This window comes from Rhinopithecus roxellana, chromosome 3, assembly GCF_007565055.1.
Source record: "Rhinopithecus roxellana isolate Shanxi Qingling chromosome 3, ASM756505v1, whole genome shotgun sequence".
Classification (NCBI taxonomy): domain Eukaryota; kingdom Metazoa; phylum Chordata; class Mammalia; order Primates; family Cercopithecidae; genus Rhinopithecus; species Rhinopithecus roxellana.
Window position 1 is genome coordinate 15,223,887 of NC_044551.1, and position 69,412 is coordinate 15,293,298.

The 69,412-nt window shown below is 54.8% G+C and overlaps 1 protein-coding gene and 2 long non-coding RNA genes across 4 annotated transcripts; 1 reads left to right on the forward strand and 2 right to left on the reverse strand.

The window, feature by feature from the left end:
* Positions 1-4,360: 4,360 nt before the first annotated feature.
* On the reverse strand, positions 4,361-6,139 carry LOC104659514. Its single transcript, XR_747599.2, has 3 exons — positions 5,853-6,139; positions 5,090-5,182; positions 4,361-4,982 (listed from the first exon to the last, which is right to left on the reverse strand). It is a non-coding gene; the product is annotated as an uncharacterized LOC104659514 (long non-coding RNA).
* Positions 6,140-26,851: 20,712 nt separating this feature from the next.
* IRX4 (iroquois homeobox 4) lies at positions 26,852-36,676 on the reverse strand. Of its 2 annotated transcripts, none has more exons than XM_030926754.1 (6): positions 36,463-36,676; positions 32,018-32,162; positions 31,224-31,475; positions 30,180-30,283; positions 28,962-29,290; positions 26,852-28,237 (listed from the first exon to the last, which is right to left on the reverse strand). In XM_030926754.1, the coding sequence occupies exons 2-6, from the start codon at positions 32,060-32,062 to the stop codon at positions 27,420-27,422; spliced, it is 1,548 nt and encodes a 515-aa protein (XP_030782614.1). In that variant the 5' UTR covers positions 32,063-32,162; positions 36,463-36,676; the 3' UTR covers positions 26,852-27,419. The 2 variants fall into 2 exon arrangements, with proteins under 2 accessions (XP_030782614.1, XP_010374311.2); XM_010376009.2 differs by lacking the exon at positions 36,463-36,676 and adding an exon at positions 36,264-36,386.
* Positions 36,677-36,731: 55 nt separating this feature from the next.
* LOC104672255 lies at positions 36,732-51,584 on the forward strand. The gene is made up of 4 exons (XR_749373.2): positions 36,732-36,770; positions 37,634-37,703; positions 49,140-49,214; positions 50,132-51,584. It is a non-coding gene; the product is annotated as an uncharacterized LOC104672255 (long non-coding RNA).
* The last annotated feature ends 17,828 nt before the right edge of the window (positions 51,585-69,412 follow it).

Here is a 69,412-nt window from a genome sequence, read left to right on the forward strand (position 1 = left end):
GGCCTGCAGCCAGCACCGGAACCCGGCGATGTGGAGCAGAAGGGCTGCTCCTTGACAATCAGACGGAGCGCGCATTCGTTTATGGACAAGCTTCCTGTTCCACAGTGGGGTCCTGGGGTGGGTTGGGACGCACCCTGACAGGGCGAGTGGCGACTTTCCCCTGCCCCGGACATGGAAAACCTCGAACACAAGAGTCGTCAGCCCTCTCGGTGTTCAGCTGAACCATGGCGCAAGCCTGTGTGTGCACGTGTGTGAACATGTGAGCATGCGTGCACGTGTGAATGTGGCCTTGTGTGCATGCACGTGTGCACGTAGGACTGTGTGTGTACTCTGTGTGTCACCAGCTGACCCAGTGTTTGGTTCTTGGGTCTACTTAGAGGCTGATACTTTGTGTCCTTGTGTCCAGAGAGGATTTGAAATGCGAAGCAGCGCCTGTACTAGAATATTCTGTGGCTGCTCAGCTCGCTCCGAGGGAGCCCTGGTCTTGAGCCACAGCAGAGGGCATCAGCCTTAGCAAGCCCAGCCCTGCCTGGAGGCTCCGCTTCTGCAAACTCAGCTGGACCTGGGAGGGCCGCCCAGAGAGAAGTGGGGCTCGGCGAGGGGAGTGCTGGGCCCACTGCTTTTGTTTATTGTTTGCTTTGCTTGTTTTGTTTTGTTTTTCCTGACTAAGCCCTTTGTTCTCCTTGTTTCTAGGGGGAAGATCAGGTTCTTTGGCTGGTCTGTAGGGAGCCCTCCCTGCGTCCAGGAAATCCCAAGTCAGCAGGACCCCATCTGTTTGTCTTTCGCCCCCATTCCTCGCTACTCCAGGGGCCACCCCAGCACCATTTTCCCAGGCAGCCGGTCGTCAGCCTCCTCCCTGCAGCCTCCTCCTGCACCCTCTCACGAGGCGCTGGGGCCTGGTGCTGAAGGACTTACAGGGAAGGAATGTCGGGCTCCTCTGGGCTGGGAGCGCACCTGCATGCGGGGAGGTTCCTGTTGCGCCACTTTTGGCCCCCGGGCAACGCGGGTGAGTGCTGCTGCAGGAAGGAGCAGGGGAGACACACTGCTCCCGCAGTCTCTCTCCCCTTCCCTCCTCTCCTCCCACCTCCCCTATCTCCTCCATCCTGTCCCCGCCCCTCCTTGTCCTCAGGAAGCCGTATCCCACTCTGGTGGAGGGGCCCAGGCCGCCGGTGAGGGTGCTCGGGGCGGGGCTGTTCTCTCAGTGACACTGGAGGCCATCTGTGCCCGAGTGGCTGGAGGTTTTCACGGTGAACACAGAAAGGGGCACTCCGTCCGAGCTGAGCCTCAGGGGCCGTGAGCCTTGCTCTTGGCCCTGCTGCTCATACAGCCCTCTGCCTCGCTTCCCTCCCACAGCAAGGAAGGATGACGGGTGCAGGGTCTGCAGGGTGGCGCGGGGTCTGCACGGTGGCGCGGGGTCTGCACGGTGGCACGGGGTGGCCACGTTGCTCATGAAGCACTTGCAGGTCCCGCTGCTGCTTAACACAGCCTTATGCTGGTAAGGCCCTGGGCAGCTACACTGTGACACCCAGGACCAAATGAATTGAATGGGTAGGAATCTCCACATCCCTGGATACTTCACGGATTTGCAGAGGGACTGGCTCCACAGAGAGCTCCTCCCACACACACTCAGGCACACACAACCCTCACCTGCAGCCTAGGCCTTCAACACCTGATGCTCACGGAACTTTCTGGAGCTTCCAGGGAGTGACGTGAGCTTCCCGGGCAGCTCTGCGTTTCCTGGGACACTGTTTCCCAGGGAGCTCCTTCCCTTCCAGGCCCCACATCTGTGGTGACAGCTGGGAGGCCTGGACTAGGAGCAGTGACCTTTCCTCACCTCTCCCTGGCACGTCTGTGCCTCTGCCCCTGTGGCATTTGGAAGCCCCCCCACAGCTGCCACACACACCGCTGCCTCTGCCACAGGACATGAGTGGCGGCTGCCAGATGACACCTGTCTGCTGGCCAGAGCAGGCGCCTGACCTCGCAGGCCTGCACTGGAGGCTCTGCAGGTGGGGAGGGCAGTGTGCAGTGGCCATCTGGCACGTCCCAGAGGCTCCTGGCCTGGGTGGTGACAGATTCCCCTCACCCCTGATGGCCCACACTCAGGATGGGCTGGTCTTGCATCCTCGGGCCCCGTGTGAACGTAGAAATACCCAGCTCCTGCCACCCTCCCATCCTTCAACATGGGGACAGGAATGCAACTCTCCTGGTGGCGGCGACCACCGCCTGCAAGGGCCTGCTGGCTTCCCCTTTGCACGTGGCTCAGGGGCCTGCTGGCCTCCCCTTTGCACTTGGCTCAGGGGCCTCCCGGCCAAGACTCCTTGAGGCCACTGTGTGACACACACCACACACCCCTGGCACCAGAGGCCCGGGAAGGACCAGCCCCTCCTAGTGGTTCCCCGGGCCCTTTGGGGGAGGGTGGGCACCTGCTTGGCAACCCCTGGAGAGGAGGGGAGGGGCCACATCCAGTCCATCAATCCATCTATCTTCACTTTTTACATTTTTATGCAGCAAGCATGTATTTCATCATGTTAGAAGAACAATACGTATTCTAAAAATCATGACAAATAATTGAAGGTGGCTTCTTGGAGGGAAGAATGAAATCGTGGGTCCCACCGCAAGACGCTGTCACCTTGCTCCCCCTTTCCTTTCTCATTTAAGCATTTTTGTTTTATTTTTTATAGAGATGAGGTCTCACTATGTTTCCTAAGCTGGTCTTGAACTCCTGGCCTCACGTGATCCTCCTGCCCGAGTAGCTGGGACCACAGGCACGCACCATACCTCGCTAACTTTTGCATTTTTTTGCAGAGACGAGTCTCACCACATTGTCCAGGCTGGTCTCAAACTCCTGAGCTCCAGCAATCTCCCCACCTCAGCCTCCCAAAGCGATGTGATTGAAGGTGTGAGTCACCATATCTGGTCTCTTTTCTTTTCTTTCCCTCCCTCCTCCCTTCCTCTTTCTCTCTCTCTCTTTCTTTTTCTCACTCTCTCTCTCTTTCTCTCCCTCTCTCCCTCCCTTCCTTGTAATAGACTTTAGTCTTTAGAGTAGTTTTGGGGTTATGGAAAGAGTGACCAGAAAGTGTGGAGTTCCCACATATGCCCCTCCTGCCTCCCCGGTTGCTCCTAGCATCCTGCCTCAGAGTGGAGCATTGGTCACAGTCCTGCCAATGCTGCTGTCATTCACTGGAGTCCGCGGTGCACTGGAGGGCTCACGCTTGCAGCGGCACATCCTATGGTTTGGACAAATGGATAGTGACACGCGTCCCCCATTATGGCATCACACAGGGGAGTGTCACCACCTAAACCCTCTGGGCTCTGCCCGTTCATCCCCCTGCTCTAGCCCTTGGCAACCACGGCTCTTCCCGCTGTCTCCTGAGTTCTGCCTTTCCCAGGGGTCAGGGTGGGGACCATGCTGCGTGCATCCTTTCCAGACTGGCTCCTTCCCTCAGCAGCAGGCACTGGGGGCTCCTCTGTGCCTCTCATTGTTTATCTCCCTGCCTGGTGGCTTCTCGTGGGTGACACCCGCTGTGCCTAGGGCCGTCCTGTGGCCCCTGCTGCCTCATGCTCTGGGGCTCAGGGTACGTTCCCATCTCCTCAGTCGCCTGGTGGCTCACTGTGGCCTCTTCCCTGCCTCTACCACCGGTTTTTTTCTGGGCATAAAATCTATTCCTGACTCCATTTGGAGCTCCCTGTAGCTCAGGGCATGGAGACCAGGCACATGTAAAGATTGCATCTCTAACTGAATTGAGACTCAGCTGCCTGCAGGACTCACGCTTCATCAGCCTCGCCAAGGCCGAGGCAGGAGGGCTGCTCAAGCCCAGGAGTGGGCAACATAGTAAGCCCGTCTCTACTAAAAATAAACAAATTAGCAAGCGTAGTGGCACACGCCTGTGATCCTAGCTACTTGGGAGGACGAGGTGGAAGGACTGCCAGGATTTCAAGGCTGCAGTGAGCTATGATTGTGCCACTGCACTCCAGCCTGGGCAACAGAGCAAGACCCCATCTCAAGAAAGAAAAGCAAAACAAAGCCACCTCTTGTTTACAAAGCTTGCAGCTCTACAGCTGGAGGGCTGTGTGGGCACTGTCTTGGCAATGTGGACCCTGTGGCCATGAATGGCAGCAGTCACCTTCCTGGATGGGGCTGACTTTTCTCTGGCCTGAGCGGCAGCCTGAGCCTCTGACTCTACTCAGCGTGACCTGCAGAGGCTGGCAGTCAGACCCACACCCTGAAAGGGGGGCAGGAACATTTGGCCAGGCAGTGGAAGCTGGAAGCTCAGACGGCCATTTATTTGGGGATTTATGACCTTAAGGGTCCTTCTGGAGTGGAGAAGAGCAGCTGCCTCCTCTGCTCAGCCTGGACACCCCTCCTGCCCGTCGGGACACTCCGAGGGTGTTGCTTGTGAGTCCTGGGACGTGTGATGTCCTGTACACTCTGCCCAGCTCGATGTGAGGCAATGCACTGTCCCGACGCCTCTCGCAGGGTCCATCAATCACCCCCGAGCACAGACTCCGCTTACCCCGCACTTACAGCCGTCACGTCGCTAAATGGCTCTGCCTATTACCGCAGCGCAAATACATGATCCTTTCACTTTGCAGATTCCATGTAATTGTGCGTGGACTGTGTCAGCTTCGGGTTTAATTGGTGTGTAGGCTGCGAGGCATGAATTACAGCATGTGTAATTTATTTATGCAATAAAATTTACCATTAACCGAGAGAGGAAAAATAAAGAGAAAAATAATATGTTTTGTACTATAATTACATAATAAAGTTTGAATTAGGAATATCACTTGGCCCACAAACTTCCTCTGGCCTGAGAAAGATCAGAAAGCAATGTGGTCTCTTCAATTCCCTCCTGGATTCTCAGGAGGAGCAGGTCTGCCTAAGTGCAGCAGGACAAGCAGGTTGGTTGTAAACGGAGCGGTGGGGAAGAGTGGGTCCGTTGAGAACCAGCTGCATTGACGGGGACGTGGCCAGGCCAGGTCAGCTGGAGAGAGATGGAGAAAAGCAGGGGACGAGGTAAAGAGAAAGTTAATTTTTTTCTTATGTAAAATGAATTGTGAAAACTGCTCACTGGATAGCCAGGCCACTTACTCATAAAGAAAAAGCAAGAGAAACGCCTGCTGCTGCGCCTGGCTGTTCATTCCCAGGTCTAGGGCCACGCCAGAGCTCCGGGTCATCCTCCAGCTGAAATGTTAAGATTCAGAGGGCTGGCTCCCCATGACCTTTTCACCAGAGCCCCTGGCATGACTCAAAATCTGTGATTCTTTAAAATGATGAACATCCCCGCTACCCCCACACCCAGGCTACGACTCTATTCTGCTGTAGTGACTCCGCAGGTGAGGCTGGGATGAGCCTGAAGGAACTGCGGGCTCGCCAGCGCCTCCCAGCCTAGGTCTGCGGTCCGTCCTCTGGAGCCCAGCCCTGCCTCCACCCTGGCTCCGGGGCCAGCATCCCTGGGCTGAGCGCAGGGCCAGGGCCAGGCGGGCTCCAGAGGGAGCGTTTCCAATGCAGGATGAAAACCGAAGTGCCTGTCAGGCAGGGGGCAAGGACAAGAGAAACGCCCTCCCAGGGCCGAGGAGAGACTGTGGGACCAGCTCAGGGACCCCCACCGCTCAGGGCCGCCGCTTCCACGGGGAATGCTGGTCGGAGTGGGCTCTGGACCTTCCCGCATGAGGCGACAACAGGCGCCCGGGCTTTATGAGGCCTGACTCCGAACCTGCTGGCTCCCGGCACAGGCTGGGGCGGCGGGGCAGCCAGAAGAGCCCCATCCCTCTGCTGCCCGCCTGGTTCACTCGGGCCCAGCGGACCCTGACCTGGCCCTGGAGGCCGCTGCAGCCCGCACCCGGCTCCTCACCAGCCCCACGACTGCCGGCCCTCAGCGGCCCTCACACCCCAGAGCGGCGCACAGCGCCTGGGCCTGAAGACGTCCTGACGGTCCCTGAGCAGCCGCGCCCGCGCAACCCGGGGTCCCCGGGAGGGAGCGAGGCTCCGGGCCTTCAGCAGACGCCAGGGCCCCAGACAGCCCTGACCCGAGCTCCAAAGACCCCTGAGCCCAGGCTCCTAGAGAACCACCCCGCGCGTGCGTCCGAGTCCGTGACCCCGGAAGGCGGGGGCGGGAGGCGAGATCATCCGCAAGGGCTCGCGTGAAGACGCCACCGGGAAACATGGCGGCCGCACTCGGAGGAGGGCTTCGCACGGAAGTTGTCTTTTTCTTCAACTCCTCTGTGTTTTTCAAATCTTCTGTAGCAGTGTCTATAGTGACAATCAGAAAAACAATCTGAAGGAAAGACAGGAACTGCCACCGACCCCGGGGCTGCATTGATTGCTGGACATTTGTCACGGTCTGAGCCGTGTGGCCCCGCCCCGCTCAGCCACAGCCTTCGGAGCCGGCAGGGCTAGGAGGGGAGGCGGGGCAGGGTTTGAGGACTGTTTCTCTCCGACGGAAGGAGTAATGGGGCCGTCATGTCGGCAAGGTCAAAGGACAATGTGACGGTTGCAGGGTGACCCGAGGCCAGCTGTCCTTTGCAGAGCAGATGAGCTGTCAGTGAGGGGTGAAGTGTGGAATGGGACTCGCTGACGAGGGCCCAGTCCTGCCTGGGCCAGGACGGGCGTGGGGCCCAGGGCAGGTGTGGCTGGAGGGGGGCTTCCCAGGTGGACCGGCAGGGGGGCTCCGGGAGCAGCACCCGGGATGGGAGGAGGATGCATCTGCCTGCTCTACCCAGGCCTGGGGCCTGTTCCCACCAGGACGTGCCCCAGAAGAGGCTCCTGCTCTGTGGGAGAATCATTCTGCTCCTCTTTCCCTTTCAGCCCTGAGGCAGAGCCCGCACTGCGGTTTCCTGAGTTGGGAGCTGTGGTTGTGAGGATCCCTTAGTCTCTATTGTTCCGGGATCTCCTTGACCTCAGTAAAAGCCACCATAAATCCCCCAACCTCCTGAGAGCCTCCACTTGGCTCTGGTGGAGCAGTGTCCTGGAAGAGAGGTTTGGGGCTGTTGCTCCTGGCTGAGGGTCTTCCAGAACGACCCTACTCAATATCCAGGAATCATAGGAGCCCAGTGTCTTGGCCTCACCAGGCTCTGTCACTCCCTCAACCCTGTGGCCCTGCAGTTCTTAAAGCTCAGGTCCCAGTCCTTGGTGACGACTGAATAACCCCGGCCTCTGCTTACTTCTTCAGGAAGCTGGAGCCTTACCCTGTTAGCAACGTCCTCCCAGCATCCTTGGGAGAGAAGCAGCTTGCCAGCCCTCTGGGCTTGGTTTTAAACCTGCAACTGGAGCGTGACCCAGAGGTGTGTGTGCCTGGGCCCTGCCCAGTGAGCGAGAGCCTGGCTCTGAGCATCCTACCTGAACATCCCCAGTCCCTGGCGAGGCGACGCCACTTAACAAGACACCTTGGGAGCTGAATTCGGCAACGGGATGGCACGAAGGCCCAGCTTTCCTATCTAATGAGACAGCTTCCACTGAACTCACAATGCCATAAACCTTCCAGAGACTGAAGCAACATGCACCCAGAAATTGTTTGGATCATTCTCTGTCTAGACTAATTTAGAGGGAAGACTCTCAGCGAATCCATCCCCAACCCTTGATTGTTTCCTGCAAGGACGTTAGGTCCCACTGTGCTTCCAAATGTTTGGAACAGGAACTGATTCGTTTGTTCCTAACGTGACACGTGGAGGAGGCAGAGTCGCTGTGGACGCCACGCCACCTCGCAGCCGTGACAGCTAATGACGCCTGTGCTCCCCACTGTGGTCCCTGCCTCATCCTCTGTGCCGTTGTCTTGTGTGTTCCATTTATATGAATGGCAATAAAAGTAGAAACCAGAAAAGAAAAATGGGCTTCAGTGAGGCTGTTTTTTTTTTTCTCCTTTAACCCAGGAAAGTCAGATCAATAAAAGTGTAGTAGAAAGATGAGAAGAAAGAACATCCCGAAGTAGTGTGTTTAAATCGCTCCAGCGCCAAGACGGCACATCCTGGGAAGCACAGGTGTCCTTTTCACGGCCTCACAAGGAAAGCAGGTGACTTCTCCACAGAGACTCTTGGTGGGGCTTCTCAATTTGGGGTCGTCTGCTCTTGCAGCCTGGGCATGCGGGGGTGAGAACACAGCCGGGCGAGCCGTTTTGCTGCAGTGCCCCGGGTATCTTCTGGGTGTGGGGAGGCAACTCCACGTGGGAGGTGCTGGTGGGTCCCAGTCCCAGGCTCGTGCCACTTTTCTGAGCCCTCTGGGCCAGCCTCATGCCTTCCGGGCCTGCTGAGCTCCGTGCCCTACCTGCCACCCCCAGAGGACAGGCTGCCGCTGTGCTCATGGGGCCTCACTGCAGGGTGGGCTCACCAGGGGCAGCTTCTGCGGTGTGGTCGCCTGGTGGCCTATGATGGGCAGTCAGTCTTGACCAGGGGCTAGTAGGAAGCCAGGGTTAGTTTTCCCACAGGGACTAATCTTTCTGCAGAGGACAGCATCGATTGGCTCCTCAGTCCTGAAGGTCTGCATGGCCATCCTTCCTCAGGTCCTCTCCAGAGGCTCTGCTGGCTGGTCCTTCTTCGCCACAAACGTTTGGGGTTTCTGGGCCTGCAGCTGCCCTGCCGTGAGCCTGCATCGAGCCTCATCCTGTGTGTGAGGGGGTCGCTGAGCTAGGAGCTTGTGGCTTCTCGAGGGGGTGCAGAAGTGGTGACATCAAACCCAGCCGGTGCTGTTCCCCCTGCGCCTCCATCCGCGTGGTGCTGCGATGCCCGTCCTGAGGTCATGGGATGAAGTGTATGCTGCCTGGGGTTTGGGGCAGCCGCCCTCTGCACGAACATCACAGGAAATGTGCAAACAGGATCCCAGAATGGAACCATCGACATGTTCGAGGCAGCGGCCCGTTTTCATGCAATCCCAGGACAGATCTTGTTGCAAAACGAAAAATCTTTCCACAAAATGACCAAGCGCTCCCTAACAGGCGCCATCTACGAGCCTCATATTTGGACTGGTTGGTTTGCTGATGTCAGGCTTCCTTGGCCTTGGCACGACTGCCTGTGGGCCCATTCACTTTGCTGCCAGCCTGTCCTGGGCACCGTGGGACACCGAGCAGCAGCCTGCCCCCACCCTGCAAGGCCAGCAGCACCGGTCCAGGGTGGTGATGACCTCAAATGTCTGTAGATGTCACGAGTGTCCCCTATTGGGGGCAGACTCCCCTCAGTTGAGAAGCACTGACTTAAAAAGTGACTTTTCATTCTTGATCTGGCAGAAAGGCTTGGGTAGCAGCCAGGGGAATCCACGCCTCCCTCCAGGGACCTCTTGAAATCCACGCAGCAACACCAGGCTCCATCTGGGGCAAGGCATGGCAGCCAGGACTTCTAGCAGCTTCCGCTGGAGTTGGGGGCGGAGGGAGATGAAGGCCCCTGTAGTCAGCACAGTGACTTGTCATGGGACAGGCAGTATCCCGGGGTACGGGTCCTGCAGAGGGGACCATGGCTGAGTTGTACTGAGCCCCTCGGGAGGGGAACCGCTGAAGCCTGCCATGGTCCCCTTAGCCCTGCAGTAGGGCAAGCTCATCCTCTGTGATCAAGCTCAAAGCATCCCTAGTTGGCCGTAACGTCTCACTGAGTATCTCTGACACGGAATGTTTTCTGTAACTCTTCAGAGTTGCATGATTGTTGATGTCAGTGGCATTTCCTGAGGCCCGTGAGCTTGAAAGCACCCACGTGCAGTTTTATTTCTGTTGACTTGTCCTCAGTTTATGCATTTTGTGCTCCAGGAGGGATCCTTAGTTCCAGTATGCCAGGATTAGGGGGGCTGTTCCCCCAGCTCCTCCCACAGGCTCAGCCCCAAGTCCAGGGTGCTCACCCACTTTCTACCATCAGCTGTGACACCCGGGCCCGAAAGTGGCTTCTTCTGCGTGGATGTCCCCTGTAGGGACTGGCCAACAGGATGATGCTGCTTATGAGCACAACTCGCTTTCTGTGCTAAAGAAATACCACGTTGCTCAAGCTCTCCCAGCAAATTGCTCCTAAGCACAGAAGAAAGTGGGCTTAGAATAGTCATTCATCACCTTCCTAGTGGGGGCCACTGAGAGCCCCACATGTTCTGGCACTGGGGCTGCATCAGTCAACAAAACCAAGTCCTTTTCCCCGGAACTCCTGTCCTGGCTCAGGAGGTCACCGCCTAAGTGGTCACCACCCATCCTAAATCTGCTGTGTTTAGAAGGCCATGGGCTGGAGGACCCAGGAGTGGATGCTTTTGCCCCAACGATGGCTGTCACCCAGAATCCCATGGGGCCACCACCCGCCGGCAGCTAAGAGAGACCTGGTGGAGAATCACAACCTTCCCTACCTTCCAGCAGCTCAGAGGTGGCTCCGCTGGGGGGAGAATCACAATTTTCTACCTGTAAGTAGTTGAATGTTCCACGTGACACACTTGGCAGCGTTGCCAGTGTTTCCCAGACATCAACGTGCTTTCTAAACAGAGGCCACAATGTTGTGGCCAATTTAAGCACAGCTCTGAGCCCAGCCAGGTCAGAGCCCCATGAAGTGGAAACGTCAGATATCAGTAAGTTACACCCGGTTTGGAAATTCAGCTGACACTAGGCTTTTAACAGGCAGGTACACCTGTCTTCCAGGCTCAGGGAGAGGCCTCCTGATGTCCATTTAGTACGTGGTGAAGGCTCTTCCAGGGCAGCTTACAAGCTTTGAGGCTGGCGTTTCCCACCATGGCGCCTGTCTTCACAGTCCTCCAGGATGGTGCCGTGACTGCATTCCTGTCTGGTGGGAAGAGGCGGTCTGACCCTCCCTGGCCTTTCCTACCATCACGGCCCCCACTCTGCAAGTCAAGAGACCAGCACAAGGGTCTGCCCATTGCTGGTCACTCACATGAAGCCCACATTCTGCATCTGAGGGAACCACCCAGCCAAGCACAGGCCACTGTGAGGAGAGTGGAACCCAGACCCAGTTCTCCGTCTGGCCCCCAAGAGTTCCAGCCTGTGGGCCTCCAGGAGTCAGCATTGATTCAGAGCCACTGTCTAGAAATTGCCAGAAGACCCGTGGAATGTGTCTTCCCACAGTGCAGTGCCTTGGAAAATGGCCCCTGCAGGGTCCCTTTGGGGAAGGGACAGATCCCTGGTGGTGTGGCAACGTCTTCACTCAAGGGAGCCCAGGACCCCGTTCCTGCGAGGGCCCTTGGGGCTTTGACCTGTCTTAAGTCTGGCCCGGGGTTAAGAGGCCGTGATTCAGGTCAAACCTCAATTTACCAGGATTGGCGGTTGCTTTTTCTTTGTTTTATTTTTCCTTTTCATTATACAAATCAAGTAAGATTTGAGTTGGCTGTTGCTGTGGTTTGAATGTCTCCTCCAAAACTGTTAAAATGACCCCCAGTGTGGCCGTGTTGAAAGGTGGGGAGCCTTGAAGAGATGATTGGATCCTGAGGGCTCTGCCCTTGGGAATGGATTAACCCGTTCATGGATTCAGGGATTAATGGGTTGCCATGGGAGGGGACTGGTGACTCGGTAAGAAGAGGAAGGGAGACCTGAGCTGGCATGTTAGCAGGGTCGGCCCCCTTGCCATGTGATGACCTGAGCTGCCTCAGGTACCCGCAGAGAGAATCCCTACCAGCACGATGGCTCTTACCAGCTGTGCCCCCTCAACCTTGGACTTCTCAGCCTCCATAAGTATAAGAAGTAAATTCTTTTTCTTATAAATTACCTGGTTTTGTTAGCAGTCGTGGTTATCCGTATGGGTCTGCAGCAACCTGAATTCTTGGCTCCTCAGAAAAAAGAATTCAACTGAGAGGCAGAAAGGCAGGAGAGACCAAGGTGAGTTTTAGACAGGAGTGAACATTTATTAAAAATCTCTAGAGAAGGAATGCGAGGAAGGAAAGTCCACTTGGGAGAAGGTCAAGTGGGTGACCCGAGAGACCAAGTGTGTGGTTTGGCCTCTTGACTCGGGGTTTTGCGTCGGCACGCTCCTGGGGTCACCTCTCCCCACTCCTGAGATCTTATCAGGAAGCTGCTCACCACCAGCTTCAGGTGTTTTCTCTCAATTAGCAGCCTGCCTTTCCCGGGCACCGGCTGTGGTCAGTTATTACTTTAGAGAGACAGTGTGACAACCGCCTGACCACCACCTGACGGTCACCGACACTCCTGGGGTGAGCGGACCCTCTCCTGCCCTGCTCACACCACGCTGGCTGCCCACTGTATCAGGCTCAGGTATTCTGTTACAAGCAAAAGAGAACAGACAATCACAGTTCTCTCCTTGAGTCCCAGGAATGCTGTGATTCACGGGTTGTCATCAGAGATCTCTGTGGGCCAAGCCGTGGCCATGTTTGGACAGTCCTGCTGCCCACTGTGTAACCACAGCCACCTCATCTACGACTTGCCCCTGGGCCCCTGCCCTTCTGGGATTTCGTTTTCCCCTTTGATTCTGGGGGCTCTGAGATAATGGCAGCATCTCTCATGGGGACGGCGGCCTCAGATCACAGTTGCAGTGGAGTCTAACAGTGGGGGCTCTCTTCTCATCCATGCATTTCTCAACGCCATGGGGAGGGGGGTCCTCCGGGCTCTGGAGGAAAAGTGACGCAGTGGGTGAGAAGGTCATGCACAAGAAACCCACCCACGGCGACAACTCCCTCTCATGAGCTCTGTTTTCCTTTCCTGTTAGCATTTGGCTTCATTTTATGATAGCAACCATCAAGTCTGTGTTTCAAAACTGTTAGAGCCACTGGTGGTCGCTCAGATGAACACAGTGAGGCCAGCAGACATAGTCAGGGCACCGGTGCCTGAACGTGCCACGTCTTCCACCCTGGTCCATCCCCCTTACTTGCCATTGCCGCGTATATTCCCCGTGTTTCTGTCGACAAAACCTGGCAACGTCTTGCAGTTCTTTTTGTGTGCATGGTGCCTCCTCCTGGCTCTGACCCTGGGACTTAGGAATGGTTCTAGGTGATAGGGGGTGACAGCAGACTCGAGTCTTTCAGGCCAGGAGTGCGTGGTTGGGGCAAGGGCAGGAAGCAGTACCCTGAGTGACTGGGGAATTCAGGGTCTCAGCTTCTCAGATTCTGCCCACCTGCCTCTCCCCACCCCTGTCACCTCCACCTGGAGAACCTGCAGGACTGTCAATCCCGCACGACTGACTCATCCTGTTGTGCTGGTTCCCAGAAATTGCAGACCTGTGGATCCTGGAGATAAGGGCTTCCTTCAGGCCAGCACAGAAAGTCGGGAGCCGGCGTTCAGAGTCCCAGGGCGATCCAGTCCCTGCACCCTGCAATTTTATAACCCTCGTGCAAGCCGCAGCCACGGGTCCTGAGAGCCGCGCCATGTGTAAACATGCGCCAGACTCCAGATGACCGCAGTGATAACCGTGTGACTCCTCCGGGACCACGTGTGAGTGCCCCTTCTCCACAGGTCACAGGACCACCTATCGGATCAGGAGATCACCCGAGACTCCTGTCCTAGAGGCGCTGCCCTCCTGAAAGCACACCTGGCACTCGGATCATGTTCCGTCAGAAAAACAGAGCCATTGCGATTATGATTATGGGAATACAGGGTTTATGTGTGGGAGTTGCTGGGGAGGGCATTTCAGGACAGCCTTGACCAAAGGGCTGGGGAAATGGTTCAGGCAGTGCCAACCGGAAGCCCCAGAAGAGGATAGGAAAGCCATCGACCAGGGCACCCTTGCCCACCCCGAGATCTGGGTGGGCTGGGTGTCCCGGGTGTCCCAAGCCTGCCGTCTGCCTCCTTCTGGAAATTCAGGCTGCCTTTCGCCTGGGCCTCCCCCTCCTCCCCGGAGCTCCCCTCAGGGACAGCTGGTGGGAAAGATGAGAATGAACACATCCAGTCCAGCTCTGAGCCAGGGCAGGTGCAATAGATATAGGCTGGGGGTCCCGTCTCCCTTGGTTCTCATCTCCCCGGGTTCTAATCTCCACTGAAGTGTTTTACACAGTAAACCCCTCAAAGCCAACTGAAGCACTCGACTGTGGTTCTGATTAAACATCGTTCTGACAAAGGAAATATTATCCTAAAAGCCCTAATACTGCAGATGGGCCCTGTTTCTCTGGGTGCTGCCCCGTGTGCTTGGAGAGGGGTTTGGTGACTCAGCCATGCCCCAGGGTGGGGCTTGCCGGCCTGCAGGCCCCGCCACCTTCCTGTAAGTGCCGGTCTAGCTGAACATCAAGATCCCCGGAGGGCCATATGTGATGCTGTAACTGCTGGTGTCACTTTACAGTGAAGACATTCATTATGTCCCTTTTCAGAGCATATTTGATGCGGAGGAGGCCGCTGGAGGCCCGAGAGGAGCGAGGAGAAAGTGCAGGTCCCTGAGCAGTCCCTGGGTGCCACACCACGCAGCTGTGGGCAGGTCAGCGAGGCTGAGTCGAAAGGAACAGGAGGGGCCTCTCCAGGCTCCGGGGCTGGGGCCCTTGGAGCTCAGCAGTTTCTGGTTTGATGGGGGAGGGATCAATCCCACAAAGGTAGAAAATGTAATACAGAATATTGAATCGTGGTGAACAAGTCTAAACAACTTTAAAATGACCTTCTAGGAAGAACTGTGATATGATTTCTCCTTGCTTTCCGTGTATTCGCTACCTACATTTAAATGACACGATGCTTTTATTTTAAGTACCTGTGTATTTGTATCTCACACCATCCCGCACGGATGTCATCCCATAATCTCCCAATTTATTGGCCAAGCAGGACCCCTCCTCCCCCCGCAGGCCAGGGTCTGGGTGGGCAGGGGCTGGTCTGACTCACAGCACTTGTCAAATGATGGATAAGGATGCAGTGAAGAAACACAGACGCACCCTCACTCTCTGGAAGTTTCTGTGACTGAGGTTTTGGGACTAACATCAATTTTAAATACAAGGACAGCAGTTTTAAGGACTCAGTGGTGGTGAGGACTTATTGGAAACAAGAAAACGTTTGCCTGCTTTACAGATGTTTATGCTTTCTAAAATAGGTCTGTTTTTAAAAAAGGCATTTAAAAAGGGAAATGCTACATTCAGTGAGGGAAGAAAGTGGTAAATGTCAAGGATAATTATTTTGTGCTTGAAAGCAGAAGAAAATGAATGATCCCTGATTTCCTGAAGCATTTAAACTAAAACAGAACAGCCCCCTGCTCTGTGTAGGTGTGGAGAGAAGGGCGTGTGGGGAGAGGGTGTGTGGGGAGAGGGTGTGTGGGGAGAGGGTGTGTGAGGAGACGGAGACGGGTGTGTGGGGAGAAGGGTATAGGGAGAGGGTGTGTGAGGAGAAGGGTGTGTGATGAAAGGGTGTGGGTGGGAGAGGTGTTTTGAGGAGTAAGGTGTATTGGAAGAGGGTGTGTGAGGAGAAGGAGGGGGGGGAGAGGGTGCGTGGGGAAGGGTATGGGGGGAAGGGTGTTAGGGAGAGGGTGTGGGAGGAGAGTGTGGGGAGAAGAGGTGTAGGAGGGTGTGGATTGGGGGAAGGTGTGGGGAGAGGGTGTATAGGGAGAGGGTGTGTGGGGAGAGGGTGTGTGGGGAAGGGTGTTGGGGAGAGGGTGTGTGAGGAGAGGGTGTGAGAGGTGTGTGGGGAGAGGTGTGTGTGGGAGAGAGGGTGTGCAGGGAGAGGGTGTGTGAGGAGAAGGGTGTGTGGGGAGAGGGTGTGTGAGGAGATGGGTGTGTGGGGAGAAGGATGTGTGGGGAGAGGGTGTGTGGGGAGAGGGTATGTGGGGAGAGGGTGTATGGGGAGAGGGTGTGTAGGGAGAGGGTGTGTGAGGAGAAGGGTGTGTAGGGAGAGGGTGTGTGGGGAGAGGGTGTGTGGGGAGAGGGTGTGTGAGGAGAGGGTGTGTGAGGAGAAGGGTGTGTAGGGAGAGGGTGTGTGGGGAGAGGGTGTGTGGGGAGAGGGTGTGTGAGGAGAAGGGTGTGTGAGGAGAGGGTGTGGGAAGAAGGGTGTGTGGGGAGGGTGTGTAGGGAGAGGGTGTGTGTGGAGAAGGGTGTGTGGGGAGAGGGTGTGTGAGGAGAAGGGTGTGTGAGGAGAGGGTGTGGGAAGAAGGGTGTGTGGGGAGGGTGTGTAGGGAGAGGGTGTGTGTGGAGAAGGGTGTGTGGGGAGAGGGTGTGTGAGGAGAAGTGTGTATGGGAAGAGGGTGTGTGAGGAGAAGGATGTGTGGGGAGAAGGTGTGTGGGGAGAGGGTATGTGGGGAGAGGGTGTATAGGGAGAGGGTGTGTGGGGAGAGGGTGTGTGAGGAGAAGGGTGTGTAGGGAGAGGGTGTGTGGGGAGATGGTGTGTGGGGAGAGGGTGTGTGAGGAGAGGGTGTGTGAGGAGAGGGTGTGTGAGGAGAGGGTGTGTGGGAGAGGGGGTGGGAAGAAGGGTGTGTGGGGAGGGTGTGTAGGGAGAGGGTGTGTGTGGAGAAGGGTGTGTAGGGAGAGGGTGTGTGAGGAGAGGGTGTATGGGGAGAGGGTGTGTGGGAGAGGGTGTGGGGAGAAGGGTGTGTGGAGAAGGGTGTATGGGGAGAAGGGTGTGTGGAGACAGGGTGTGTGGGGAGAAGGGTGTGTGGGGAGAGGGTGTGTGTGGAGAAGGGTGTGTAGTGTGGAGAGAGGGTGTGTGGGGAGAGGGTATGTTGAGAAGGGTGTGGGAGAGGGTGTGTAGGGAGAAGGGTTTGGGGAGAGGGTGTGTGAGGAGAAGGGTGTGTGGGGAGAGGGTGTGTGTGGAGAAGGGTGTGTAGTGTGGAGAGGGTGTGTGGGGTGCCCTCTCCTCTAGATCAATCCTAGTGTGTCGGATGTTTCCTTCCACATGTTCCCCACACAGGTGGCTAATCTGGAATCCTGGTCAACCAAGTCTGCAGCCCTGCAGCCCACTGCGATGTTTGCTGAGCAGCAGAGACAGGTGAAGAGTTGTTCTGATAACCCCCTAATCGGCTGCAGCTGTAGGTGAAGGAGCAGCTTAGGATAGAAATCAAGATAAGAGCAACAAACCCAGGCTCCCGCGAGAAGCCAGCGGGTGTCCAACTTGAGGGCGGAGGAAGGCCTGCGCTGCCTGTAGCAAATTCACCCCAGGGCTGGGGGTCCACGTCCAGCCAGAACGCAGAACTTGCCAGGGTGCGCTGCTCACACAGGCCCTGCTGTCCCCGCCATGAGGATGCTCAGCTCTGCATGGTCTGACTGTGGGCCCTCAGGTGTCCTTGTCCAGGGCTCAGCCTCCCCATCCTCTGCAGCGGGGGCATTCTAAGCAAGTGTCTTGTTGGAAAAACAAAGGTAGTAGAAAGTGGAGTGTGAGGGGTTAACACACTGGCTCCTCCTTTACTGTGGGGGATCCCTGGCAGCTCCTCTGTTGAAGGACGCAAGGGGCATCTGTGCTGCTCCCGCAGGGAGGTTTCCAGGGCCCCATGTGCACTTGTGAGCGGAGCAGCCAGGGAGACCGTTTGTGGGGTTTTCCAACCACAAACCATGGGGGCTCTGGAGTCTGATGTGCCCCTCAGCATGGCCACATGTGCCTTTTTCTCCACTCCTGACCATCAGCTGTCACCAAGAAGTCAGCCACCCCCGCAGATGGACAATGAGTGCCCAAAGCAGGAAGGAAGGGCTTTGTGGGGGGAGCTTGGTGTAGGTGTCTGCTTCGTCAGGGCCTCAGCTCTTTCCTGGTGAGTCCTGTGGGCCGATGTGCCCATCACGGGGCACAGAATGGGACCCGTGCCATTCCCGTCCTCCCTGCAAACCACAGCCAATGTTCAGGCCCCGCCTTTCACTTGAAACTCAGTCCTTGTTCTGGCTGGGGGAATCTGGTGCATCCTGCTGTGTCCAAGGTCCTTGCTATGGTCCCTGGAGTGGTCTCAGGGGCTGCACCGCACCGCAGGGACCTCGGATGGCCCGCATGTCTCACTGAGCAGACAACCTATTTTCAGTATGTAAGTGACAAGCAGGAAGTGGTGTCACCCCTAAACCTTGAATTTCTTTGCCAAGCAGGAAGTGGTATCACCCCTAAACCTTGAAGTTCTCCCGTCCTGGTCATCCCAACTGCCTCCTTCAGGGTCACAAAGATAGGGAAAGACCCGGAGACTCCAACGTATCCTCCAGGACCTGCAGATGGGCAGAGGCAAGTCCAGCACCCATACTATGCACTGGAGACCCAGAGATCAGGCCAGGTGCCTGCATCTGTGCCGGCCACGCCACTGCAGCAGTGCTGTCCCCAGACACCTGGAACCGTCCGTGTGCACAGCCCGTGGCTGCCCTGGCGGAGGTGTCCCATGCACCCCCTTGTCTGATGTCAGTTACGCTCCTGCCCCAGGCCAGTGCTGTTGCAAAGCTGGAGTTTGTGTTCAGACTGAGTATCTTGAACTTGGCTTTATGTCCCATGAAGAGAGTCTCTATTATCTGATTCATTAATAAAGGGCCCATTTATGGCTCCCTGGTCAATGGGACCCACTTGTGCCTGGGATGAGCCCTGTCCACTGTGGGTGAGGGAAGGCCCTGTGTGCTGTGAACACAGGGGCCTGGGCAGGAGCAGGGGGCAGGAAAGCAGGGGAGCCCCGGGAGCACAGCCATACACAGAGAGCCCTCACCTGCCCCCTGGGAGCCTGCAGGCTGCATTGAGCTCCTAGGCTCTGAGGCTGGGAGTGCAGTGGCGGGGCCCTAGAGGAGGGTGAGCTGGCAGGCGTCATTCCCTCTCCTGGACTGTCTGAAACAGGAGGGTGGTGCATGTGAGCACCTGGGGGCTTCATTCCGGAGAGCAGCAGCCTCTGGGGAAGAGCAAGCTCAGGTCCCAGCACTGGGGGGCCCAGAATGGCTGAGCTCCCGGGCACCGGTCCAGGGCTGCCTGCTGACACCTGGTCCCACATGGGGTGGGGCAACTCCACCATCCTTTCCCTCAAAAAATGAAATAGGCCCCAGGGTCCTCTGTAGGTGCAGGCCTCTGATGGTTCCTTCCAGCCCACTCTGAGCCTGCAGGAGGCTGTGCAAAGAGCTGTGCATGTGTGTGGGTGCATGCACGTGTGTGTGTGTTTGCATGCACATGTGAGTGTGTGTCCCTGCCTGAGTGCCTGCATGTATTCCCACACATGTGCCTATGCGCTGCATGTGTTAGTGTGTATGTGCATGAGAAAATGGGAAAGGGACACATGGAAACAAAGGGAGAGAGAAGGAGGAGTGTGTGAGTGTGAGTGCATGTGTATCTGTGAGTGTGTCAGTGTGAGTGCATGCATGTGAGTGTGAGTGTATGTATGAGTGTGAGTGCATGCAAGCCTGTGTGTGTGAGTGCATGCCTGTGTGAGTGCATGTGTGCCTGTGAATGTGTGAGTGCATGCGTGCCTGTGTGAGTACATGTGTGCCTGTGAGTATGAGAGTGCATGTGTTCCTATGAGTGTGAGTGCATTGTGCCTGTGTGTGAATGTGAGTGCATGTGTACCTGTGTCAGTGTGTGTGAATGTGAGTGCATGCATGCCTGTGAGTGTATGTGTGCCTGTATGTGAGTGCATGCATGCCTGTAAATGTGTGTGTGAGTGCATGCGTGCCTGTGTATGTGAGTGCATGCATGCCTGTGAGTGTGAGTGCATGCGTGCATGTGAGTGCATGCGTGTCTCTGAGTGTGAGTGCATGTGTGCCTGTGTGAATGCATGCATGCCTGTGAATGTGTGAGTGCATGTGTGCCTGAATGTGAGTGCCTGCATGCCTGTGAGTGTGTGTGAGTGCATGCGTGCCTGTGTGACTGCATGCATGCCTGTGAGTGTGAGTGCCTGTGTGCCTGAGTGTGTGAGCACATGCGTGCCTGTATGAGTGCATGCATGCATGCCTGTGTGTGTGAGTGTGGGTGTATGCATGCCTGTGAGTGTGAGTGCATGTGTGCCGGTGAGTGTGTGTGAGTGCCTGCATGCCTGTGTGTGCATGCGTGCCTGTGAGTGCGAGTGCATGTGTGCCTGTGAGTGTGTGTGAGTGCCTGCGTGCCTGTGTGTGCATGCGTGCCTGTGAGTGTGAATGCATGTGTGCCTGTGTGTGTGTGTGAGTGCCTGCGTGCCTGTGTGTGAGTACCTGCATGCCTGTGAGTGCATGCGTGCCTGTGAGTGTGAATGCATGTGTGCCTGTGTGTGTGAGTGCCTGCATGCCTGTGTGTGAGTACCTGCATGCCTGTGAGTGCATGCGTGCCTGTGAGTGCATGTGTGCCTGTGTGTGTGAGTACATGCGTGCCTGTGTGAGTGCATGTGTGCCTGTGAGTGCATGCGTGCCTGCGAGTGTGTGTGTGAGTGCCTGCGTGCCTGTGTGTACCTGCATGCCTGTGAGTGCATGCGTGCCTGTGAGTGTGAGTGCATGTGTGCCTGTGTGTGTGAGTACATGCATGCCTGTGAATGTGAGTGCATGTGTGCCTGTGAGTGTGAGTGCATGCGTGCCTGTGAGTGTGAGTGTGTGTGTGCATCTGTTCAAGGGGGTGTGCACATACAGACAGTGAGAAAAGGCATCCTCTGCAACTCGAGCCTCCCTGGTGGCCAAAGGGGCTGGGGCTGCTGCCTTGTCTGGCTCTTTCCTGCCCACTCCTCTGTGCCTCTCCCCCTCCTGCCATCTGCCCTGGGGGACAGCAACTGCGCCTGGGGACCTTGATAACTAAGGAGAACTTCGCCCTTCCCGGCGCCTTCAGATGCAGAATCTCACCTCACTCCCATGCCTACTCCCTTCAGCTGGGCCACCCTAAGAGCAGCACAGAGCCTACAGGGGCCCCTGGCCCGTCACCCGTGGTGTGGTCAGGAGGCCCGAGACGCACCTGGCTCCATGCTGGTGCCCTGTGTCTCCTCTGACCACACACCGATCTGGTGCTCAGGAAGGCAGGGCACACACTGCTGAAGCCACAGGAGAGCGAGACCTGCCCAAGGGCACCCGCATGCCAACACACATAGTGGTCTCTGTTTCGTTGTGACCACGGACACCCCCACATTTATTAGCTTAGCTCTGAGGCTTCCTGACACAAAAACATAACAGGTTTCTCCTTGCCACATCCAGTTAGGTGCCTAAGGGGTGTTAAATATCACAGGATCACGAGGTTAGGAGATCAAGACCATCCTGGCTAACACGGTGAAACCTCATCTGTACTAAAAAATACAAAAAACTAGCCGGGCGAGGTGGCAGGCACCTATAGTCCCAGCTACTCGGGAGGCTGAGGCAGGAGAATGGTGTAAACCCGGGAAGCGGAGCTTACCGTGAGCTGAGATCCAGCCACTGCACTCTAGCCTGGGCGACAGAGAGACTCCGTCTCAAAAAAAAAAAAAAAAAAAAAAATCACAAGAAAGCAATCTTTCCTCTGTCTTTTTGCTCCTTCTAACTTCACACAAGTGGATTATTGGATATTTTCTTTCAACCTCTCGCTACCCCATGCCAGGGGAACCTCGCCCGTTTGAGCCAGCCACCTCTGCCTGCTGCAGCAGCCCTGACCCGGGGGCCTGGGAACCTCACTCCGGGGGCTGTAGCCAAGTGCTTCCTCCTGGAGACCTGAGCCGGCCCAGGCCCCCTTCCAAGTGTGCCCATTCCTTAGATGCCTTTCCTTCACTCTGGGGTCTCCTTAAGGCTCCCTCCAGCCCTGTCACTGGATGGCAATTGTCTACACTGCAGACTGTTCCACAGGCAAGCAAGTTGATGCTAACCCCACCTATAGGATCTCCCCAACTCCAGCCTACATGACTTCCTCAGGGCCCCTGTCTCCCCTCATCCCTGTGCTCCAGTTAAAGTAAGCCTTGCCCTTCCCAGTGGCCTGGCCCCTGCTCTGGGCTCCGCCCACCCCCCACCCTTAGATGACCTCCCTCCTCTTGCTCTGTTGGTCAAAATCTTACCTGACCACCAAGACTCAAGCCTGGGGCCATCTACAGTGCCGCCCTGCTTACCACAGCCTGGGGCATGGTTTCAGCAAGGACTAGTGGGGGTGGGTGGGGATGACACAAAGGCAGGGCCTGTGTGGTGTGCTTGACTGGCTCCGGTTTCCTGGAAATGCTTCCAGAATCCCACAGGGACGTTCTGGTGCTCCTGCCAGCCTGGAGGTCGTATCCTCAGCACACCCTGCCCTGCTGCCTGCTGGGCCAGGGGCAGGGACAGCTCAGCCTTGCTCAGGGGCTGGACCAGCACCTGCAGGCCCTGGATGGAGCCCAGAGAAGGAAGGACATGGTCCAGCGGAAATGGGGCCTCACACACACGCAGATGCACACATAGGGTTCATCTGCTCTATCCTTCGCCGGCCTGAGGATGCTATACATGTTATGAACACGCATCTTAAAATCATGCAACACGCTGAAAAAAAAGGACTTAAAATGAGCTCAGCTGATGTCCTTGCCAGGACACCACTCCTCTTTGGAAGGTCCCACCTCTCCACCTATCATTGTCATTAATGATTTCTCCATGAGCTGACGGTCTGTGGTCATGTGGCCAATGCTTCTGAGCCCAGGTCTGCGCCAGAGCAGTGAGTGGAAATCCGACGGGGGCCTTGAAATGACCACGTCACTGTCGCAAAGACAGAAGGAGCAAGGGGTGCTCTGAGCTGCCTGAGCGTCTCACCTGGGGAGAGTTCAGACAGAACTTAGAAAACCCCTCATTCTTCCATTCAATTATTTGGGCATTTGGTGCCTTCCTACACTTTGGAGGGTTCAGTTCAAATCATGAAGGCTTTTAGGGAGAGGTAGCTGCCTCCAGAACCCACTCTTGTTTTTTTGATGTTGTTGGAAGGAGCAGTGGCTCTCAGGGACTCCCCCTTCTTAAAGCCCAGAGCGGGTCTGGCCGATGCCCAGGAATCTTTGGGGAAAGTCCACTTCCTTCCTTCCCTAGCAGGAAACTGGAGCGAAAGCTCCTGCTCAGGGCTGGGCCAATGGGCAGAGTGTGGGCTCAGTGGGAGAGCTCCGGTGCCTGTTCCCCGTCTGCTCTGGTGTCCTGCAGGATCCTGCCTCCAGAATCCTCTTGGGAAAAGACATTTTGCTCCCAAGTATTTCTTCATAAAGCTGAGGCCCTGCATCTTGGAAGACGGTGCCCCTGCCACCTACCACTAGGTCTCTCCTCCCCTTAGCCTCCCCTTCTCCCCTGGCCTCTCCCCATCTGTCCCCCCTGCCCCTCAAATTGCCCTCCCCTCCCCCACTTCTCCTTCCCTCTACCCCACTGTTCAAGGTCCCTTCCAGCTGGGACTTCCCCAGGGGTAAATTAAAGGGTGTGGTGGTTCCCTCTCTGGGCCTGGCTGCCTTTCACAGCATGACCCTGGGTAAAGGGCTTTCTGGTTCCCTCCGTTTGGTGGCTCCAATGGGAAAAAATTCCCAGGTGGGCATCACCTCCATGGAGGTGATAGTAGGAAAGGGATGTGACTGCTCCCAGAGCAAGGGTTTCCCTAGAGGGACCCCAAAAAGCTGGCAAGAAGGTGGCAAGGGTAAGGAAGTGGTGGGGAGCCCCCGCCTCAATCACACCAAGTGGAGGGGTTCAGGGCAGCTCCCAGCTTCTCTGTTGTTAACTGTTTCCCCCGCCCCACCCCCACTTCACCCTCTCCCGTCTGCTCTGTCCCCAAGCTGGAGGCCTGGGAGCAAGGCCTGAACCCAGTGAGAGACCACTGTGGGGGTGCCTAGGTAATGGAGAAACTGCGGGCCAGCGAGATGTCCATGGGGTGGGGGGTTGAGGCTCAATTTCCCTTAATCTGCCATTCTTCTGATGGGGCAGGTTGCCCATCTATCAGGAAACCTGCAGGGTCCTTGCACGGGGAGGGGATGGAGCAGGGGGGACCTGGCTACTTCTCTGCCTTCTGCTATTCCCTTTATGGGGGGTGGGGGGAGAGACAGAGAGGGAGGAAGAGAGACAGAGAGATTATTCTAGACAGAGAGTAAGGGAGAAGGGGAGAAAGAGGGGAGGGAGAGAGGGGAGCAGTGGAGTTGGGGGGAGACGGTGAGGGACTGAGAGAGGGAGACCGGGATGGGGAGAGAGCGGGAGGCAGGGCTGTCTCCTCAGCAGCAGGCGTGCCCAAAGAAACGCAGGTGGCATACATCGCATGCATAATCTCAGGAGACGGCCACTTTAAATCTTAATTGGTTGCCTTTTAAATATCATTTAAGGGCTGGCTTCCCTGCCTCTCTCTGTAGTTAAGAAGGTGTCGTGTCAAACTCTGTTACCTTGCTGGACGTCTCTCCCTTAAGTTAAAAAAAAAAAAAAAAAAAAAAGGAAAAGAAAAAAGAAAAAAAAATGGAATCATCAGCCGCGGTTTGAGAGGTCGATAAAGCTTTTAGATTTGGAGACGTTTTCCGGGAGCCCATTTCCTGCGGCTAAGAGTTGTTAATGGAGCTTAAGGAATTATCTTAGGCCGGGCGGCAGGGAGAGCCGTATATTTCCCGCGCCTGTTCCCTTGTCGAGCCTGAATATGCTGCTGTCAGACTCGCTTAATGAAAAGTAACGCACCGCTGATTACAGTTTTATTTGGGCTCTATGTAAAGAGCGCCGTTAATTTAGCATCCCCTCCTTGGTGTGTTTGAATTCGCCACGCCTGAATAACTGAGCGCGCCGGCCCTGCCGGCCTCCCGGCGCCTTCCCAGCCCTTCTCTGACAATCTCCCTGGGAGCGCAGTCGCCCGCCCCGACCCTTCCCTGTCACGACCCCGCCCCACTGACAGCGACCTCCCTGGCGCGTCCACTCAGACACCTAAAATTCACCCCCTACGTGTCACCTCTTTGCAGACGCCCCCACCCCCACCCGCGCCCCGACTTCGGGACTGACCTGCCGGACACCTCCCCACCCCACAAGATCAGCCAGAGGGTGTCTGGGGGTGCCTAAGGCAAACCTGCCGGACTGTGCCCCAAGGGAAGGGTTTGGGGGAAGAGCCCAGCTCCAGCGAGGGGGTGCCATTTCCTGCGCGTCCCCTTGGAATGTGGCTGAATCGGCCTCCCCACCTGACGTCTTTATTTCACACAATCTCGCAGCTCATTCAAATAAGCCAGCTTTGTCAGCCAGTTCCACCAAGACCCGGGGGCTCCAGGGAGACGGCATTTCGATGGCCAGGGCCTTGGGAGGGGCTGGGGTACCGAGGGCAGCAAGCTTGGCTGGCGGCAGGAGCCCTGGGTCCTCCCCAGGAGAGGGACCCAGAGTCCAGACCAAGTCCGACCCGCCAACCTGCGCCACCCATGCGCGCTCTGGGGGCTGCAGAGCCCCGCCAGGCTGCCCGCAGCCGGGAGTGTAAGGCCGGGGTCCAAGCCTGGATTTTCAGAGTCCGCAGCCCCTACCCCGCCTATCTGCGACGCAAGGCCAAACCTTGTTTTTGCGGAAAATGCCTGGCTTTGTCTAGGGCTGGGGTGGGGGCGCCTGGGCAGCCGCCCTCGGCCACATTAAAATTCCTGGCGCCCCAGTCTAGGGCCTCAACGCTCTCCCCCGAGACTCCACTTTCGCTATTACTGTCAAGTACCCTTGACTCTTTATTTTTGCCCTTTTATCTATTACAACTAATTCGAGTTCTTTTGCCCTTTTCAGTCTAAGACGTGGGCTTTCTGCAAAGCCTCCCCCTGCCAGCGAGCTCTCGGAGCGCGGAGCCTTTAGAAATTGAGGGGTTTACTGTCAAAATGAAAATTTCACTTCAAATTATCTTGGCTGATGCTCGCTCGCCAGGCCGGGGGCTCCCGCCGCAGCCTTTTGACAGGCACATCAGCGGCGAGCTTCCGAACCTCGATAATATCATCTCGAGCGCGAAAGTCAATACGGTGACAGCGCGCGGCCGGATACAATCCAATTACGCGCGGCTGCCCGGGCGGGCCTGGGGCTCGGGGTCCGGCGGCCGAGGTTCCCCCTCAGGGCCCGGTCCAGGTCCTGCTGCCAGGGTTCAGGGCAGGCCCCACCACGCGGGGGACCTTGGTGGCCCAAGGGTCCCGGTTCCTCTCCCTCGGAGGCGCGAACTCTCTCCAGCGCTCCTGTAAGGCCCCTGGGGCCCCCGTTCCAGGGCCTTTCCCGGGGTTAGGACCCCACGAGGCCGCAGTCCAGGCCCGTTCAGCCCCAGGCTCCTAGAGGAAAGCCCAGCCTTAGTGAGTCCCTCGAAGGCCGCCCGCCTGCAAGACAGTCCCGCGCCTCCGGCTGGGGTCTCCGGCTATCCGGCTATCCTGTCCCAGGCAAGGGCCTGTGATCGCCTCCTCGCCGCCCCCGGGCCGCTCCCATAGTCCTTGGGACACCTGGGCCTTTGATGAGCCCAGCAGGGCTTCGGGCGGAGGGTTGGCGGGGGGGAGTGGGGAGCGAGAGGAGAGTCCTCAAGTCGGCCAGGCGCCTGCTGGGGATGCGGAGCCGCCGCCGCCGCCGCGGAGATGGGGAGGGGAGCCGGGGTTTCTGAGCGTAGCCACGGCTCGGCCGGGCACCCCTAGCTCCGGATCGCTCCGCGGGTTCCTTCCACACTCCCTTCCCGCCCTGCCCCGAGGCCCTTCCTCCCAGTCCCGCCTCCAGTCGGCGGCCTATGAAGCTCTTAGCATTTGCCCCCGCGGAGCCGCGGCTCGCCAGCTTTCGGAGCAGAGCTGATTGCGGAGCTGCGGGTCCCTGCAAAGAGAAGAGCCGAGGTTAGGAGGCGACAGAGACGGCAGAGGGGTGGAGGCCGCCCAAACTCCTGCTTAGGATGGGCAGAGGCCACTAACAGAGAAAAGCAACGATGGGCTCCCACGCCCCCCGCCCACCCCAGGACACGGTTGTGCGAATTTATAAAGTTTAAAATCTAATCAAAGATATCTCTATTTTTTCACACTTCTGGAGCTGGGTGATGGAAAGTATGATTTTTGGGTCTCACACCCACTTCTATTAGGGAGCTCAGCAGAACCGTCAAACTCTACAGCCACGGTTCTTTTAAAAGTGGTTTGAAGTCTTGGGTTGAGCCAGCTGCTTTTGGGGAGTGGAGTCTGGGTCAGTTCCTGCTCCCCACTCCTTCCCTCCCGGATTAGCATCGCTTTCCCTCGGGAATTCTCAACTCCCCTGGTTTTAAATGTGTTCATTTTGCAATACAAACACCGTCACTCGGTTTTATTGGTTTTGTTATATTAGCCTCTGTAGCAGGCAATTATTGGTGTGAACATACATCTTAAAAAGCATCATATTATGGAGTCAAGAGTGTGCAAGAGTCAACTCAGTGCAAGTGCTGTTGGTGAGCATTATGTGCTGAGGATGAAATCGGAGGCCTGACAGGCCCAGGAGGCCTCCCAACCAACACCGCATGCCTCACGCCCAGGGGACAGCAGACCACGCTTCAGAACGGAACCGCCTTCTCCATGTAAACTTTTGACGTAAACTTTACGCTTCAGGGTGGCTGGCCTCTTCTGCTCCGAAAGCCTCTCCTTCCGCGTCCCAAATTTGAGAATGCCCCAGCCGGGCTCAGGCTCAGGCCCAGGCGGTGGAGGCCCCGGCGTGGAAGCCCTGGGCTTGTCCATGTTCCCAGGAGTCCAAGTTCAGAAACTCCTTCTCCGGGAGATTGGCGGCTTCGCGGTGGCCGCGCTAGTTGTCCTCTGGAAACTCAGTAAAAAGAGTCGGCGCCGTCCGCCTGAGCGCGGCTTCCCCCCTGGGCTCGGGCCCGCTCGCCTCAGGCGCAGAAGGGTTTGCCGCCGGCCTTGGGCAGGGCGAGCAGCTCCCTGGAGGCGCCCGCAGCCGGGGCGTCCTGGGGCGCGGTAGGCGGAAAGGCGCGGGCCAGGGGTGCAGTCAGCACGTTCGCGCCCGCCCCCAGCGAGCGTCCCAGAGGCCCGGGGTCCAGGAGGGCGCCCTTGGCGGTGGCCCAGGCCTGGTTCAAAGTGCTGTGCCTGAGGATGGGGTCGTGGAAGACCCCGTCCACCCAGTTTCTGAGACTGGTTACCGGGGAGTCCTGGTGCCTGTCCAGGGCACCAGAGCGGGCAGGGGCCACAGACGGGGACGTGGCGGACGCGGAGGACACAGCCGCAGGGGCCGCGGGACCCTGGCGCTTGAGCATGCACGACGGAAACTCAGTCTGACTCAGGGCGGTGGCGGCGGCGGCGGTGGCTGTGTGGGCCAGGGACCAGATGCGCGGCTTAGCCTCCAGGCCTGCCGACGCCCCCGCCGGCCCAAACCCCAGCTTGGCCTCGCAGACCTGTGGGCCGCCCTCTGCGCTCGGCAGTGGCTCCGGCCCGGCCGCCGCGCTGCGGAGACAGCTCCTGGCCCTCTCCAGGTCCTCGTCCAGAGCAGCTCGGCCACCCGCGGCCAGAGGCATCCGGAGCGCGCCTGAGGCCTCCTTGACCCGGTCGTCAGGTGCGGCGGGGACGCGCTCCAGACCGCTGTCCAGGGACTGGAAGGGCGGCTTCAGGTCGCACCCCGGGGGATCTGCTTCCAGCGGGTCGAAGTCATCCAAGTCACTAAGCTCCAGCTCCTTCTCCTCTTTGCCCACGGGCTCTGCGGGAGAGAATGCGTGGCCAGTGGAGGGAGAGGGGTGGCAGGTGAATCAGACCCCCTGTCCCTGTCCACCATTATGAGGCCTGATCCCGACGCTAGGAAAAGCACTCGGGGCCTTTCTTCGAGTCTCCCATTTCCTCCAGAGGCCACGAGGCCATAAACTGGCAACACAGGGGCCTCCAATGGGGGAGGGAGCCATCTAATTTTTTTTTTTTTTTTTTTTGAGACGGAGTCTTGCTGTAGTCCAGGCTTGAGTGCAGTGGCGCTATCTCGGCTCACTGCAAGCTCCGCCTCCAGGGTTCACGCCATTCTCCTGCCTCAACCTCTGGAGTAGCTGGGACGACAGGAGCCCGCCACCACTCCAGGCTAATTTTTTGTATTTTTAGTAGAGATGAGGTTTCACCATGTTAGCCAGGGTGGTCTCGATCTCCTGACCTCGTGATCCACCCGCCTCTGCCTCCCAAAGTCCAGGGATTACAGGCGTGAGCCACCACACCCGGCCTAATATTTTCAAAGGTGATTTGAGTTCCTTTAAATGCTCAGGGGTCACCACCACAGTCCACACTTTGGTAGTCTGAGGCGGAACCAGTTTGCACGGTGACCTCCTTGGCATGGGGCTCAGCGTTTGGGACCCCCAAGACGTCCTAGAACTGCAGAGAAGGCAAAGGAAGGCCCCAGCCTGCACCCTAGGGCCTCAGCCCCCAGAGACAACCTCCCAACCCACCTGCGTTCTTGGAGTTCTTTAGGGGCTCCTCCCGCGCCTCCTCCTCGCCCCCTTCCTCCTCCTCGCCCTCCGTGTAGGGCCGCTTCTCATCTGCGCACTTGTTCCGCGGAGGCCACGTCATCTTGTTCTCCTTCTTGAGGCGACGGCGCGCGTTGGCGAACCAGGTGGAGACCTGCGTGAGGGTCATCTTGGTGATGATGGCCAGCATGATCTTCTCGCCCTTGGTGGGGTAGGGGTTCTTGCGGTGCTCCTGCAGCCAGGCCTTGAGCGTGCTGGTGGTCTCGCGCGTGGCGTTCTTGCGCCGCGTGCCGCTGTCCATGGTTCCATACCTGGAGACAGGCTCCGCAATGGGCTCAGGCTGGGCCCTCTGGGCCCCGGGCATCGCAGGCATAGGGGAGGGGGTTGGCCAGGGGCACGCCAGGATAGGCTTTGCTTCCCCGTCGGGGTTGTGGTCATGGTCATAAGGCCTAGGTAGGGCCCAAGCCCCAACCGGGTGCTGCTGCCCGCTGGCACTTGTCTTCTGTGGCCAAAGGGCAAATATTATATTTGACTAAACTTACAGGGAGCCTGGACTCCTTCCGAAGCCAGAGAGGTCCAGGCCAATTCCTTTATAGGGATGACCACCTACCCCTTTGATCCCCAAACCATAAAAAGGTATAGACATGTGAGCCCACACCCTGATATGTAACACCTGTGGCAGGAAGGGTCATTACTGCCCAGGAGGAGAAAGCGCCCAAGGGGCCTAAGTGTACTTTCTTTGGATAAATTTGTAATGGTTGCATCGAGGAAGGTGGGGCATGCTGTTCAAAAGTGGGCCAGGAGAGCCAGGAGGGCCACCAGGGGCTCCCCGCTGTTCCCACTGTAGGGGCAGTGTGCACACTCGGAAGAAGGTGCCCAGAGTTTGCAGAGCAGGCTGCCCCGTGAACTAGGCCTTCCAGATTCCACTTCCCTGAAAGCTGCCGCACATCGAGGACTTCTGGGGCCCAACAACGTGGGGGACAGGGGAGACTGGAGAGCATTTTAATCATGGCTGTGCAGGAGCAGGTTCCACAGGAGGCTGGACCTGATAGACCAGAGTCAGGTCAGGCCTGACCTAGGAGTGTCTCTCTTCCTGCCTCCTGCCTTCCAGAAAGGGGGCGTGATGGTGGAGGGGAGTTGGTGGCTGACAATGCAGAGGGCCCCTGGGGCTAGCGCTGGTTAGGAGGGGTGGCTCCTCACCTGTCATAGGGGTATTGGCCCAGAGCCGGCTCATAAGGGTAGTAGGCTGCTGGCGCCAGGCCCGCATGCGCAGATCCCGAACCGTCCTTGGAGTCAAAGCTGTTCTGTAGGAGCCAAGGATCTGGGGTCGCAGTTTCTGGGGAGGCGACCCCACTCCAGCCTCTCTCCTAGGAGCTCCCCAACTCCCAAAGGCTTGGCACGGATTCCTGGGCAGCCCTATGCCCCGGCAGGAAGGAGCTGATTTCCCCCTCGCTTTAAAATCTGATCTCCCAAACGTGAAGTGGGGACGTTCTGAGTTGCCGAAGCAGTGTGGGGGGAGGGGGAGGAGGGGCGGAGCCGGGGTGTGGAGTAGAAGGAAGGTGGAGGGAAGGGAGAAGGACTGGGTCCGGCAATAGGGGGCAGCTGGGAGAAGGAGTGGGGGTTGGAAGGGCTGGGGGTGCCCTGGGGAGGTACTCAAAGGGGGAGGAAAAAGGGGTGGGGAAAGGGGAGGGACTGCTGAGGGAGGGGATGGAAGCCAGGAGGGGAGGAAGGAGGAGAGAAATGGGAGGAGCAAGGGTGGGGGAGGAGCAAGGATGGGGAGGAGCAAGGAGGGGGAGGAATGAGGAGGGGGGCGAAAGCAGGGGAGAGGGAGGAAGAGGGAAATAGGAGGAGTGAGTCAGAGAGGGGCTGGGAGGACAGGAAGAGGGAGGCCAGGAGCCTGAAGGAGGCGGGAAGAGGAGAATGGGGTCGTGGAATGAGGGAGGGAAATCTACCAGGAGGGAAGAAGCGGGGAACACACGCAGACTGAATCTGCCAGCTGAGGAGGATTTAGCAGGGAACCAAAAACAAGAAACGCAGTGGCCACCTGCCGGGTCATCCCGTCCCAGTGGGTGGGAGTGGGGTTCTGAGGGTCCCGGCTGGGAGGCGCAAAGTTGAAGGGAGCCAAGGTGAGCGCCTCCCCGCTGTGACAGTCCGGGGACCGGACTGGTGCGCCTACTGGGGGAAAAGTGGGCTTGGCAAATCGAGGGCCAGGGGCAGGGCAAGGGCTAGGGATGCCCCCCTTACCAGCGAGTAGAAGGCGGACGCCTCTGAGCCGTAGGTCACGTAGTTGCCATAGCCCTGCGATCCTCCATAGGGACCCCCGTAGACGCCCAGCGCCGCAGCCGAGTTGAGCTCGTGGCGCGCGGTGGCCAGCAGCCGGCTCTCGTAGACCGGGCAGTAGACCGGCGCTTGGGCCGAGGCGGCGGGCCCGGAGTCTGCCAGCGTGCGGCCGCTGGACTCGCAGCACGTGCTCAGGGAGTTGGTGGCCATCAAGAACTGCAGAGAGAGGCCGCGAGGAAGGGCGGGAAACCGGGCTGCAGGCTGGGGCCCTGGGCCATGACAATCCCGTGCACCGCCCACGAGGGCGTGCCCTGAGTCCCCAGCGGCCTCCTGTAGGCCACACCAGGCCCCTTTTCACGAGCTTGCGCGCGTCTGGCCTTCTCCACCACGTGGGGCCCAGCCGAGCACCGACACTTCCCGGGAGGATTTCCAAGTCCTCTGACGCCATTTGCCCGCCAAGCCTCCTTCCCCAAGGGCTCCTTGGGGTCCTAGGACTCCCCTGGGGCACAGCCTGAGCCTTGTGGGTCAAACATCAGGGAACCCGGGCCTGGCCCGTCGGATCTTCTTAGCGCCTCGGCCTTCCCCCGGGGGTTTGGGGAGCAGGGGTTGGGCGTGAGGGGCGCGCGACCCAGGCCCTGCTAGCTCGGAAGCCGCAGGCAGTCGTAGGTCGAACACCCTCCCCCCGCCCCGCCTCCGCCCGCGCCGCATCTGCCCTGCAGGCACCTGCGAGGGCCTGGGCGGGGCGGGGCTCCGCTTACCTGGGGAGCCGAGGAGTAGGGGTATCCAAACTGCGGGTAGGACATGGCGGGCGCGCCCCGGGGCGGACGGGCGGGGCCTGCAGGGTTCTGCGCGCTGGGGCCGGCGTGGCGCGGCCACTGCTCCGGGGCTGCAGGCTTTTAGGTGCTGGGAGGGCGAAGCAGGAGAGCTGGTTAGTCCATCCCTACGCTTCGCAAACTTTCCTAACCGGGTAGCAAAGTGAGCCGCGGTGGCAGCAGCGATTCTTTTAACTTCACATTCCGGAGGCTCGAGGGGGCTCTGGGACCGAGTGGCCTCGCAGCGGCGACAGAAATACATATTTTACGGAAAAGAAAAAAAAAAAAAACGAGTCGCGCGAACCCGTCAAGTCAGATGTACGCGGCTTGAAGCGGCGGAGGCTCTGACGTCAGCCCCACCTCGCGCAGCCCGGCCTGGCCGCAGACTGGCCGGTCACTCGCCGGCGGCTCAGGCCGGAAGGGGCCGGGACAGTCCCGGCCGCGCGGTGGACGGAGGGGCCATTCCTCGGGGCGTTAGCAAATGAATTCCATCCGAGTCAATATCGCCCAGCGAACGGCGTTTCTCTTTAGTCACCCGAGAACGAGAGGCACTTTTAATTAGAAATTAATTAATGAGCAGCTGCTCCTTCCTGCCCCACTGTAATCATTCGTCTCAATTACAAATGAGACCTATGAAAGGACACGCTGAAGATGTAATCAACAGTTAAAATTAGCCCGGCGCTGCGCAGGCGGCCGGCCCGGCCTTTCGCTGGCGCGCTCTGCTCCGAGTGGCAGGAAGGGGCACGCAGGCGCCCCGCGCGTCTGGTCACTATTGTTTAATCGGGAATCTGCAACGCCTCCCTTCGGTTTCCACCCTACGCCGGAATGGACTTTCAGAACCCACTGCGGCCGCAAGAGAGCCCGCAAGAGCCGGTCAAAATGCCCTCAGGTGCGTGGGGCTTCGGGGCCTTAGTCAGAGCCCGACACCCTGAGACTGGTGGCCCGAGGGCTGTAGGGCCGCCCCGGGCGCGCGCCCACCGGCTTCGCACCTCTGGACAGCCAAGTGTCGCGGAGAACGCCCCATCCTCTCCACCCGGATCGTTTAAGTTCCCCGCTCAGCCCACCGCCCCCGCCTCGCCTCCTCGACTTTCCTCCCCCCATCCCCTTTCCGCCCGCCGCGCTCCGCCGGCCTCCCCCTGCCCCTCGCGGCTAAGCCGGGGACTGCCGGGCGGCCCTGCACGCTCGGAAGAGCAGGTTCCTCAACCCAGGCCCCGGCCCCTCCCGCTACGCTCGCCCCTCCCGGCGCCCCGCAGGGCTGGCTGCGAGGGAGGGGGCGTTGGGTGCCTGGCCGAGGCGCCCTACCCCGTCCGTTTTGCCCAGCTTTCTGCCTGGGGCGCACGGAGCAATCGGGAGAGGGGACCCAGCGTCCGCCCCAGGACTCCCCCAGCCAGTGCCCTCCCTGGGACCTTGCCCAAATTTAAAGCAGAGGCCAGTGAGCAGGCGGCAACCGGCTCCCGCCTTCTGTGCCACAGCCCTGCGGGACCTGCGCTCGCCCCTGTTGCCCTCGCCCCCTGGGCCGGCCTCCCGTGGTAAGTTGGGAAGGAAGCCGTGCAGGGCAGCGTTGTGCAGACTTGCTCAGAAAGATTCCTGGGTTCAGACCTGTGAATCGCCCCAGGGTCACCCTCTAATTAATGATGACGTCCTCGCCCTCTCCCCAGCTGCAAGCCTGCCTCCCAGAAACGAAATCTGCCCGCTCTTTTGACAGCTCGGTTGAAGGTGATTGATGACTATCTGGAGACCACAGTACACATCATATAATATCTGCTGCGTAATTGCTTTAATTTACAGACGAAAATACGAGTTCTCCGATCGCGTTGGACCGGAGCGGGCCAGGTCCGAGCTGCTTGCAGAGGGAAACCATCGGAAATAATGAATAGCCGCTCCATGCAAATTATTCAGACAGTTTAGCGTCGGTAGCCGCGAGAAATATATAAAGAACACGAGTCAAATGACATTAATAATTGTTTCTGAATTCTGTATTGATTTCGCGGCAGACCGTGTTTATTTCTTTCTCACCTGAATCGCTAATATCACCTTCCTGTAAATAATAAGAAACTAGCCACCGGGGCTTCTCGCTAGAAATGAATCTCTCAACCCCTTTCCCTCTCCTCCAGCTCCTCCCCTCCCCCACCCTCCTTCCTCCCCTCTCCCACCCTCGCTCCTCCTCACTCCTTCCAGTTTTCTGGCTTCTCCCGGAGCATCCTCCTACTTCCCATTATTTATTGTTTACAAACAACTCGCTCTCTCCAGGTAATGAGGCCCGGCTGAAGGAAGGGCGCGAACCCAGACGGGCCAAGGGCTCCGAAGGGGAGTCCAGACCCCCAGAGGGGAGGCATTCAGCGGCGGCTTGTCTTTTCCACCTACTCGTCACCCATTCCCGGGGACCTGGCCTCGGCGAGTGTCAGCGCTCAGCCGGCTGAAGAGGAGAGCCAAGGCCCCCGGGCCCAGCCACCTACGCCCAGCACCTCTGGGCTCTAGTGGAATGGCTCAGCCCACCCAGACCTGAGGCTGGTGCATTTCCTTCCTTCCAGACCAGGCGGGGCTCAAGCGGAGCCGAAGCCCCAGAACAGGCGCCATTCATCTTCTGAGCAGAGTCTGGGAGAAGCAGCCTCCACTTCCCAGTGCAGCCAGTCCGTGGGGCCCCGTGCGGGAGGGTTTTCGGGGGCTTCTTTTGAGCACCACCGCCAACTTCTCCTGTTCTCTTTTGCCTTTCAAGCCTGTGTGCATAAATCGACGCTCTAGTCCCCACCAGCGGGCGACCCTTTCTCCCTGACCCAGAAACCTGGCCTCTGAATCGACTTTCCCAGCCCGCTGCACACCCACGCTCCACTTACCGCCCGCCAGCAGGCTCCAGCGCCTGGGGTCTGGGCCCAGTCACAGTCACCCTGCCTCAGGAAGCTCGCAACTGCCCAGGAGGCCTCCTGACCTGCGCAGCCTCACCCAGGCCCCACTACTCATTCCGGGACACAGGGTCAGTCCAGCCTGTCTCCTGCAGGCCACCACCGGGACATCTCGCTGAAACCCTGTAGCCTGGCCTAGGCCCGCCTGCCCAAACTGGGGATTCTCACTGGGCCACCCTTCTCCCATAGATAATACTGGAATACTGTTTAAGTGCCTTTACCAAAAGGCCAAGCCTGGAGCGGAGGCACCCAATGTCCCTTTCACCAGCAATAGGACTGTCAGCATCTCAGGTATCAGCTGAACGCGTTTGCATAGACCCGGAGTGCTGAGCCTTCCTCCCTCTAGGGACCCCCGGTACTAAATACACCCGTGTGCAGGTGGGCCAGAAGTCACCCGGCTCCCGGCCTACACAGCACCAGCTCAGCTTCAGGGAGGTGAGGTGCTCCCGCTGGCCTGGAGCGCTCCAAAGCAGCGGAGGACCAGGGCTGGAGCAGGCCGCAGGGGAGGCAGGGGATGGTCAGCCCCTAACGCGAAGCACAGGCGGGCCACCTATTTTGACGGGGTTACTGTTGGCTGTCGCAACCATGGAAGGCCTCCGGGGAGACAGGCCGGGCCCTGGCTCTTCCTCGGCCAGCCTAGTCCTGGTGCTTCAGGAGTTACCCTAGGGGCCACCAGTTCCCCGCAACAAGAGCTCGTCCGGAGGGAGCTCCTTCCATCCCAGAGGAGTTGACACCAGCCAAAGGCGAAGCCGGGAGCCCGGGGCACCGGGCAAGGGCCTTTCTGAGACCTGGAGCCAGAAACCTTGGGGACGCCTGTGCCTGCTCACTGCTCGGGACACCCGGGTGGGGTGTGGGGCTGAGAGGCCCCACGGTCGCTGACGCCGCATTGGCGAACCTCGAGGTTGGCAGGTCGTTTCTTCACGGCCCATCCCGAGACCCCCTCGAAGCCAGTGGTAGGAGTAGGAGCCACAGGCACAAGCTTTGAATCTCTGGATTCCCAACCGCCCTCCACTGGAGCCCGCAGCCCTCTCCCTCCGCTCTCCCCCTGCGCCCCCGCCGCTTGCTCCCTGGGCACTGCCTGAGGCTGGAGGGAGCGCAGTAGGGGCGTCCAGGACTCAGACCTGGCCACTCCGAGCCCCTCATCCCCCGCCCCGCGCCGGCCCGCGCATCCTGTTTCCCGAAACTTGCGGCAAACGCAGCGGCCTCTGGAGAGCCCACCGGCGGGTAGCAAACTTTGTCCCCTCCAGCGCAAGAGCAATCCTCGCAAAGTTTGTGCGGAGCCCACTCCCTACCTGAGCTGGGGAAGCTCCGGCCCGCGCCGTGTGGCTGCCAGGGCCGCGGGGAGCAGAGCGCAGCACGGGACGCACCGGGGAGTCGCCGCAGCCGCCGCCGCCCGCGCCCCTCGGCGGCCGCGCGGAGCCTCCGCCTCCTCGGAAGGGGGGAGGGGTCTCGGAACCCCGGGGCGGGGGCGGGAGCGGGGACCTCACCTACCTGCGGTGGCGCTGGGCCACTCCCGGCAGCCCGCGAGGGCTCCGTGCGGAAGCTCGTTGCGCGCGCTCCAGCGGGGAGCCGGCGACAACTAATGGAGACATTTCCAGGCGGAGCACCTGGCGAGCGGAGCGCGCCGGCGTCCCCAGGCGCCGCGGTCGTCAGCCGAGCCCGCACCGGCGTGACGTGGGCGAGCGAGCGCGCTGCTCCCACCCGGCCGCCCATTAACGCTTTCTCCCGCGGGGTCCGCGCTCTTGCCAACTTTCCCCTCCGTCCGGCCGGCGCGCGGCGCACCGGGTGCAGGAGCTGGGGTGAGGGCACCCCGGGTGCCCGCAGTGGCGCTGGGCGCTGTTTGGGCGGGGACGCAGGGCTCCGAGAGGTCACTCAGCCCTAACAGGACAGTGGGAAGGCGCGCGAGCCAGATTTGGCCAAACAGCTAAGCTCGCTGCGGCCTCGGGCCCTCGGCCCACGGGGACCCTCTCCGCGTTTGGGCTGCCCCACCCAGGGACGCTTGTACCCGGCGCGAAGAGCCGCGCCCGGAAATGGCCACGCTTGTCGTCGGCCTGGTTTCCCTGAGTCCCTCCGAGGTCTTAGTATTTCCCCCCTCCCCCACCCCCCCAGGGCCTGTGGAGGGCGAGGCTGCTGCTCCGGCCTGAGCCACCCTCGGAATTGGCTGCGGGGAGCTCAGGTCCTGCCTTTCTCCCCCGCCCCTCCCCCAACCCCCTCTGTGCTAAGCGGCGCAGTTCTGGGTTCTCTCCTGGTGCCCACACTAGTCCCTACCTGGCTCACTTTCAGAACAGCAGGAGGTGGCAGGGGCGGAGCCTAGGTGCGGGCACCAGGACCCCGACAAGTGGGCGTGAATGGACCACAGTGATAAGCCGCCTGGGGGCCCATGAGTCTGTGACTTGCCCGGGTTGAGGAGGGGCATGCCCTGGTGGGGAGCCTGGTCCCAGTCACCAGGGTTGGGGGAGGGCATGGGGGCTGGACCTCTGGCCTGGGGTCAGGCTGGGGCTGGACAGTCTTCTGCTTCAGCAGCCTGAGGCCGGGACCCAGTCAGGGAAGGTGGGCCTGAGTGCCACTCGCCCTGCCCCTCCCTCGGGGAGCTGGGAGCCCCCTACCCTGCCCGCGCTCCCCCGACCCCGCAGCCGGGCACAGGTCTGTTTGTCATCCACAGAGCTGCTGCTCTGCAGAGGTCAAGACAGGCCCCGAAGGGAAGCTGGAGCAGCAGGTGACAAGCTGCCCAGGTCAGAGCCAGAAGGGACTGGAGGATGATGCAGCCGCAGGGCTCCTGGGGGATGAAGGAACTAGGGCCACTCTCCCAGGCACTGGCCAGGTCGGGCCTGCAGATGACCCTCCTGGTTCCCATGCTGCCCCCATTAGTGGCAATGTGCGGGACGGGGCAGCCTCACTCCTACCTGGAGGATGTCCTTTTGGGCAGTGCCATGGGGTATTTGGGGCAATCCTCACATATATTTACTTTCTCCCTTTATTCTACCCTCCTCCCCCATCATTTTTACTTCAAAGAACCATGAACTTGTTTCTTGTCATCTGTGGTCATGAGATGACATTTGAGATTTGTTGACTTGGACAATCTCTGAAAAAGTTATTTGCATTGTTTTCTTCAGCCCTCTCTGCAGCTGCGGGAAAGGGAACAGGCATCTGCTTGCCTCCGCATTGTACAGGGAACCATCCTTGTCTGCAAGCCTAGCTCATCCTTCTTTTCCTCCACCCGTGGGGCTTCCATGGGGAAAGAAGAGGGCTCAGAGCATCCAGCTCAGGTGCTTCATCCAGAGATCCAGGGGCTCCCCTGGGAAGGATGAAGCTTTGGTCTCTGGCCTGCTCTGACAGCGGGGAGGTGGAGTGGGCTGTGAGGCATGGCGTGGACCGTGCATGTGAGTGGCCAGTGCAGCCCATGGGCGGACTCGGCCACAGGGAAGGGGGCTCTGGTTCTAGGTCTCTTCCCCCCAGCTTGCTTCAAAGCTTGCGGGACAGATGGGCAGAAGCGGGAGTGCGCTCCATGTCATATGGAATCATCCTCCTTGGGAAGTGGGGAGAGCATCTTCGATTCCAGCCAGAAGGAAGTTGAGGCCCAGCAGGCTGCACCCCAGCAAGGAGAGGAGGCCCCTCCGTGCGGCACGGGTGATCTTGGCAGGCCTTCGGGACCAACAGGGACAGTGCATCAGGACTGCCTGCAAGCTCGTGTGGACTTACGTTCTTGTTAAGGCTCAGTGTAAGCAAAGAGTATGTGCCTTCCCAACCTGACTTCACGCAGTGAACTCCTTTCATAGGTGCTGTGGCCTCTTCAACAGCAGCAACAGTGGCTGAGAGACCCTGAGGCCCACAGATGAGGAGCTCAGGGTCACGGCCCGCCAGCAAGGGCTCCACTGCTAGGATCTTCATAGCTCAGAGACTGTCAGGCGTCCTCTGAAACAACCTCGCCTCCCACCCATAGTGAGGCTTCATGAATGACTTTGTCCCCTTCCCTGGAGGGCAGGGCCACCTGTGTCTTCCTCCACCATGGTGCTCCATCCTCAGCACAGGTCCTCTGCACACTGCCAGGCCTGTCCTTACCCTGATTTCCTGACTCAAGGGACCGTGGGCATCAGCAGCTGCCCTCTGCCCCTCAGCCCTTGACCTTGTGGGCAGGGGAGCTGCTCCCACCCCTCTGCTGCGTTTCCAGGCCCTCCTGGGCTGGCGCTCTGAGGAAAGCATGGAAATTCCCAGGTCTTGGCCAGGTGGCCTGGCAGGGAACATCTGTCTGGGGCCTCCAAGCAAGCAAGCAATCCAGAAAGCCTGTCTGCAGCCTGGGCCACCCCTGCAGGGGAGTGTCCTCCAGGGCCAGCTGTGCCTGGCCTCTGCTCCGTATCCCGCTTCCCCCGTGGATCCTCTTTCAATCCCTCTTTTGTTCTTCCTGCTGGCAGGGCCCCCAGAGTGCAATCTGAAATAGAAGTCTTTGTGCCCCCAGGGCTTGGCCATGCTGCTGCCTCCACCTCCTTACCTGGATGGTGCTGTAACATGCATAGGCATCTGGGGTGGAGAACACCAGGCTGGATTGTCCTGAGGCCTGGTCCTAATGTGGCCCCCGGTGCCTGTTGTCATCCAGGGCCCCACAACCTCGTCCTCTCCACCCTTTCCAGAGACCCTGGAGGGGAGGGAGGCCCTTCCTCAGGCCAAGGAGGAGGCCTAGGAAACCTGTCTGAAGTGATGATGGTCCCCAAAGCATCCCTGGGCACTGGTTCCCAGAGATGCTCTTGTCCTTGGAAGGCTAGTCCTGACGTAGCAGAAGGGCAATGTTTGCAGGGCGCAGCTCCCTAGGGGTGTGGCATGCACTACAGTGTCTTTCATCTCCAGAAGCTTCCTGAGCTCCTGGCTGCTTCAGGGGGTCCCCAGCCTTGGGTCCCAGCCAGCGCTACAGGGGCAGCCTCCCTTGTACGGCACAAGGGCAGACACAGTGAGTTTCTTTCCCAAGCACAGTGGCGTCTGGGTGGACACAGCGCTGTGTGGCCCAGGATCAGTGGTGCACGTGGCTGCTCCAGAGTGGCCACCAGTGGCTAGCCAGGAGTGGAAGCTAGAGCCCCTTTCACTCTCTTTCTCCTGCTGTCCTGTCCTCCTGAGGCTGGAATGAGGCCAATGGAGCAAAAGTTGGAAAGTTATTTGTTTTTCCTCATTTCAGGATGACGAAACTGTGTCCATAATACTGAAATGCAGCAGCACATTTTAAGAAGACCTCATTATTAAAAGCGAAAGGCTATTAGTTCCAGCAATGTCTGTAGTCTGTATATTCTAATTTGAAATGTTTACCTGGCACAACCTCACATCATGAGAGCCCCGGCTAGAAGAGACATCCACATGAGATTAAGTTATTTTAAATTGCGGGAAAAGGCAGCAGTATGCACGACTGCCAAGGGACTTGAATATTGTTTTGAATTATTTGAGGTAGCATTAAGAAAATCTTCAGTAGGTAGAGAAGAAATGTAAAAGTGTATCTTAAATGCAATTACTATTTGCGTATTGCTATATGTGGTAGGAACCTCAAAAATACCGAACTATATATGCAGGAGAGGCCCTGAAACCTGGGAGCTCGTGGGGTCTCCTGCCTGGAATTTGCAGGGAGGATACATTGCGGAAATGAGAATGTATGAGAAACAGCAGAAATGAGAAACAGCATCACTGCTTCCTGAGGGCTCTTACTGACATGAATGATTCTCTAGTATTTGGATGCAAAATGTACTTTAATAAATAGAAGGTGACAAGACACCACGCAGCGTCTTCATGGGTCAGTACGTAAATAGGCGAGAAGAAGAGGCAGAGCCCTCCTTAGGGTGACCTCCGTCAGCCCCAGGAACACAGGTCTGGGTACCGCCCTCAGGCCGAGTTCTCTGATACTAGTCCTGTCCTGCCACGGCAAGGCATTGTGACCTCTTCCCTATACTCCCCAGCAGGGCTTTGCGGGGGGGTCCATGAAACTCACCTCCACTTCCGTGATGCCGGGAAAGAGACAGGAAGTGAGGGAACAGGAGTGCAGGTCAATGCACCACGTTTTGTCATTTGCGGTGAGGAGATGGCCTCTGTCTGCACCTGGCTGCCCTTTGAGCATGGGCGTGCTGCCTTTAAGGGCTCATCCAGGAACATGCGCCAGCGACCCAAAGACAGTCCTAAAAATTAAAGCGTTTTCCCTGGTCTCACAGTCATCTGGGGAGCATTCCAAATCCTGAAGTTAAACCTCGGTGCTGGTGGTGGCAGTGCGCCTGCAGTGACCAGTGTAATGCACCCAGCATTTAATTACCGTGGCAGTAAATCTTGCACGAATGTCCTCCAGGAGTTAGCTGATTTTTATATAAAAAAATTTCAGAGTATTTTTTGACATTCAATTAATTGAAGGCCCCAGATAAAAGGAACACATTGTTAATGGCTACAAAATAACCCTGAGGGAGGAGAAGGAGCGTAGAGCCTGACTTCAAAGTGTGGCAGACATACTTACTGTCTTACTTTAAAAGTATTCAGATCAATGAATCAGTTAAAATTGCTTATATGCTTAGCAACCTTTTCATTGACTGTTTGAAAATGACAGAAAGAGAAGCTCTTATTGTCCGTGATATGAAAGCTTCGGAGGAGAAACTGTAATTTTACCAGTTGGTCGGGAGCAGCTTCAGGACCAGACCTGGAGGCTCAGGGCTCTGTGAAGTGGGCACGCCTCTTCCCTTTCCTGCTAGGACGTTGTAGGAGAGTCCTAGGGCTGTCACAACGAAGAATCACAACTGGAGACTTCAGCAACAGAGCCTCATGGTCTCCCAGGCCTGGTGGCCAGAGGTCTGAGATCCAGGTGTGGGGAGGGCTGGTGCCTCTGAGTCTAAGGCTGGGACAGAGCCTCGGTTCCAGCCTCACTTCTGCCATGGTGGCTCCCGGCAGACTGTGGAGTTCCTAGTGGGTGCATCTCCCCAGCCCCTGCCTGCGTTGTCGCAGGGCGTTCCCCCTGCGTGCATCTCTGTGACCACACTTCCCTATTTCATAAGGACCCCGGTCATCTTGGATTGAGGCCCGTTCTTCTGCAGTAGGACCCCATCCTAACGGATGACATCTGCAGTGACCTTGTCTCCAAATAAGGTCTCATTCTGATGAAATGGGGTTAGGACTTCAACACATGAGTTTTTTGGGGGACACAATTCAACTCAGAACAGAGAGATCCCCTGTGATGACACCTCTGGGGCAGAGTCCATTTTTTTTGGCTTGAACTCCCTTTGTCCCTGACTTCCTGAGGGCTTCCAGGTTCCTGGCATGCCCTGCACAGCCCTGTGGGTAGTGAGGCCCAGCATGCTTTTCTCCTTCCTTCCTTTCTGTTTTATCTCTGGCCGACATGCTGCATGGTTGATTGGCTGTCCTCGCCTCCCTCCTCCGCTGGAATGAATGCTCCCTGAGGGCTGTGTGTTGCATTTCCCTGGGACAGTGCCCTGCACCACCCACTAAGTGGGCTCTTAGTGACCATCGCACGAGGGAAGAAGCGTATGTGGCATCTCCAGGAAATGAGACCAAGAAAGAAGGAAGCAGCCACACCTCCTTAAGGCAGAGACTCTCGGGAGTCATGGATGGGAGCCCGAGACTGTTCATTCAACAGGTGTCTATGGAGTGCGTGCATGTCCTGGGCACTCCCACTGCCTCTTGGATACATCGACGAAGGGACAGGAAGCAGGAACTCATGGGCTCTCAAGAGAGACACATAACACTATCAGCACCATGAGCGAGTGAATGGGCTGAGCAACTCAGCGACTGGATGAACGGGTGATGCCTGGCACCAGTTGTCTATGGCTGCACAGCTATCCAGCCTCACCACACATAGCATCGGCACAGCCACCTGTGTCCTGCATGATGTCCTGAGCCCCGTGCTCTCCACCCGGTCTGTTCTCTAGATTCTGTCCATCCCTGCACAAGCTGGTGGGATTTTTGCTGAAATTACTTTCTGGAGAAGTCTGCGCCACTTCTGTGGCTTTCGCTGGGGTTCACTCCATTAGATTACATACATACTGCAGGTCTTTCTGAGATGAGCCTTCTGTCTTAACCTCCTGCTGAGATGGCTGAGAAACAACAGACGCTTTGTGTGACCAAAATTCTCTGACCTTGGCTGTTTCTGAGGTCTTCTTAGCTGCACCTTGCCTTTTTCACCAGATGATGTTTCCTGACGATGCTTTAAAGTCATCTCTGAGCTTGAGTCTTTTGCCATCTGGGGGCACTGAACGTGTTCTGTTGCCAGTCCTGGCTCTGTTTTGCCCTCCCCTCTGGCATTTCACCAGAAGCAGCAGGAGGAACCACGTGGCGCCTTTCACATCTCAGAAGTCACCTGTGATGCTGCTTCCTGCATCATTGCAGGAGGTGCTGCAGCTGCCACCCCGTGAGGATCCCAGCACCACGCTCCCCATTCCTGCGGCATGCCCACGTCTGCATTTTTGTCTACATTCTGCTTGAGGTTCTTCTGGCTTTCTCCATCCTGGGCCTCAACCTTTTCTGGCTTCTGCCTGCTGCTAGCTCCCAAAGCCACTCCCGTAGCTCTGGGATTTGTTACAGCAGCAGACCACTTCTGGGTGGTGCATTGGTTGTCTATTGCTGCATGACAGTATTACAAGAAGCTTGGCTGAGAAGAGCACACATTACACATCTGATTTTTGTGGGTCAGGGATGCAGGCATGGCTTTGCTTGATCCTCCCCTCATGCCTCTAAGGCAGCAATCACCACATTAGCCAGGGCTGGGCTCTCAGCTGGGAGCTTGACAGGGGAAGGGCTCCTGATATGGTTTGACTCTGTGTCCCCACCCAGATCTCATTTTGAATTGTACTCCGATAATTCCTACATGTTGTGGGAGGGACCTGGTGGGAGATAATTGAATCATGGGGGTGTTTCCCCCATACTACTCTCGTGGTAGTGAACAAGTCTCAGGAGATCTGATGGTTCTGCTTGGCTCTCATTCTCTGTCTTGCTGCTGCCATGTGAGATGTGCCTTTCACCTTCCACCATGATTGTGAGACCTCCCCAGCCACGTGGAACTGTAAGTTGAATAAACCTTCGTTTTGTAAATTGTCCAGTCTCGGGTATGTCTTTATCAGCAGTATGAAAATGGACTAATATAGTAAATTGGTACCAGTAGAGTGGGGCGCTGATGAAAAGATACATGAAAATGTGGAAGTGACTTTGGAACTGGGTAATAGGCAGAGACTGGAACAGTTTGGAGGGCTCAGAAGAAGACAGGAATATGTGGGAAAGTTTGGAACCTCCTAGAGAATTGTTGAGTGACTTTGGCCAAAAGCCTGATAGCGATATGGACAATAAGGCCCAGAATGAGGTGGTGTCAGATGGAGATAAGGAACTTGTTGGGAACTGGAGCAAAGGTGACTCTTGTTATGTTTTAGCGAAGAGACGGGTGGCATTTTGCCCCTGCCCTAGAGATCTGTGGAACTTTGAACTTGAGAGAGATGACTTAGGGTATCTGATGGAAGAAATTTCTAAGCAGCAAAGCATTCAAGATGGGACTTGGGTGCTGTTAAAGGTGTTCAGTTTTTTTTTTTTAACTTTTCTGTATTTTTTAAAAAATATACTTTAAGTTCTGGGGTACATGTGCAGAACGTACAGATTTGTTACATAGGTATACACATGCCATGGTGGTTTGCTGCACCCATCAACCTGTCATCTACATTAGATATTTCTCCTAATGCTATCCCTTGCCTAGCTCCCCATCCCCCAACAGACCCCAGTGTGTGATGTTCCCCTGCCTGTGTCCATGTGTTCTCATTGTTCAACTCCTACTTATGAGTGAGAAAATGCAGTGTTTGGTGTTCTGTCCTTATGATAGTTTCCTGAGAATGATAGTTTCCAGCATCATCCATGTACCTGCAAAGGACATGAACTCATCCTTTTTATGGCTGCATAGTATTCCATGGTGTATATGTGCCACATTTTCTTTATCCAGTCTGTCATTCATGGGCATTTGGGTTGGTTCCAAGTCTTTGCTATTGTGAACAGTGCTGCAAAAAATGTCTTTATAGTAGCATGATTTATAATTCTTTGGGTATATACCCAGTAATAGGATTGCTGGGTCAAATGGTATTTCTAGTTCTAGATCACTGAGGAATTGCCACACTGTTTTCCACAAGGGAAACAGAGCATAACAGTTTAGAAAATACGCAGCTTGACTATGTGATAGAAAAAGAAAAACCCATTTTCTGAGGAGAAATTCAAGCAGGCTGCCGAAGTTTGCATAAGTAACTAGGAACCAAATGTTAATCCCCAAGACAATGGGGAAAATGCCTCCAGGGCATGTCAGAGGACTTCATGGCAGCCTCTCCCATCACAGGCCTGGAGGCCTAGAAGAAAATGGTTCTGTGGGCCATGCCCAGGGTCCCTGTGCTGTGTGCGGCTTAGGGACTTGGTGTCCTGTGTCCCAGCCACCCCAGCCATGGCTGAAAGGGGCCAAAGTAGACTGTGGGCTGTGACTTAAGAGGATGCAATCCTCAAGCCTTGGCAGCTTCCATGTGGTGTTGAGCCTGTGGGTGCACAGAAGTCAGGAAATGGGGTTTGAGAACCTCTGTCTAGATTTCAGAAGATGTATGGAAACACCTGGATGCCCAGGCAGAAGTTTGTTGCAGGTGGGGCCCTCCTGGAGAAACTCTGCTAGGGCAGTGCAGAAGGGAAATGTAGGGCCAGAGCCCCCACACAGAGTTCCCACTGTGGCACTGCCTAGTGGAGCTGTGGGAAGAAAGCCACAGGCCTCCAGACCCCAGAGTGGTAGATCCACTGAGAGCTTGCACTGTGCACCCGGAAAAGCCACAAACACTCAACGCCAGCCCATCAAAGTAGCCGGGAGGGAGGCTGCTTTGTTACTTATACAAATTCCTGCAGCCTGTACGCTGCAAAGCCACAGGGGTGGAGCTGCCCAAGACCATGGGAACTCACCTCTTGCATCAGCATGACCTGGATGTGAGATATGGAGTCAAAGGAGATTATTTTGGAACTTTAAGATTTGACTGCCCTACTGGCTTTTGGACTTGCAAGGGGCCTGTAGTCCCTTTGTTTTGGCCCATTTTTCCCATTTGGAATGGCTGTATTTACCCAATGCCTGTAACCCCCGTTGTATCTAGGAAGTAACTAACTTGTTCTTGATTTTGCAGGTTCATAGGTGGAAGGGACTTGCCTTGTCTCAGATGAGACTTTGGACCTCTGAGTTAATACTGAAATGAGTTAAGACTTTGGGGGACTGTTGGGAAGGCATGAGTGGTTTTGAAATGTGAGGACATGAGATTTGGGAGTGGTGAGGGGCGGAATGATATGATTTACCTCTGCGGCCCCACCCAAATCTTATCTTGAATATACCCCCATAATTCCCACATGTTCTGGGAGGGACCCAGTGGGAGATAATTGAGTCACGGGGGCGGTTTCCCCCATACTCTTCTTACGGTAGTGGATATGTCTCAGGAGATCTGAGGACTTCGCTTTTCTCTCATTCTCTCTCTTGCCACCACCATGTGAGATGTGCCTTTTACCTTCTGCCATGATCATGAGGTTTCCCCAGCCACATGGAACTGTTAAGTCCAATAAACCTCTTTCTTTTGTAAATTTCCCAGTCTCAGGTATGTCTTTATCAGCAATGTGAAAACGGACTAATGCACCTCCCTTTCCGGCTCGTGTGTTGTCAGCAGTGTCCATCCCCTTGCAGTTGCAGGGCTGACAGCTTCAGCCTCTTGCTGGCTGTTGGCTGTGGGTGTGCTCAGCTCCCAGAGGCCTCCCCCAGTGCTGGGCTTTGTAAGGCTGAGCATGGCTGCTGGGTCCCTTGCAGCTGGCAGGGGACAGACTCCAGACGGGCTCTCCAGTCTTATGTAACATAACCACACAAACGTGTTTATGTGTAGCTGGTTAGCTTTGTCATATTCTGTTCATCACAAGCAAGTTGCAGGGAGGGGATCATCAAGAGGTGAATGTTGAGAGGCAGCGATCACAGGCCACCCAGAAAGCCTGTCTGTCTCACCGTGAAACAAAGACAGGAGATTACGCGAGGCACGAAGTGCTGTGGGAAAACCGAGGACACAGATGCAGGGCTCGGGCAGAGTTCCCACGGTGGGCACAGCTGGGCCCTTCCTGGTGGTTTCTCTCTGTTTCTTGGTCCCAGCTGGTTCCCCTTGTGGTGTGGCCAGGGACCTGTGGTGACATGGTGGCAGGCCGTGCTGCTCACTGCGTTCAAGGTCTCCTGCTCTAAGCACTGACTGGGACTGCACTTCCCTGCACCTTGGAGCTCCTCTGGCCAACGAGATGTGAACAGAGGTGACGTGTGTGTCAGCTGTAAAGAAGCCTTGAAGACCAGTGAGAATCCCCTTCCCCTTCCACCTTCCATGGCAAACCAGAGCATTTCAGACAGTGGAGACTGGCAGATGAGCTCCCTGAATGAGCTGGTGTGAACCGGAGCCCCGGGACCTGGGCCGACACATCTGAGAGCAGGAGCAGCTGCAGTTTTCAGCCACTGAGAGGTAGAGATTGTTTGTCACAGCTACACGGTCTGTCCTACTGACTGATGCAATGATTCCTTTGCAAGTCAGTTTCATAATATAATTGCATATTAGGTGATTATACTGTAATATAATAGTAAATTATATAATTATATACTATAATCGTATATTATGTGATTACACACTGTAATATAATTTTCAACATAGAAAAAGCTACTAGACAGAAACACAACCTTAAAGAGAAAATGTAATGTAAGGACAAAACACACAATCCCAATTAAAGACCCCGTATAGGAACCTGCTGCCCCCCTGCTTCTACCTGCCGGCTGGCTGGGAAGGGGTGCAAACCAGAGCAGCCTCCTTGGACCCTAGAGCAGAAGCCCTTTGTGGAGCTGGGTGGAAACGCTGTGTGCTGGGCCACCGCCCCTCTACTCTCTTAGTGAGCGAGGAGTGGCTGGGGATGCACAGGAGCTGCTCTGCATTTGGGCTCTGCATTGCAGTAGAGTCTGTGCCTTGCGGTGCGGCAGGGCTGACCTGAGGCAGCTGTGGTGGAGATGGGCCCAGGAGTCGGAGGAGGGACTGAGTGGATTTGGCGAATGGTTGGGTGCGGGGCTTGAAAGGAGATATCAGAGAGGATTCCTGGACTTTTGGCTGCAAGGGTGGGGAGCAGCTGGTGGAGCCACGGACACAGTGAGAGTTCATGAATGGCCACGGGTGCCCTGCCCACCCCGGGAGAGTAGGTGCCATGGCAAGGTGGGGTACCTGCAGCCACGTGCGGCTAAGGGTTCCCAGCCTCGTGCGGGCCTCAGAGATGGCTCACTCAGCATGTTTCACTGTACGTTAAATTTATATAGGAAGGTGGCAGTCGGAACTCTGGTTGGGGCGAGAACAATCTTGTAAAGGTGTCCTAGCGTAGTAAATTGTGGTGAGTTTTCCAAGCAGGTTTATTCCGTGTTCTTTCACATGTCATGCAATGGGATAATGGTGATAATGTCACCATGGATGTTGGTGGGGTGAAGTGGATGACACTTGACTTCCTGGGCGCAAAAGCGCACATGCTCCCAGAGACACACATGCCCAGATGCCTGTGCTGTGTGCTGGGCTTCGGGTTTTGGGCCATGGGGACCCCTTGGAGAAGGCACTCCTGCCATGGGAACTCCTTGGAGGAGGCAATCCTGTTTGTGCTGGAGCCTCAGCTGGCAGCCGGCGTCCAGAGCACTTCCTGCCTTTCCTTGCGGAGAAGGTCCACATAGGCCCGTGGAGGCTGGCTGCTTCCTTGGTAAAGGCCGGGCATCCCTGGCACCCTGGACACTGGACACTGTCACACAATTTGCACGTGCTTCCACTCCAGGTCCGAAGAGGCTAGCTCCACGTCCGAAAGTCTTGTGCCTGAGGATTTGTTCAACTTTCTTCATCTGTGAAACGGGCTCCCCATGCGCATGGGGACGTTGTCTTTGGGAATTATTCCTAGTGCCTGCCTGGGCCTTGAGGGCTGAGATGGATCTCTGTGCTCCTCATGTAAAGAAAACCTCAGGCTTGGGACAGCCTTGCTTCTTGTGCAACTCTGGTGCAGGGCCCAGCCTCCAGTGGCCAGGGAGTCCCTGTCTCAATCGATGAGCACCGCTCAGAGCACTCTGTTCCCTTTCCAGACAGGGCGGACTTGCCACAAGGTGAAGGAGCTGCCTGGGATCCTTCCTGCAGGACATTCTGTCACGAGGAGAATGCTAGAGATGAAGCTGGTGAAGACGCTGCTTTGCAGGCAATCTGAAGTTCTGGGTGAGCCACAGGCCCCTGGAGCAGCAGGCTCAGCACCTAGACTGCAGCCCCTTGGGCTGGGCTGTGTGGGAGGGGACTTGTGTGTCTCTGATGTGCCTGTGGGCACTCCATCTGGCCTTAGGCTCCCAGCCTAATCAGGTACTCCAGGTTCTACACGGCCTTAGACCTCCCCAGCCTTCCTCACCAAGGCACTGACGCTCAGGGTCCCTGGACACATATCTGTGGGGCAGGGGGAGGTGGAGTGGTTTCCATCGTGCTCAGGGTGGAAAGGAAGCCCTTCAACCACCAGGAGCTCTAACTCTGGGGTTGGGGCATCAGCTACTTGGCAGAGGAGGCATCTCATTTTGGATCCTCTAGTCTTCATAATTTAGGAGAGCCCCCCGCCCCCTGGCCAAAATTGGGAAAAGCTTGTTGCTTTTCTCTTTAATTCTTAACAGGTTTTTGAGAACTGGGCAGATAGACTGATTTTCTTTGGGCTAAATATTTTGAAAAGCATTGAACTGGTAGTTTGAACACTTGCATTTTGCTGAAATGTCTCCCTGCAGCCACTGTGAGACAGAAGCCCAGAGAGGAGGCAGAAACCTTTATCCACAGCCAAACACACTGTGAAGAGCGGAGACAGGTTATACAGGAGCGGTGTTTTAATAGGAAACCCAGAAATAGAATGTGTTCAGTTTGATAATCGTTTTAAGCTCTTCTTCCCCCTGTAATTCATGGTAACTTGGTTCAATATTGTGAGTCATGGATGGCGAGGAAGAGTGAAGCATTATTGTCAGATAGTGGAGTGAGATCTCTTTATTGGCTGTGGATCCCTGAAGCCTGTGCCCAGCAGGAAATCAATGTCCATCTTTCTGGCTTCACTGCCCCCGGGATCCTCATTTTCCGCTTGTTTGTGTGTGGCTCTGATTTGTTTTTAGGTCTGATGTTGCCCCTTACAGCCTGCTTCCAGAGCTCCATTAAGCTTCGGTGAAATCTCCCCTGGCCCACAGGATCATCTCAGCATTGACAGTGCACCTCACAAGGTTGGAATGCACTTGGCCGTTCCTGGACTGCTGCCTGCAAAGCAAAAATCCCCTCTACCAGGATGTGGTGGGCTTGAAAACTCTTGCTGTCCTCCTGCAATTCCAATTTTGCATGGGTGTCTCTCTAGTCCCCTCCTAGTCAGCCTCTTGTGGACAACGGGCCAACATTGTGGACACCTCTTGAATCAGTGACCCCGAAGCTGCAGTGGGGTCTGGAGTCTGGACCTGGGCATGTTCTCAGGGCAGGTTGAGCCATGCTCTCAGGATGTGAGGAGGGAGCCGTGTCAGGCAGGCTGACAGGCCATGGGGCCTGCTTCTGGGGCCACAGGGCTCTAGGGACCCGTCAGTGAGGTGTGGGGGCACCAACAGACCCAGTCTGGGTGGGCTGCCAGCAGCCCAGAGTCAGATGCAGCTGCACCTGCCTGAGTGCGTAATATGATGCTGAGCCCTGAGATGCATGGGAAGTCAGTTCGGTGTTCCGGAAAAGATTCCTTCACTGATGAAAAGAGACAGGAAAGGAGGACCTCTTTTTTCCCCTGGATATGGTCATATCTCGAAGCGACCTCTGGAACAAGCAGGTGCTATGCCAGCAGGGGCCCCACATTGGCCAGAGGTGCAGGGCTCCCCCCGGGCCCCACACTTTGACTCTTAGTCTAGAAAACAGAAGTGTGGAGCTCAACGGCTGCTAGCATCCCCTCATCTCACCCGCATTTAAAAACCATTTCTCATGGAAAATTTCAAATATTTACAAAAATAAGGAGACCTATTGAATAGGGGGAAGAAATGGGCACCCATCAGTCAGTTTCAGCACTGACATAATTCATAGCCATCTTACCCATTTTCCCAAACCAATTTGCTTTGAAGTGAGTTTGGGATATCATAGCTGTAAAAACAAACACACAGACAAAAACAAAAAACAAACAAACAAAAAAACTTGTATGAATATCATATGTGATAAGGCAACAATTTTTTTCATATTTTTAAATTTTTAAATTATTTCATATTATTTTATTTGTGGAGACAGGATCTCACTATGTTACCCAGGCTGGTCTTGAACTCCTGGGCTCAAGCAATCTCCATGCCTCAGCCTCCTGAAATGCTGGGATTACAGCTGTGAGCCACCATGCCTGGCCCAATAATTCTTTAATATCTTCAAATATGCAATGTTTCCATTTCTTTGCTTTCTGACAGTTTGTTTTTGTGTTTTATTTTTAAATAACAGCTTTCTTGAGAAACAATTTGAATAACATTTACTCTTTTAAACTGTGCAATTGAGTGACTTTTAGTACATTCATGAACTTGTGCAACCATGGCCACTATCTGACTGCAGAACATTTTCGTTACCCCCAAAAAAGAACCCTGTTTCCATGAGCAGTGCCTCCCTGCACATCCCCAGCCCCAGTTTCGGGGTGATGGGACTCAGTTTCGGGGTGATGGGACTGTCGTTCTGTTCGGAGCATTCTGTGTGAGGCGGGAAGCCTTGGTTCTCTCCGCCTCTCCGAGTTCTGTGTGAGGGGTGAGACCCTGGTCCTCTCTGCCTCTCCGAGTCTGCATAATCATTTCCAGTTTGTGTGAATCTTCAGGATCCTGTGACAGTGACATGTTGAGCTCAGTTGATGTATCCCTTAAGCTTCTGAGGCCTTCAGGTTTCCCATCCACCTTTCATCAGTTTGTGTACTGTCTTGCGGTTGTTGCTTCCTGATAATCTATGGAACCACCGTCCCATCCGTGGACACTTGTTTCCAGAAACGTCGCGATGTGGTGCATAATTGTGTGCATAACCCAGCGGAAGAGCTCTCTGAGACCTAGAGCCAGTAGAGCAGCCTCAAAACCCAGGGGCGCAGGAGCCATTTGCTGGCTTGTCTTCTCCTTCTGTTGCTCATTCCTTGAATCTCTTTATTAAGAATTTGTAGCAAACTTCCCTGGAACAATAAGCTTTCTCTTATAAACTCAGCTAATTTTATGGTACTCAGAAATGTTTTTCATAAGCACCTCATTGGAAAAATATTCTTCAGCAGTCTCTGCCAGTAAATTGACATGAAAAAAGAATAGAATTCACTCGACAACTTTTCCATGGTTTAATCCATTGCCCCGATGTTGAGACTTTAGGAAGAGCCAGCCAATAACACGAATCACAGTGTGTCATCTAAAAGGCTCTAAATCATAGTGCGGCAGGATGCCAAGCAGGAGACAAACAATGGTCCTCTTGCCAGGAAGCAACCACCACCAGCCATTCCCAAGGGCCCAGACTCACGAATTCCACCCAGGCACTGATGAACACTTTCTTCATTGCTTAGGCCTGCAAGAGTGGTAGACCCTTAGCAAATGAGTCGGATTGAAGAAATGAATGAATTTGTGCACTCACAGTGGCTCCCATCCCAACCAGTGTGGCTCTAATGGGATCTTCCCTAGCCCTGTTTGTTCAGGTGCCTGCCTTCCCTGCTCATGGCCTCCAGAAAGAGTGACTATATCCTCAGCTCCAAGGGTCAGTCCAGTTGGCTCAAGGCAGTCACTATGGTCTCACCCCGACCCCAGTGATCGCTCCAGTTTGTATTAGTTATCTCTTGCTACCCAACCAGTTGACTTAAGCTTTGGCAGCTTAAAACAACACACCATTATCTCTCAGAGATTCTGTGGGCTGTGGACGTGGGCAGAATTTACATGGTTCCTCTGCTTCTGTATCTTCTTACAAGGCCACAGAGTGTCAGACAGGGCTACAGTCTCATCTGAAGGGTCTACTGGGGAAGGAACTGCTCCCAAGGTTACTTCTGAGGCTGCAGTCAGAATTCAGTTCCTTGAGGAAGTTTGGACTGAGAGTTTCAGGACCTTGCTGGCTGCTGCCTGAGTGTGTGATGTGATGCTGAGCTGAGATGCATGGGAAGTCAGTTCAGTGTTCTGGAAAAGAGTCCTTCACTGATAAAAAGACACAGAAAGGGAGGGCCCCTTTTTCCCCTGGACATGGTCATATCTCAAAGTGATCTCTGGAACAAGCAGATGTTATGCTAGGCTGAAGATGAAGCAAACAGGGAAGGGTGGAGCTGGGGTTAGTAGAGGAGTGGAACCATGCTGGGCAGGGGAGGGGAACTGCAGTGAACAAGGGAAAGGAACCGAACTGAGCAAGGGAGGGGAACCGCACTGAGCATGGGAGGGGAACTGCACTGAGCAAGGGAGGGGAACCGTGCTGGGCAGGGGAGGGAAACCATGCTGGGCAGAAGAGGGCAACCATGCTGGGCAGTTCCCCCTACCTGTAGGCTTCCAGTGCGGGTGGGAAAATAGGTCTATGTTGGGTGGAACAAATTTGAGTCATGGCCTCCTGTTGCTTGCAGCCAAAAAAGCCTAACTGCTATATCTTGTGACCATGTTCTCAATCTTCCTTATGTACCATTTTGGTGGGGTTTGAATCCTGTTAACCGACCAAACTTACCAGCAGCACATGGGACAGCTTCTGGGCTCCTTGGGATGGAGTTTGATCACCACCACTATATCAAATTAGTCAAGAATGGGTTAATAGTTTCCCTTACAATTAAATAGCTACATTTGGTTCTTAGACTCCATTTTTCTTCCATGTTTAGTTGACCATCTTCTGCTGTGCTTTACAACATAGCTAGGTACAGACAGGAAGGTGGTTGAGAGGATAGTGAGTATTTTTTGTTGTTGGTTTTTTTTTTTTTGCGAGACGGAATCTCACTCTGTTGCCCAGGCTGGAGTGCAGTGGCGCGATCTGGGCTCACTGCAAGCTCCACCTCCCATGTTCACGTGATTCTCCTGCCTCAGCCTTCCGGGTAGCTGGGACTGCAGGCACCTGCCACCACGCCCGGCTAATTTTTTGTATTTTTAGCAGAGATGGGGTTTCACCATGGTCTCGATCTCCTGACCTCGTGATCTGCCCGCCTCGTCCTCCCAAAGTGCTGGGATTATAGGCATGAGCCACCACACCTGGCCGAGTAGTTTTATATAAGAGGAGAGAGTGGGAGAAACAGAGAGAGGAGATAGAGTGACAGAGAGAGAAAGAAAGGGAGGTCACCTATCTGTATCACCTGCTGAACTGCATTGGCAATAGGCTGTGTGACTTGGATATTTCAGTCCCAGAAATATCTCTTTAAATATATTGATCCAGTTTTCCTGTGAGGTAATAGCTGCAGGGAAATGGAATGCTTCTTGGAGCTCAGGATTTGAACGCAGTTTGGTCTGGGGTCAAAGCCTGTGCTCTCAGGCACTACCACAGCTTCCCCTTCTATGAGCTCCCTGCGCACATTTAGAGCACCATGCAAGTGAAAGGCCCACCGGCAGGGATTCTGCCAATGTGTGTATGTGTTTGTGTGTGTGTATGTGTGTGTGTATATGTACGTATATATATATATTAATATAAACATATGCATCTTATGAAAAATACCCCTGAATATTGTATTAGGGTTCTTCAGAGAGGCAGAACCTATATATATATACACACACACATACATATACATACATATACATATACATATACATATACATATACATATACATATATGTAAATAGATATAGACAGATAGATAGATGTAGATGTATGAGAAGGGGGTTTCTTAGGAGAATTAGCTTGTGTGGTTCTGGAAGCTGAGAAGTCCCATGATAGGGACAGGTCCTCGGCAAGTGGAGATCCAGGGATGCCAATGGTGCAACTCCATCCCAGTCTGAAGACTCCAGAACCAGAGAAGCTGAAGAGGTGATTTTCAATTTGAGGCCAAAGGCCAGAGAACCTGGGAGGCCACTGGCACAAGTGGGATTATAAAGGCCAGAGAATGAGGAGTTCTGATGTCTGAGGGAAGAAGTTGGGTGTCCCAGCTCTAGAAGAAAGAGTAAATTCATCTCTCCTCTGATTTTTTGTTCTCCCTAGGCCCTCTGCTGACTGAATGATGTCCCTCAGCACTGGGTCTTCCTTACTCAGTCCACTGATTCAAATGCTCATCTCCTTTGGAAGTGCCTCACAGGCACACCCATAAACAATGCCTTACCAGCTATCTGGGCATCCTTTAACCCAGCCAAGGTGGCACTTAAAATTAACCTTTACAAGTGTCACAAAAAATAAGGTGTGTTAGTTTAGAAACATTTCCCCATCTGCATGTGTTTTATGTCTGAACTACTGAGTGGCCAACACAGGGAAGACCCTGTCCACATGGAGCTTACGTTCTAAAGGGCAGTGACATCGCCAGTCCAGGATGGAGAGGAATGAGGAGGCTGCCTGAGACAGGTAGTTGGAGATCTCCCTGGAGGAGACTATATTTGAACCAAAATCTAAAGGACAAGATTGAGCCAGAGGGTGGAGAGGGCAGAGTCTTGGGGATGGTGAGGAGCTGGGTTTCATTCCAAGAACTATGAGGAGTCACTAAAAGTTTTAAAAATACGGACATTTGGAATTTCTGAAAAAGATGAGTTGATTCTCACGACTTTGTGATGAAGGGATGGGAGATGAGCTAGACTAGGAGAGGGGAGGACCTTCAAGGGGCAGCTGCCTTCATCCAGGACAATAAAGGGTGGGCCTGGGGCTGGTGGGGGAGAATACTAATGCTCAGGTTGCCACTTCCACCATCAACGGCTCAAATTTCTATGCTTTTTCCAGCTTTAGAAAGATGATCCACAAATTGCCCTTCTTATATCTCGCGTCTTAACTCACAAGAGAAAGAACTATTCATTTTGAATGGATGCCCCAACCCAGCAGACACATAGAAGACCCGTACCTTGCCCAGGCCCTGGGGATCCTGCTGAGGATACCAAGACAAATGAGATGTTCCTACCCTGGCACAACTCACCATCCAGAGCAGGAGTATCAGGGCCAGTTAGTAGGTAATTTAATTTAGGGTTGGGGTTCCAGTGAAGCCAGATATAAGGAGCCAATGAACCCTGAAGCCATTTATGCGCTTAGGTAGAGGCATACTCACCATACGCTATTGATATGACTAGAGTGTTTGCCAATAACCAGGCATTCTTTGTGCCAGAGTACATTCCCATCCACCTTGGGGAATGACTAGGAGGCTGGTTCTGGGGTGTACTTGGTGTCATTACTGGGCAGAGATGGTGAACAGCCCTTGGACAATTCTCCAGGCTTTCTCTCCCTAGCCTCGGAGGCTGTGGAGGCCTCATGTTGAGTTGAAGGAACCACAGGTTAGAAGCACTGGAATCCTTGAGTCGCAGCATGGAGGACAGCTACCTTCATGAGCTGTTACTGCTGACCCAGACCCACGCTAAACTTTGCTTGAATGACAAATCCAACTTTGTTGAGGTAAATCCATAGATGGGGGGATTAATTATTAAAGCAATTACTCTAGGTTATCTGGACAAGTACACCATAGACAAAGCCCTGCCTTGGTACCAGAACATTAAACAGAGATACAAAATGGCTGTGAGGAAAAGGCATATGCGTGTGTGCCCCAGGGAAGCCACAGGCTCAATCTATCAGTTTTTATTAATCTCCAGGTTATTATATTAGCTGTCATTTTCTTAATTAAGTCTACTTTATCAAGTTCTCCCTACATTTATTTAAATCTGTTTATCCTGAAATTAAAGTACTTGAAATCCAATAGTAAGTTTTAGTATACTAATTCAAAAATTAAAGTTCTGAGTGGATTTATTACTAAGACCTATGTATTTGTGAGTGTCATGTAAAAATCAACAGTAATTTAATGTCTGTCAAAACAAAAGTCAACATTCTTTAGAGGAAGATAACAGAATCCAGAGTGTCTACGAAATATAATTTACAGTGCCTGGTATACAAACAGAAATTACTAGACATTCTTTAAAGATAAAAATGTGAATGACCCAGATGTTGAATTAGCAGACAAAGATATTAAAACAGCTTTTATAATATGTTAAAGAATTTATAGAAAATTATGGCAGATGGAGAATGCTAGCAAAAAAAAAAAAAAAAAAAAAAAAAAAGGAGAGAAGTGAAAAGACTGAAGGAAAAACTCAGAAATAAAAAGTACAATGTACAATGTCTTTTTTTTTTTTTTTTCTGAGAGGGAGTCTCACTCTCTCACTCAGGCTGGAGTACTGTGATGTAATCTTGGCTCATTGAAACCTCTGCCTCCAGGGTTCAAGCGATTCTCGTGCCTCAGCCTTCTGAGTAGCTGGAATTACAGGCACACATCACCACATCCAGGTAATATTTTGTATTTTTAGTAGAGACAGGGTTTTACCATGTTGGCCAGGCTGTTCTCAAAATCCTGACCTCAAGTGATCCTCCCGCTTTGGCCTCCCAAAGAGCTGCTGGGACTACAGGCATAAGACACTGTGCCTGGCAAAAAGTACAACTGCTTACATAAAAATTTTTGAAAACTTTAAAAGCAAACTGGACATAGCAGAAGGAAGGATAAATGACCTCAAAGATAGATCAATAGAAATGATTCAAACTAAAGCATAGAGAGGAAAATGAAAGGAAGGAAAAAACAAACAAACATGCAAGCACAACACAGCAACCACCTAAGTGGGACAACATCACTTCGTCTAATAGGTGCGTAAATTGGAGACCCAGGAGGAAAGGGGATACAAGGGACAGAAGAAATAGCTAAAGATACATTGGATCGAACTTTCCCAAATTTGATAAAAGATTCAACCCCACATTTCCTACAAGCTAAATGAACCTCCAACAGGAAAAAATAATAACAAAAAAGGACAACAAAGGGGATACCACAGGAACACTATGAAACCCCAGAATGAAGAGAAAATCTAAAAACAGCCAGAGAAGAATGAAAAGCTCTATTCAGGGAACAACAATAAGAATGATGACTGACTTTTCATCAGAAATAATAGATGTAAAGATGAAAGAAGATGTTTTCTACTAGAATTCTATATTCACTGAAAATATCACAAACTACAAGGTTAAATAAATATATTTTTAGATAAACAAAAGCTAAGGCAATCATTTACCATGAGACCCATATACTAGAAAGGCGAAGTGATTGTAAAAAGAATGAAGAGCAGTGAAAATGATAAATATCAGATAAATAAAAACACTAGTTTTTTTTTTTTGCCAGTTTTCTTAATGAGAATCTACTGAATAAACAAAAATTATTTAAAAATTTATCGTGAGTTTTATAACACACATAGAAATATATGACAAGAGTAGTACCCAGGTCTCAAAGGGAGGAAGACAGTGTCATACAGGAAGTGATATGATATTAGACACACTGGGATAAGTTAGCAATGCATGATGTGAGTATTAGAGCAACTGCTAAAATTTGAAAGAAGCACAGCTGCAAAACAAATGGGCATTTGATAAAACACATCAAAGTTTATGAGATTCAACTAAAACAGTGGGTAGGAAGAAACACAGCATTTTAGTATGTGTAAAAACAGAACATATCAGAATCTGTTGGGTGTACTTAAAACAGTACTTCGAGGGACATTTATAGTATTAGATGGATATAGCAAAGAAAAAGAAAAGTGAAATCAGTTATATTTTCTCTTTAGGAGGTTAGAAGAAAAAAAGGAATGTAAATCTAAGAAAATAGAAGAAAATAATAAAAATAAGAGAAAAAAATCAATAAAATAGAAACCAGAGAGGAAATAGAAAGAGATAAACAAAGCTATAAGTTGATCGCTTGAAAAGTTAATAAAATTGATATGCTCCCAGAGACTCAAAAAATGTTAGAAGGCACAAATTACTAATTTCAGGAAGCAAGAAGGGGAATATTCCTACAGATCCTCCAGACGTTAAAAAGAATAATTAACATATATATGTTGTGTCCATTTTCAAACGTGTACACGTCACATTCAGCATGCTCAAAACCAAACTCATACTATCCTCATTTTCTTTTCATATTAGTCCTCTCCCCTGAGATTGTTTTTACTCTTTCATTGTCCTTCTCTTATATTTACACATACATTTATTTACTTATGTATTCTTGGACCCTAATAGCCAGCAAATATCTAAATAGTGGTGAGTGTGTTTGGTGATAGTCCCTACAGAACACAAAAATGACTAACATACAGAGTCTGGTTTTGCACAAACATCTAGTTGCTGCTAAGATGGTGAAGTTGCACAGGCTTCTGGTTCCATCCCTCAAAATAAACCCTGAAAATAGACAGAACATAGAGAGCAGCATGCACTCCAGTGTGGCAGACAGCATCCAAGTGGCCACAGCGTTCCACACCTCTTCCCACTTGGAAGTAGAGTTCGTGTCTGTATCCTGGAGGCTGGCTTGGCCACCTGACCTGCTTTTCCTAAGGGAGCTTTAGTAGATGTGACTTAAGCAAATGCTTGAAATGTGCTTGCACCTGGGGCTTTCACTTCCTGGCCAATGGGGACTCCTTTGCCACTGTGTGAATAAGCCTGGGCTGGCCTACCAGGGACACGTAGTCCAGTCAACTGGCAGCACCACTGCTAGACATCGAGGTAAGCCATCCTGGACCCTGGAGAGATGCCAATGGACCCCTGGATGAGCCCACTCAAATTGCCAGTCTGTGAAATCATGAGTAATTTGGAGGAGCTTTGTTATACAACAATATGTAACTGATAAATCCATTAAAAAGCCATGATAATTTAAAAATCAGAGATAAAACTCTGGGGATATTAAAGTCTCTCTTGAAGTGGAGTATGTGGGGAGGTGGGTGCTTGCAGCCTGCTTTTAAAAAACTACCAAGCAGGGCCGGGTGCGGTGGCTCAAGCCTGTAATCCCAGCACTTTGGGAGGCCGAGACGGGTGGATCACGAGGTCAGGAGATCGAGACCATCCTGGCTCACCCGGTGAAACCCCGTCTCTACTAAAAAATACAAAAAACTAGCCGGGAGAGGTGGTGGGCGCCTGTAGTCCCAGCTACTGGGGAGGCTGAGGCAGGAGAATGGTGTGAACCCGAAAGGCGGAGCTTGCAGTGAGCTGAGATCCAGCCACTGCACTCCAGCCTAGGCGACAGAGCGAGACTCTGTCTCAAAAAAAAAAAAAAAAAAACAAAACAAAACCACCAAGCAAATCACATTTTAACTGCCAGTTTGATGATTGTATCCTAGAATGCCAGGAACAACCTTACCAACTGAATTAGGAATTATATTCAGATGCCTATGAAGAAAACCCAGACAAAAATGGCTTACTTATATAAGCCAGTCTGGAGGTACAAAGTCCAAGGCAAGTCTCTCTACCAGACGAAGTCATTGGAAAACCAAGCTGCTTCTATCCTCCCGTTCTAGGATCCTGGTGCATGGGTGTTATGTTCAAGATCACCCTGTGGTCCAAGATGGTTACTGGAGTGCCAGCCATTACATCTGTATTCCAGGCAGTGGGAAAGTGAGGTGAGGCCTCAGGGGTACACCTTCCAGCTATGGAGACCTCCTTTTTACCACCACATTGTATTTATATTAATATAACATCTTGGTCTTTATTTTTTATCATAATCTCCTATTTATTTTCTATATAAACAAGTAAAGTCTTTCCTTTGGGTATTTGCTGGTTACTGTTTCTCTTGTTTTCCTTTTGGTAAGTTTTTGCCTTCTTGTTATGTACACACACATGCACATGCACACGCACATGCATGCTCACACGTGCAAATGCACACATGCATACACACAAGCACATTTGGGAACTGAGTTCTAAAGTACAATGTCTTTGCCTCCAAGAGCAGAGAAATTAAACTTTTCCCTTAAAAATGAGAAAGTAAGTCAGCGTTGTGAGACCCAGCCTTCCCTGGGTCATACAGGGTTCTGTTTCCTCCAGCCTAGGGGATGTCCAGGTAGTGGTCACAGAATGGTCAATGCCTGTGAAGAGGGGCTGGTCCCACTGGATGGGGCCTCAGCAGAGCGAATGCCTGAGGCTGCCAGTGGCACAGCAGGGCTGACGGGGGCAGCAGGGCACTGGGCTTCCCTTTGGCCCCAGCAGAGATGAGTGCCTCCAGGTCAGTATCCTTTGGACTTACCTTCTCCCTCCTGTCTATCACCAGGACCACTCACACATCGCTCTGCCAACACATGGCCCTTGCCTTTCCTCCCACTGTCCAGGAACATGGGTCTCGGCATCTTACACCAGTGTCCTAATTGCTGACCCTTCGCCTGCCCCTGGTTTGGCGTAGGCTCACCTGCTTAGCGCTGGCAGTTCTCCATGGTTTTATCCACTAATGGGCACTCACATGCAGTGAACATCTGGAAAATGAAGTGGACATTGTCTGGAATCATTATGTGGCTTTCTTTGGGGTCGGCAGATCTGGGTGTGGACCCAAGACCTGATGCTTTAGTCATTCAGTATTCACCAGCCCCTCCCTCATGCCTGGACCCAGCAGGAGCTGGGCAGCATCGTGAGCCTCAGTTTCCCCTCTGTGAAGTGCAGATTGTCAGCAGGTCCATCTAAGAGGTCTGTTCTGAGGATGACCAGAGCTACCCATGTGAAGCCCAGCAGGCAGAGACCACATGTGACACACGCTTCTTACTGCAATAATCGCTGGGGAGGATCTGGCCCCAGCAAGCGCTTTAAGCCTCCATCCATGAGCCTGAAGATCATGCATTCCCCAGAGCAAGGCTCTGCCAGCCTGAGGGACCCCTTTCCTTCCAGCGACCTGGTGTCCTCACTAGTGTCCTTCCTGCAGGTGACACCTTCTCCTTGGGCCTGCTTGTCTTTCTCTGCAATGGTGTCCAGCAGCTCAGCTCCCCATCCTGACGGCTGCTGCATTTCTTTCCCTTCTCTAGGCTGGCCCCTGCCTCTCTGATCCACACTGCCCATTGAGGTCCCCTCACTCCACCTCTGGCTGTTTGGAACACTTTGCTCTTATGTTCTCTTATTCTCTCTTAGTCACTGTTTTCATATTTTGGCGGAGATCAGAGACCACGTGGGGCATCTAGTAAAACTACAGAGCCATTCTAGAAAAATATACGTCCCTAAGAATTTGCACAAAACTTTTGCACATCACTTCAGAGAGTCTACAGCCTATCAGGGATGTGTCCGTGGGCCTTGGCTGAGGGACCTCTGGCACATGACAACTGAGCCCCAAGCTGTGGGTCAGTCCAAGGCTGGGGACACTGCATTGGGCCTGTGTCCCTGTGGATGAGGAAAAATAGCTCTGGGGATAGAGTCTTGGGCCACATGGCTGCTCACTTGCCAACATGTCATGTCACCCAGGTGGGGATCCAGTCACTACCACAGATTGTTCTTGGGCCTCTGTGGAGGAGCCCTGCACCTGCCCAGGCCGGCGTCTGACTCCACATCGTGTGCTCTGTGGGAAGAGCCCAGCAGAGCCCTGCACCTGCCCAGGCCGGCGTCTGACTCCACATCGTATACTCTGTGGGAAAAGCCCAGCCAGCCACACACAGCCTCCTGCCTTGAAATATCTGGGCCTTCCAAAGGAGAGGAGAGGATGCACCATCGGCAGGGTCAGAGGCCAGCGTTGTCTCTGCAGGTCTCCTGTATAGGCTGGAAGGCGTCCTGTGCTGGGTGAACAAGTCTTCTCTGCAGCATGACTTCAGGGGGCAAACAAGGTGCCAGCCAGGCCCACCCCAGCAGCTGGTCTTGCACACGCCTTTGCCCACCATTGCTGAGAATCGGACTTGTGATTGTGAAGGTTCTCCCCAAGCTTGAGCCAGAGGAACAAACATTTAACTTGTGGGAATGTAGATGTAACAGCACTCATTAGAGGGACAGCCACACGGACCTCCTTTCTGGGAGTGGGTGGGGACGGAGGGAAGGGTGGAGACGTGGGAAGCCCTCATGGTGGCCAACCTAGGTCATTCCCAGTCCAGTCTGTTCCCAAAAATGCGCTTGCTATTCCCAAGGCACAGACAGGCCTGGGGCAGCTGCAATTCCCCACGCTCACCTGGAGTGAACGCTCGGAGGGGTCCTTGGCCCCGTAGCCCAGTTAGGTGCCCTGGCCCCCCTGTACCTCTGAGGTCCTGGCAGGAGGAGAAGCTCTGCTGTGCTTCCAGGCCAGGCCGGCAAGGGTGGACACGTGACCCGAGGCCACCTGCTCGTCTTAGGGTCAGTGGCTTCCAGCCCTTAGGATGGGGACCCTGTGGGGTCTTTGCATGATACTGATGGGTTTTCCTCTGTTGTAAATAAATGCACTTAAAGCAATTGCCAGGGGCCCAGCCCAGAACCCGAGCTGATAAAGAGCTGTGATTAGGGCCCATCTGAGGCCCCCTACTTAGGCTGTTTAGACAGGAAAGAAGGTGTCTCCCAGGCCCTCATTCCTCGACCCTCTCCCCACCACCCTGCCTCCCCATCCCATGGAAGGCTGCCTCCCCCTGCACAGTTGACAACATATTCAGCAGTCAGTGTCTGGTGACGTTGCAGAGGGAGAACTGTCTTCAGCTCCTGGTTCCTCCCAGAGCCCCATCTGGCTTTGCTCCTTTCTCTCTAGGCCCAAGAGATGACTGTGGGGTGATGGCAAGAGAACTGCCAGGGCCAGAGCTTGGAGCCCTGAGCCCACTTTGCAAGGTTGGCCACAGGCCTCTGTGCCCCTGTCCAGCTGGGGCTCAGCCTAGTGCTGCCCAAGGACCCCCGGCCTGGCTGTAGCCCCAGGACACCAGCTCTTCCTGTAGATGGAGGAGGATGAGCCTGGGAGAGGGGACAGGAAGGCTGGGGCCTGCTGGGGAATGTCAATGCCATGAATGAGCCGGTCCTGATGTTTGAGGGGACGTGTTCTGGGATGAGAAGGCAGGGAGTGAGGAGGCCCACGGTGTGCTCTCAGGGCGGGGACGAGAATCTGCACATGGGGCAGTGGGGCTCATGTTACGTTGGGTGCATCGTGTAACTTCATTTTAACAGCTGGGCTTCACCACCTCATGGTGCATCGGAGCTCAGTGCCTTCTTGCTGCTGGGGTATGTCCACGTGTGGCCGGGCTGCGCAGTGCTTCTCACTTGCCAGGCGAGGTCACTTGGGTTGTTTGTGCTTTTTGGCTGTTGTGAATTGTGCTGTGGGAACATCTGCGTGCAAGTGAGAGAAGCCATGTGTTGTGACATGGTTTGGCTGTGTCCCCACCCAAATCTCATTTCGAATTGTCCTTCCCATAATCCCCACTTGTCTTGGGAGGGACCCAGTGGCAGGTAATTGAATCATGGCGGCGGCTATCCTCATGCTGTTCTCGTGATAGTGAGTGAATTCTCATGAGGTCTGATGGTTTTATGAGGGGCTTTCTCCCCTTTGCTTGGCACTTCTCCTTGTTGCTACCATGTGAAGAAGGAAGTGTTTGCTTCCCTTTCCGCCATGATTGTAAGTTTCCTAAGGCCTCTCCAGCCATGCTAAACTGTGAGTCAATTACACGGGTTTCCTTTATACGTTACCCAGTCTCGAGGATGTCCTCATTAGCAGCATGAGAATGGACCGATACTGTTGTATGACAGCATTTATATGTGGTGTCCAGAACAGACAAATCTACAGAGACAGCCCATAGATAGCGGGAGCCAGGGCAGGGAACAGGGGAATGAGGAGTGACCACAGATGGGCTCAGGGTGATGAAAATGCTCTGAGGTTAGATCCCAGCAATGGTGGTATAACAGAATTGCACGGCACACTTTAAGTGGTGGAATTTCATGTGAGTGAGTTACATCTTAAATCTGTTTTAAATATCGGGCTTGCCCTTTTCAGACCATGTCATTGAGAAATACGAGGCAATGTGGTGTGTGTTGGGTCTGCAAGGTCGCCACTGTTCTACTTCTGGGGAGGGGTTGGGTTTTGGTTGAGGCCCATCTGTGTCATCTGAAGCAATGGAGTGAGGGCTGTGTTTTCAGAGGCGATGTCTACTGTAAATAAGCAGCTGGCTTCTGGCGTGTGGACATGGCCAATGACAGGCATGTTGTATTTAAAAGGATGGCCTTGATGACCCTTGGCCCTCGGGAGCTGGGCGATGGCCTTGATGGTCTTTGGCCCTTGGGAGCTGGGCGTGGGAAGGCCGAGGAAGACCAGGGTGCAAGGCCCTTGCTGGCAGCTCTGTAAAACCAAGTGGGTGCTCCCCGGTGGGGCCTGCAGCCACCCCTGCAGGGTGACACTGGTAAGCCTGCTTTGCCACTCTTGAGCTGTGAAACCCAGGTGGGGGTGGCAGGAAGGACTGGGGCAGAGGACAGCATTCCTCACGAGATGCCTCGATGCCTCTGGTGTGAGCTGCAGTAACACACATGTGCGCAGGGAACCAAGACGCTCCCGTGGCCTTCCTGTCCCTCGAGACTCCATTCTCTCGCTCCTGGCAGACAACGGATCCTTAGTGGGAAAGGCCGGCTTGGGCACAGGGCTCAGCAGAAGGGAGACCTGGCTCCTCCCACTTCGACTGTACCTGGATGGCCACCTTGGCTCCCTGGAGCACGGAGACACCTTCTGGGCTTCGTGCCTGGAGCTGCAGCTTGTCGCCTGGTGCCTGGCATCTTCTGGCAAACTCCATGGAAGGAAGAAACTCTTCGTACACTCGGAGACCTTGTTCTATAAGGAGCTCTCTCTTTTCTTTCTTGTGTCTGTGTTCCTGTACCTTTCTGGGTACAACAGTTAGAGACTCCCACAATCTATGAAGCAGCAGTGCCTGCAGAGGTTCTGGGGCCTCTCTCATGGCTGGAGTCATGCAGGGTTTGCCTGGATGGGTCTGGGTTTATTGTGGGGGAGACTGGGGCATCATGACTTCCTCTGAGGCCACCCCTTTACCTGGTTAAAGGTGATGCGTCAACCGTCGACTCAGACCCCTCAGGGCGGCACTGCGTCCACCTGCACATTCCACGGCCACAGCTACACGGACGCGGTCTTTCAGCTCGTGAGAGGGAATTTTCCTCATTCCAGTGGTTTTTCACTTATTAAATCTCATATTTCAGGCAACCCATTGAGTAGAGCCTGGAGAGATGCGATTAAACTGCTAGTCTCCTTCCAGAAGGGGGATTTGTGCTTTTATAGTAAACAAGAGATCTATGATTTCAAAGTGTATTTGACTCCCGAGTATTTCAATTACACAGTAGAATATTAGATGGTAACTCATGCAGTTAGGATATAGTGTGTGTCACCCACGTTACCGGGAGCGAACACAGCAGTGCCCGCTGTGCGTAGAGGGCTTGCTGCACAGGAGATGCACCAGACTCATCCTCCCAGGTTGACTCCAGGAATGCTTTCAAACAGTCTTTTCCACCCTGACCCCAGAACATAAAGATGATGTATACGCAGCATAAGCCGTTTTCATCACGTATGCACTTATTTTACAAAAAGGGATGTCAGACAAATTAGGCTTTCTTTTCCTTGAGTCCCTTCCTCTGGGAAGATTATTTACAGTCGTTTTTAAATTTCTCTCTGTGCTATTCCTCCAAAGGCAATGGAAAGCAATTCTGAGAACACAGCAGAAAATCAGCTTTTAATCAAGAAAAAACATTCTATGGGAAATAGAGATGTGCTATTCTGCCCCAAAGAGATTCCCACGGCCATGGGACCACCCGCTCCCAATTTGGAGATGCAGGTTTCCCTTCTCCGGCGCCATTTCCTGCCGAGGCTTGGCTGGGGCCTTGGAAATGCTGCCACGTCTGGTAACGTCTGATCGTTGGTTGGGCCAGGAGACTGCTGCGGAATGTGGGGGGCCAGGCCGGTCTACGGACCCTCACTGAGGTGTCTCCTTAGTACAAGTGGGCAGGAACTCGGGTCAAGGGACACAGTGACCAATGGAGACAATGTCACAGAACTTGTTTGGATTCCCGACACCACCATGCTGTGAGGAAGCCCAGTCGGCCTGAGAAGAGGACACTCGGTGGGTGTGGAGAGGACACAGCAATAGGTGAGTGAAGCAGGCCCCAAATCCCAAACAGTGAATCCTTCCGAAACCTTTAGAAGTCAGGGATGGGCAGGGATAGCCACAGAGCAAGATGCCAGCATTTCTTTCCATGGATCTCTGTGGCTGTGCCCCTGTTGGACTCTGTGGCACACATTTATGGCTCAGTGGCCCATAGTGCAAGTCACTGAATTTTCTGCCTGATGTCCCTACATCACTGTCACCTCCCCCTGGGGTCCCCGCATCACCCTCACCTCCCCGGGTCCCTGCATTGCTCTCACTGGGGAGGGGTGGACCAGAGGCTTCACACACCACGTGTCAGAATAGGGCTTTCCCTCTTCTGGGTTCCCTCATCATTCTCACCTCCTTTGGGGTCCCTGCATCACTCACACCTCCCCTCGGGTCCCCACATCGCTCTCACCGCCACCTCTGGGTCCCCCTATCACTCTCCCCACCCCCAGGGGTCCTGCAGTCCTGCCATATGTTCTTCTATTTCCAGACCTGACCTGGAAGTAGAGTCATGGCCACACTCCGTGTGCCTGGAACCTCTATTCTGACATGTGGTGTGTGAAGCCTTTGGTCCTCCCTCCCTGGTGCCCACAGGCTGAACACCTGACAGGATCCACCCCCACTCCCACGGCTGCCCCGAAGTAGTCAGGACAGCAGGGGACGGGTGGGACAGGCCACACAGGAGCAGGAGCTGCACAGGGGCCGTCCCACGTCTGGAGAGCAGCCCTCCTGCCCCGTGTGCTGAGGCCTGTTCTAGCTCTTCGGGCTCTTTGGGCTGGAGGGTTTCGAGCGTACTCACTGCATGGAGCTTCCCCACGGCACGAAGTCCTCAGCGAGGAGAGCGACGGCTCCAGAGCCCCAGACGTAAAGTTGAGTTACGGAGGAGTAAGAGCTTCGGTCTCGGCCCCAATTCATTCAGTGGGGCGGAGTGGGGCAGGGTCCACAGCAGCCTCAGAGCTGCCCCAGCACTCGGCCCACAACTTCCCTCAAGATGGTCTCTGAAGGGTGACGTCCTGCCCCTCCAGAGTGCCAAGGTACTGAAGGCATGATGGTCTTCATGTGGCCTGGCCCTTCCCATCTCCATCAGGCCCAGGGGACATGGAGGGTGCCTTGCAGCTCTCAGGTTGCAAGACCACCCTGTCTGCCCACTGGGGACAAGCAAAGCTGTCACCCACCCATACCTAGTGTGTGGACAGACAACCTGCAGGGCACTTGTGCTTGTGCCCTAGCCACCTGTGCCCTGCTGAGAGGAGGGACTGGCGGGACGTCCCAGGGGCTGGGCCAGGGCTCTCCAGGTGTGGGGTTCTGGGGTGGGGGGTTCCAAAGAGGAAGTGAGTGAGCCCATGCCCACAGCCCTCCCTGCTCCAGGAACCAGAATGAGGTTCTGTGCCACGTGGGGCCACCAGGCAGCATGGGCTGGAGTGAGCAGGCTGATGAGGCTGGGGTGGTCCCAGGCACACAGGAGGGAGCAGCTTCCACTGCAGGGGCATTTCAGAACTAGCTGTGGAGTGGGAGTCCAGGGGGAGCAGTGATGGCTCCCAGGAAAGAGGGGTGTCCCTGCTGTGGGCACCCCCTTCAGCCCCACATCTCCACAGCTGGACACGGGAATGGATCCCACGTGGCCATGGCCCTCTGCTGTCCCTCCTTGGAGGCCTCTTAGAGGTGACACTTTTGAAATATGGTTCATGGAACATTGTCTCGAGGCCAGACTCAGGGATTCCAATGCGGATGCCTGCCCACTGGTTCAGATGGGCGACGCCGTCACAACACAGGCCGGAGACAGAAGGGGCAGATTCTCCCTGAAATGTGGCCTCACGAAGCCAGGGGTGTCCTGGGACCTCTGTCCCTCAGTCCTGCTCTGTCCCCACTGCATGCTGTCTGGCAGCGTCAGCGGTAAACCTGGCAGCTGCCCCCTCAGGCCTTGTGTTCAAACCCCAGCTGGCCTCTCCTGGCCGAGTGCCCCAGCAAGTTCCTCCATGCTGTGCCTCTACTTCCTCAGCTGCTAGTGCCCTGGAGAGGGAGGGACATGGGCTGCACTTGGCACCGGAGAATCCAGTGGACACCAGCTCTTGTGATTGTTCATCTTGGAGACCCACAGATGCAGCCGCTCTGGGCTGCTTCTCGCTCTCCCTCCTGTCGCCCCCTGTACCTCCCCCTTGCCTCTCTCCCTCTCTCCCCGTCTCTTCTTCCCTCTCTTTCCCTTTCCACCCTTCCTTTCTTCCTCTCTCTGCTCCCTCCTTGCTCTCCCCTGCCCTCTGTCTCCTCCCGACTGCCTGCTCTACAGGGTGCATCCTACAGCTTCTCATCCACCTCGACTCTCCCTTGATCTCCTTACCTGACGCCTTCAAGGAAAGCTCCTGCCTCCTAAGGACAATACGGCAGCATGGGGCAGTTCTGGGTGATGGCAACTGTTATAAATTTTTTTTTTAATAAAATTACAGGCCGGGTGCGGTGGCTCACGCCTGTAATTCCAGCACTTTGGGAGGCCGAAGC

Bases quoted from the DNA above. Each gene is read 5' to 3' on its own strand.
- IRX4 (XM_030926754.1), bottom strand. From the start codon at position 32,062: ATGTCCTACCCGCAGTTTGGATACCCCTACTCCTCGGCTCCCCAG. The intron at 31,476-32,017 runs GTAAGCGGAGCC...CTCTCTCTGCAG, and splicing joins CCTACTCCTCGGCTCCCCAG to TTCTTGATGGCCACCAACTC. The intron at 30,284-31,223 runs GTAAGGGGGGCA...TGGCTCCTACAG, and splicing joins CGTCCGCCTTCTACTCGCTG to AACAGCTTTGACTCCAAGGA.